This window comes from Dipteris shenzhenensis, chromosome 32 (genome assembly GCF_047967505.1).
Source record: "Dipteris shenzhenensis isolate YYH24624 ecotype China chromosome 32, Dip_SZ_1.0, whole genome shotgun sequence".
NCBI lineage: Eukaryota > Viridiplantae > Streptophyta > Polypodiopsida > Gleicheniales > Dipteridaceae > Dipteris > Dipteris shenzhenensis.
Window position 1 is genome coordinate 18,598,840 of NC_141627.1, and position 63,127 is coordinate 18,661,966.

At 44.1% G+C, this 63,127-nt stretch overlaps 1 long non-coding RNA gene across 3 annotated transcripts; it reads right to left on the minus strand.

Annotated features, from left to right (window-relative positions):
• Positions 1-1,246: 1,246 nt before the first annotated feature.
• Positions 1,247-29,867, minus strand: LOC147880403 (uncharacterized). 3 transcript variants are annotated; one of them, XR_015540583.1, is made up of 2 exons: positions 29,809-29,867; positions 1,247-1,678 (listed from the first exon to the last, which is right to left on the minus strand). It is a non-coding gene; the product is annotated as an uncharacterized LOC147880403 (long non-coding RNA). The 3 variants fall into 3 exon arrangements; XR_015540584.1 differs by having other exon boundaries at positions 29,789-29,867; XR_015540582.1 differs by lacking the exon at positions 29,809-29,867 and adding an exon at positions 16,695-16,773.
• Positions 29,868-63,127: the final 33,260 nt, after the last annotated feature.

Consider the following 63,127-nt stretch of genomic DNA (forward strand, 5'->3'; position numbering starts at 1 on the left):
TATATTGTCAATACCTCCAACCCCATGGATCAAATCTTGCATGTTCCATATTTTGATGAAATTAGCGCAGAGAGTAATGGCGAGCTGAAACATGATGCTGAGAGCACCCTGAACCTTTGTAGGAGCCATCCCTAACAAGTATATAAACACAGACTCCAAAAATAAAAAGAAATGTGGCAATTGTAGGTGCGATAATGGAAAGGCAAAGACAGAGAAGGAAAGCTAAGATGACAATTTGGACAAGCTTCCCACTTGATTTGCAAAACCATCAACCACACAAAGCAAGATGCGCCCTATGATGAGCATGGCAATGTCCTTCGAAGCACCATTGAGAGTCACGCCAACCATGAAGCTCACCCCACCGATGACCATGGAAGGTTTTCCTTCAAATTTTCGAGTGATCGCAGATGCAAAGAAAGAGGCGATCAAGGCCACATCGTAGAGTGAGGACGTGAAAGTGGTGAGCGACTGGTTATTATACCCGCAGAACTTGGTGGTGGCAGGGTTCTGAGAGAGTCGTTCATGGAAGTCACACCACTTGCAAAATGAAGCAGATCGAGCTCAAAAGGAGAGCATCGGGTGCAAGTCTGAGCATAGCGATTTTGGGTCAAGTGGGGAGCAACTCGATCATCTCCCTGCTTATATAGATTTGCAATAGGAAAGAGCTTGAAAAGCGAATGTTTGTATGGTTTTCGTGAAAAGCTGTAGTATGAGTAAGGAGTGTTCTAGCCTTTAGATCAATCAGAAATCAACAGCCTTGAACTCTACACGTGGCTCAAGGAGAGCTCACAAAACCAAAACTCATTTCTAGGCTGCCTACCATAATAAAGTAAATTGGCCCTTAAGATCCCTCTTACTACACATTTATCACAATGGACATTGTACATGACTGCCAATGTCTTCCCAAGATCTATGATGCCAAAAACTACAAAAGAGCATATGAATCTTGCGACAAGGGAGGACATCAACCGTTGCCCAAGGAATCATGATGAAAGCACTTTGGTCCTCTAGATCCGTAAAATTTACAAAACAGCATATGATTCAAATCTTCCCGATAGACATGTATGTCAGAGAATCAGTGGGGAGGTGCAAGTATAAGAAAATATTGTGCATTTGTAACACTCTGCCTTAGCTTCATGTACATAGAACAGTGAATACGTATTGCCGAACTTCATAGTGTATAGATCACATATATATGCCCTCACTCAGCTGACAATATTTTCTCTACACAACATAAGCACAAGCCTTTAAAAAGACAACAGCTCCAATGAGCTAATTCCTGAGAATGTGCAAACCCGTACAAAACATTAACTCCAATATACTCGAGGGCAATGTACCTAATCTCTTGACAGTTTTTCTGGCCCTAAGAAAGCCAAATATATATGAGTTTTGTCCCACTTTTCAAATTATTTCCTATTTCATTATCATGACCTTCCATCCTTGCAATCACTGCAACTGAGCAGCTGTACAACTCATAGATTAGGCCACAAAGGATGTGTGTTCTGAGCAATGTCTCAGATGCAAGCCTGTGTCCTTTAACATGTCAAGATTGACCACGTTTCAATTTGCTACCACCCTGGCCCTGTTATCCCTTTATCCTTTCTTGAATCTGCTGAGCCTGCATCCTCATGTACTTACTCGACTGATTTTTTGGCTCCCTGCATTAGCCCTGAAACACCTGTAAAATAATTTGTTCAGAGGCCATCAAGTTCTCATAGCCAGAAAAGAGCAAATCATCGTTGAAATAACACAAGATCTCGGCATAGCATTGAAAATGTTGAAAATAATATTATTGTTACTCAGTTGGGAAAATTTGCAATTACAAATCAGAATTATGAATTGTTAAAACATCCTCTCATGATACTAGATTAGATCCATCCTTACATGCTGCAAATCATTTGGTTCAGACTCCAGAAGCCATCAACTGATTCATAGCTAGAAAAGGCAACTCTTTGTTGATATGCACAAGACATCAGTATAGTATTGTTGTAGGTGTTCGACATGTTACTATTTGTAAAGGTAGGGAAAGATGCAATTCCAAATCAAATTATGCTTTGTTAAAACATCCATTTATAAACTAGAATACATCTGACCTTGCAAGTTGCAAATTACTCATAAGATACAATTATATGTATGCTTGTATGTATGTATGTATGTGTATGTCACATGTAACCCTACACTAGGGAGCATGGTGACACAGAGTCCGACCCATTTGTTGTACGCCGTGACCCTAGTCGGGGGACGAGTAGGTATGAGCTCGGGGGTCCATTCCCAGTTCCCAAAGTCACAAGCCACGGTGGACCAGTTCGGAAAAGCGTTGCGAAGTATCCACCTGGCGACAAGTTCAGAAGAGGGGAATGTCACATGGACTAGGGTCAAGTGTTGGAAAGGTTGGTGGACCTCGGTCTTGAGGGATGGCCACATGGGCAGCAAGATGGCTGCCATGGGGCAGAGATCAAAGAGAAAAAGGTATGTACCTGGAGGCATCAAAGTGGCTGCAAGTTGCAACACATGGCGATACATACATGGCATAGATCTGGAGCAGCACAAGATGGCGGGGTATCCCGGGGTACAAGTGCCTACATGGCAAGCTATGTGGCGAGGAGTGTGGGTAGGCACATGGCCTGCAGCATACCCTAAAGATGGCGCAGGAATATGGTGGGACAGATCAGCAAACAGGTCGGCCAACAGTAGGGCTGGTTGGGGCTGGTTGGGCTGGTCAAGAAGACCCTTATATAGGGCCCTGGTTGGGCTCATAGGGGCAGCCAACCAGGTCGGTTTTCAGCCAGACTGAGTTGGCCAAAATAGGGCTGACCAGTCGGCTATTTTGACCAGGCCTTGGGCCTATAAAAGGAGAGGCCCTGGGCCTCATAATTCATCCAACCATCCAGCAAGAGCAGGAGCAGACAGGAGCAGCCGGGAGCCACTCCCTTGGGCGTCACACTGGGGGTGAAGGAGAGTCAAAGGTGTGCTGTAGACTGAGTTCCCTAGAGGCTGGACCTTGGCTGTCTTCTAGGGCAGCAAGGTGTTGTGATCTAGACGGAAAGTCTACTTAACGCTGGAGGTGGACCAAACGGGCTCGAGTCTAGAGATAGCCAGCAGATAGGAGAAGGACCTTGTGGTAAGATCAGAGGACCACACCATTGGTGGGACTCTGGATCTATCTCTTTTGTATTGTGTCCATAGCTTTTGAATGAAAATATATTATTTTGGTGGTTTCTCTATCTGGTTGGTTCATTGTCTATTGATGAGGCACATAAGTTTAAGAAGTTTGTGATTCCACACCCCACACCACACTGTGTGAGCTCCTGGGCAATTCTATCAGTCTTCCACTGTGCGTACCCTCTGTTAAGCCCAGGTGGCAATGACAACTGCCTGCCTAGTCAGCAAATTGCAGGGTTCCCAAGGGCAGCACACAATGTGGACGGAGGGCAAGAGGGGCACCCCCTGCATTCGCAGTCCCAAGGCCTTCCTGAAATGGCCCAAAAGGGCCTGGTTTTATAGGCAAGGGCCAGCAGCCTGGTCGGCCAAAACCGACCAGCCAGTCGGTTGTCTTCAGCCCTCCTTTTCACTCACTCAGCCTTCCTCGGTTCAGGACTCAGCTCCCAGCCTCCAGCAGCACTTCCAGCCAGCATATGTGCGAGGTTTGGGTGTCCTATTTCTGCAGCATAGTTCCATCTCCCGCATGTTGTAGTTAGGGGAGTGGTCTCAGCACAGTTTTGTATGCCAATTTGGCAACCATGTATAAATAAAGCAGTGTACTATAGTTAGGTAGATCTTTTGTGTCTCTCATGCTTGAATTCTCCTGCATGTTCATCTATGTTTCCACTCAGCTAGTCCCCACATGTTACAGTGAATAATGTGCATGTGTGAGTGTGTATATATTTGGGGGGGGGGCATCTTAACAATGCCTTCAAAAGACCTATGAGAGGGAAGAAAAGAGGGAGAAGTAAAAGGGGGAGAGAGTGAGAGAGTGTGGTGACACCAAAGATGCGGGTGTGAAGTGATGAGCCACACCACAAACTCATAGGTTTTATTAGGATTAGGTTTTTCACCCTATGACTGTCTTAAGACAGTCATAGGTGTCATATCTTTAATAAAGGGGTGGCAATGTGCCTTTACCCCAACAACCTCCCACCTAAAGGCCAATGTGCCTAAAGGGGAGAAAAGAATAAAAATTACAGCAATATACAGTTACTGTATACAAGACCATAAAATAAGAATGGTCTCATCCTAATCCCATGATGTGGCGGCAATGTGCAAACCGCTCTGTAGGCAAGCTCTTAGTGAGCAAATCTGCAGGATTATCATCAGTATGCACTTTCACAAGCTCAAGTCGCTTGTCTTCCAGTACCTCCCTGATGAAATGATATTTCACATCTATGTGCTTGGTCTTTTGATGAAAGACCGGATTCTTTGCCAACATGATAGCACTCTGACTATCACAATGCAAAACCGGCATATCTCCTGTAATGCCCAAATCTCCCACCAGCCGAGTAAGCCATATTGCTTCCTTGCAAGCCTCAGTGGCTGCAACATATTCAGCTTCAGTAGTTGACAGTGCAACGCATTTCTGCAACCGAGACACCCATGATATAGCACCTCCTGCAAATGTGAAAATATAACCGGTAGTAGATTTCCGGTTATCTGCATTCCCTGCATAGTCTGAATCTGTAAAACCATGCACCAATGCATCCTGCCTACCATAGCATATGCACAAGTCTTTGGTACCTTTGAGATACCTCAAGACACCTTTCACTGCTTCCCAGTGCCGCTTGCCTGGATTTGCCATATACCTGCTGATGACTCCCACCGCAAAAGCAATATCCGGACGAGTGGCAACCATGGCATACATCAAAGAACCAACTGCAGATGCATACGGAACCTTGGCCATTTCAGCCTTATCATCATATGATCTGGGGCTGTCCTTACTACTGAGTTTTAAATGTGGAGGCAACGGGTTACTAATAGACTTCCCCCCCTCCATTTTAAACCTCTGTAGTACTTTGTCTATGTACTCTTTTGTGACAGCAACAAAAGTCCCTTGGACCTGTCACGAGTAATCCGCATGCCAAGAATATGGTTTGCATCACCCAAGTCTGTCATGTCAAAAGACTTATGCAGTTGTTTCTTCAAAGCACTAATCTCATGCTGAGATTTACTGGCAATCAGCATGTCATCCACATATAGAATGAGTAGCATCAAACTGCCATCCTTTGCCCGTTTGGTGTACAAGCAATGATCGGTCTCACACCTATGATACCCTTGGGACTGCATGAAGGCATCAAACTTCTTGTACCATTCTCTTGGCGCCTGCTTGAGTCCATACAAGCTCCTCTTGAGCTTACACACAAGCTGCTCTTTCCCTTTAACAGCATATCCCTCTGGCTGACTCATATAGATCTCATCATGGAGATCTCCGTGAAGAAAAGCAGTCTTCACATCCATCTGACATAAATCCATGTCCTCATGAGCAACAAGAGCTAACACTGCTCTCAAAGTAGTCATCTTGACTACACGGGAAAAGATCTCATCAAAATCAATGCCCTTCTCCTGCTTAAATCCCTTGGCAACCAATCTGGCCTTATACCTCGGTAAAGCATTTGAATCCACTTTGACTTTGTAAACCCACTTGCATGGCAAAACCTTTCTTCCTGCAGGTAGCTACACCAAGTCCCATGTATCATTTTGAAGTAAGGAGTCCATTTCTGACTGCATGGCTTTCTCCCACTTCCTTTTCTCTGTTCTTCCCATAGCTTCCTTGAAGCTAGAAGGCTCACCACAATCTGTCAGCATGATAAAATCAGCCACATTATTGGCTCCTGGAACAAACCTGGCAGGAGGCCGTTGTACACGGGTGCTCCTCCTAACAAAATGTTCCGGATTAGGCTGCTGTCCAGCCTGTTCGTCATGCATGACGGGTGGCTGTACCACCATATCTGGCTGTTCTACAGCCCCATCTGCTGGCATATCCAGTGGTGCATCATTGGCAAAATTATCTGGCTGATTTTCAGCCTGTATACCCTCTTGAACAGGGTTATCTGCAGCAGCCTGCTGCTGCATATAAATGGGCATTCTTTGCTGTCCAACATCATCATAAATAACCCTCCTGTATTCCACAGGTTGCACAAGTTCCTTATGTACACTATCCTCTTTAAAGATGACATCATTGCTGCGTATAATCTTCCGTTTAACGGGATCCCATAACCTGTACCCCATTTCACCTTCGTCACCATAACCCATGAAGATGCATCTGAAAGACTTTGGCTCCAGTTTGGTGCGCAGTTCTTTGCGTATATAAGCAAAGCACTCGCAGCCAAACACACGTAAGTGCTTATATGAAGGTGGCTTGCCAGACAACACCTCCTCTGGCACTTTCAACTCCAAAGCCTTGTTTGGCGACCTGTTAATAATGTGAACTGCTGTTTGCACGGCTTCTGCCCAAAAGCCATGGGGTAATGCAGCATAAGACAACATACATCGAACCTTCTCCTGAATAGTTCGATTCATCCGCTCACTTACACCATTTTGAGATGCATTATGAGGGGCTGTGAGTTCCTGTTTGATGCCCTTAGCTTCGCAAAACTGCACAAAAGCATGTGACACATACTCACCCCCATTATCGGATCTGAGGCATTTCAGCCTACGACCTGTCTGATTCTCAACCTGAGCGACAAACTTCTTGAAAGCATCTAAGGCATCGCTCTTATCCTTCAAGAAATAGACCCACACTTTGCGTGTGGCATCATCAATAAAAGTAATGAAATACTTTGCACCCCCTAGTGATAACTGTGGCATCTCACACGAATCAGTGTGCACTAGATCAAGCGGTGCTCTATTTTGGGGAGTTCTCCTCTTATGAGGAGTCATAGAATGCTTGCCAAATATGCAATGATCACAAGTAGGCAAATCTGAAAAAGAAAGAGACGGCAGATAACCCAAACGTGACAGTTCTTGCATTCCTTTAACAGACATGTGTCCCAACCGGCTATGCCACAATGAAACCTTTGGCAGCTCGGTTATGGCAACAACATAATTACCCACACTGGAAACATAAAGAGGGTACAAGGTATCACTCTTATAACCCTCAGCCACTACAACCTGGCCATCAGTAATCACCCATTTGGAATCCCCAAATGTGGTGTGGTAACCACTGTCATCCAACAAGCCAGTGCTAATCAGATTTTTCTTGATTTGCGGCACATGGCGGACACCATCAAGCATAAATATGCGTCCATCAGGGAATACTCTCTGTATACTGCCAATCCCTGCAATCTGACATGCATAGTTGTTCCCAAGATGAACAACTCCATGAGTACCTGTGTAGGAAGTAAACCACTCCCTATGAGGAGTAACATGAAAAGAAGCACCTGAATCCAAGAGCCAGGTGTGCATGTCATGGCCATCAATAACCAAAGTATGTTTGCGCTTCTGTCAGCCCCTTCTTCAGCGCCGTACAGCCCCGTACATCCTGCTGAGTCATCGCACCTTTCATGGGGATCTATGTTTTACCAGGCTAGATCCAGGGCTACATGCCCCCGCCATCTCCAACCGTCACGATCTTCCAGTTGTCCCCCTCATAATGAGTGAACAACCTGGAGTCTTCCAAGCACCATGCTCTGAGGGTCTGTTTCAACCCGTCCTTCCTTTGGCAAGGTCTACAACAAAAGTACATCTCCAAATAACCTGGACCGCGAACTTTAAATGCACCTGACTGAACCTGAGTCACCCTCCTTCTCGCAAGGGCACGATCCTCCAATCGTGGAAGTCGATTCCCAACAGCTTCTGAAATAGGGTCGTCCTTCAGCAAGGTCCCTGCCTTCAGGCTCCCACACCTATGAGCCTCCTACTTGGGCTCTAATACCATGTTAGAAATGACCCAACAGAGGGTATGCACAGCGGAAGACTAATAGTAATGCCCAAGAGCTCACATAGTGTGGTGTGGGATGTGGAATCACAAACTTCTTAACTTATGTGCATAAAATAGATTGCTCATCTTACTTATCCCTATACAAAGATGCCGCCTAATGACTTTGAGCCAATTTTTCCTTTGCTCAGACTCACATCAATAGACAATGAACCAGCCAAATAGAGAAACCACCAAAATAATATATTTCCGTCCAAAACTATGGACACAATACAAAAGAGATAGATCCAAAGTCCCACCAATGGTGTGGTCCTCTGATCTTACCACAAGGTACTTCTCCTATCTGCTGGCTATCTCTAGACTCGAGCCCGCGTTCTCCACCTTGAGCATGGTATGGTAGGCCCCTTTTGCCCTGCCATTTCTAGGCATGGTAGGCTGGCTGGAACCAGCCCTACCAGCCCTACACCTGGCCGACCAACCTGCTGGTAACCCCCACCATATTGCGCTTCTGTCAGGCCCTTCTTCAACACCGTACAGCCCTGTACATCCTGCTGAGTCATCGTGCCTTTCATGGGGATCTATTGCAGGCCGTACGCCTGCCATGAAGCTTTGTCTTACCAGGCCAGATCCAGGGCTACATGCCCCCGCCATCTTTCCTGCACAAGGTTTTCTTTGTTCTGCCCATGTAGCAGCCTAATCATTCCTTGGTCCGCCTCCCCCATGCTCTCCTCATTTGGGGCCTCACAGATGGGGAGGTGACCATTCCAACAACTAAACCTAGTGTCACTAATGTCTCATTACTGTTTGTGCTGTCAACAGTCGGCACTTCTTGAAGGTGTTGTAAAGTGTTAGAAACATGGTGGAGAGAAAGGGAGAGAAGGTTAGGGTGTGAGGAAATGATACATGAATGAAAACATATGAAAGGCTATCTTATTTATAATCATGAGAAGTACAAGCCTTATATAGGCTACTCACTCACACACTAGCACCTAGTGCATATGGGATAATTCCCATAATGACACATGGCACTCACACATGAGCTAGTACTAGATCACCTAGTACTACACACTAACACCTCACATCACCACTCTTTGGCTATGATATCTCCAACACTCCCCCTTTAGAGCAAAGAGTGTGAGACCTAACACGCAAGAGTAGACCAATCCCCCCTCCACCACAATACTGCAAAGAGCAAGTCCAACTATCCAACACCTCCCGTGTGATAGCGACTTCTCAGTCAGCTTGTGACCGGCAAGGGCAAATCATCACTCATCACCCCCCCTTACTTTGAACTTGGTGGTCAATACCATCAAACCAAAGTAAAAGACAATACATTCATTTTTGGGGGACAACCCAGGGTAGAGTACCTCTTATTGACTCCAAATACATTCAGTTTAGACTCTAGAGGGACAACTTAAGGCTGAAAACCTTTATTTGACTCAACACAAAAACACATAGAGCTAAACATCATGTACCACCTCAGAGAGGAATAGATCATGAAACATACCTGATGAAGCTTTTTGCTCATGTGTACGCTCGCCGGTACATGGGTAAGCCTCTTGCACAGAGCACCAAACCGCCTCCAGCTTGGAGTTTTTTACATCACGCAGTCGATGATACACCAGTCATGACTCCAAATGAGATCCGTGATTGGAAAGAGAACCTTCTTCAACCATTTATTGTTAGATATCAATGCTACACTCTCGTGTAACTACGCAGGAACCAGCTAACTCTACTTGTTTTCTGTTTGTAAGCAGATTGTGAGAGATGGCCCAACCCGCAAGACTGCGAATCCCATCGTTCGACGAAAGCGAAAAGTTGGACGGCTCTAACTATCCACTCTGGAAGTTCAAGATAAAGACCATCCTAAGTGCATAGGAGCTTTGGGGCACTACTAATGGGGTGGACGTGAGGCCGGTTGCGAGACCGGATCCAGCCAATGCAAGACAACAGATAGTACCAACTGCGGATGAGATTCTCGCGTGGACAAGAAGAAATGCAGATGCGATGTGTTCTATTGTCTACAGTGTTAGTGATTCCGTCATGGCGTTAATTCAACATGTCACCACAGCGGAGGAAACATGGACGGTCTTGAAAAATCAGTACGAGACCACGAATCAGACGCGGATTCAGACTCTGGAGACTCAACTCGCGAACGAGAAGTTGTCTGAGTCTGAAGCAGCAGAGAAGTTCATCACCAGGGTGAAGAATCTGCGCGATCAGATGACTGCGATTGGCATCACCATCACCAACGAGAATCTAGCACGAAGGTGCATACGGATTCTCCCACCAAAGTACGACGGTCTTGTTACGGCGCTGAATACGCAGAACAAAAATCCGCCCCTCAACTTTGAGGATTTCAGCGCGATGCTTCTGGAGGAGGAGATGCGTCAAAAGACGAGGACTGGAGAAGATTCGGCTTTCTGGACCGGATCAAAGAAAGGTAAGGGTAAGGACTCTGGTAACCCATCTTCTTCTAATGATAAAAAGAGAAAGAAGAAGATCAAGTGCTTCTATTGCAACAAGGCAGGACACAAGCAGAATGAGTGCCGAAAGAAGATTGCAGATGAGAAGAATGGAGTAAAGAAAGAGTCCAGCAACAACGCGAAGGTAGTACCAGTAGAGCTATTCGTCGCAATTGAGGAGATTTGCACGGAGGCACTTCATGTACCTGCGAATGAGAACCGTGGATCATTGACAATGGTGCATCGCGCCACATGACCAGTCGAAAGAATTGGTATACCTCTCTACAGCCAGTAGGGAATGACATCCTGATAGCAGTCGGGAATGATGCAAAATATCCAACAAAAGGAAAAGGTACGATTGCTCTCAAGTCAGATGGAGTTGTAAAACAGTTGTCCGATGTTCTTTATGTGCCAGATATCAAGAGGAACTTGTTGTCCGTTTCCGCGATCACGGATCGGGACCTCAAAGTTCAATTCGATAAGAATGGTGCACAGACTCTCGATCTTCAAGGGAAGGTCGTTGGTAAAGGTACACGGCGCAACAACATTTACGAACTCTCAGCTTTCAGTGCTCGAGCGGATTGCTCGAGCGGATGTGAAGAACACTAAGCTGTGACATGAGAGGTTTGGTCATCTAAACCTTAGTTCTTTCAAGGAGATGCATAAAAGTGGAATGATTGCAAACCTACCAGAAATTTCAGATCTGCCCGATGTATGTGAAGCTTGCACGATGAGCAAGCAGCATCGGCATCCCTTTCCTAAAGAGGCCAGCAGGGCAAAGGCTCCTCTAGAGCTCGTTCACACGGACCTTTGCGGAAAGATAGAGACGGAAGCTTTGGGTGGTTCCTACTACTTCATGACGCGGATCGACAACTACAGTAGAAGAATATGGATATACTTCCTGAAGACTAAAGACGAGGCTTTTAGTAGGTTCAAGGAATGGCATGTAATGGTCGAGAAAGAAACGGGGAGGAAGGTGAAGAAGTTGAGATCACACAGAGGTAGAGAGTTCACATCAACTGAATTCGAAGTTACTGCAAATGTCACGGAATCAAGAGGCAGAAGCCCCCGCCACATACATCACAGCAAAATGGAGTAGTAGAACGCAAGATGCGCGTCATCTGTGAAATGGGCCGGAGTATGATGAAAGGGAAAGATTTGCCAAAGACTTTCTGGGCTGAAGCATGTAACACTGCAATTTACATCCTGAATCGTAGCTACACAAAGGCTGTGAACGGGATGACTCCACTGAAAGCCTTTTCTGGTAAGAAACCTTCAGCTGCACATTTCAGAGTTTTTGGATGTGATTGTTTTGTCCATGTCCCTGATGCTACCAGGACCAAATGGGAACCAAAGAGCCGGAGTGTATTTTCTTGGACTACGGTGAAGAGGCGAAGGGTTACCATCTCTATAACCTTGTTACCAGGAAGGTAATAGTAAGTCGCGATGTAGTCTTCTCAGAACAGCCACATCAATTAGAGGAGGATGCTTCCTTCCCAGACAACCAGGACCAGGATATCCATCCAGTACCGCCACCAGTAGCAGACCGAACTCCCCCAATGGTGCTTGGGAGGATTCAAGACAAAGAAGATGAAGAAGAGCCTGCAGAACCACAACGGCAACGGCCATTCTTGAAGTGGGTAAAGCAGCTTTTGAACGACAGAGAACCTCCAGCCATTGAGGAGGAACCATCCGAACACCGCCGGTCCAAGAGATTAGAGGAGCAAAGAAGGACGCAGAAACACTTGGTCAACTATGCTTTGATGACAGAAGTGATCCGTGCTGATGAACCCAAGTGTCTTGAAGAGACACAGGGCGATGATAGGTGGATGGAGGCTATGCAGTCGGAGTATGGCTCCATAATGAAGAACACTTGGGACCTTGTGGATCGACCACCAAAACGCAAGGTAATCGCAACCAAGTGGGTGTACAAGACCAAGTACAAGTCCGACGGCACGTTGGATAAGTACAAGGCTCGGCTCATGGCAAAAGGATTTGCACAGGTACATGGTTTTGATTATCAAGATACTTTTGCTCCCACAACTCGACTAACCACAATTCGCAGTGTTTTGGCTTTAGCTGCTCAAGGAAGTTGGCCCGTGTTTCAGACGGATGTGAAATCCACCTTTCTAAATGGAGATCTTAAGGAGGAGGTATACGTGGAACAACCACCAGGTTTTGAGATCCCCGGTTCAGAAGGTAAAGTCTGCAAACTGAAGAAGGCACTTTACGGGCTGAAACAAGCCCCACGAGCGTGGTACCAGCGAATTGATGCCTACTTTCTGCTAACCAGGTTCAGAAGGAGCCCATCTGATGCAAATTTGTATATCTTCAGAGAAGGAGGCAGGTGTATGATCGTGGTCCTTTATGTGGACGACCTTGTCATAACAGAGAACCATGAAGAGAAGATCTCGCAGACGAAGCATTTGCTAGGAAGAGAGTTTGAAATGACAGACCTCAGACTGATGTATTTCTGTTTAGGGATTGAAGTTTGGTAGGAGCCAAAACAGATCTTTATTTCACAACTGAAGTATGCTGGAGAGATACTGAAGGCATTTGGCATGGCTGAGTGCAAGACAGTTGGTACCCCTATGAAGGTTTACGCGAAGCTCTCAAACGAGGATTCATCACCACTGGTGGACAAAGCGAAGTACAGAAGGCTTGTGGACAGCTTGATTTACCTGTGCAACACACAACCGGACATCAGTTTTGCTACTGGTATACTAAGCAAGTTTTCCAATAAGCCCCGGGAAAACCATTGGAGGACAGGGATGCGGGTGCTGAAATACATCAAAGGCACACTTGATTATGGCATCACCTATACAAAGGGCAACATCTTGACTCATCAGTTCTACAGTAATCAAATTTTTAATTCTCCATACTATCTTGTTTTCTCGCTTACGTACGAGATCCTGTTATCTGTTGAGCACAAACGTTGTATTATTTTCTTACATTTATTGCCATGGATATGTACCAGTTTATGATGCAGACTCGAACCTCATTATTCTCGAGAGATTAGATGCAGATGTTCCACATGTTAGCATGGATCAGCCCACACTTTCGGTAAGCCCTCAGCATGAGGTACACTTCTTGGTAAGCCCTTAGCATGAGGCACATTCAGCAGTAAGTCCTCAGCACGAGGCATATTTAATAATAAGCCCTCAGTACAAGGCAATCCCATCTGCATCAGCACAGTCTAATTTTTGTGATGTACAACCATCACATTTATGCATGGATCCGACTCCATCTACTATCACATCAAATGCAGATACACAACAGGAGTTCAGTTATGATCATGCAATTATTCAGCAGGTAAGTCCTCAGTACAAGGCACTCACATCTTCTGCCGCATGCGGAGATATATGCCACAGCACATTCAGCTCCTTAGGTGATTACATTCCAACATCCATCATTGATGCTTTCACCTCTGATACGGAGCACATTATCTTCTTGGACACAATTTCCACAAGCAGTACAGATCGGCAAATCAGTCTTCAAGACATTCACTTGTGGGCAGGATGAGTGCTCAAGATGCTGGAGCAGCTCCGAAATCGTGAAGAGGGTAGCTAGAGGGGCGCCAAATGCAAAGATATAGCTTTAAACGTATGAAGCAACTCTCTAGGTATTCCGCAATGAAGTAGCATGCCTCCAAAACAGCTCCAAAATGCTCAATCAGCTATTCAAAGAGCACCGAGATGCTGCTGCAAGCCTTCACGCTGAAAATCGATGGACTTGGACGTGCTGAAAGACCAAAAATACCTCAAAAATGGTTGGAAAGGCGCTCCAAGGTGATTTAGGGTTTTGAAATGCTGAAGCAGATGAGGAAAACACCCGAAATCACCTCTGATGTGCTGCAGCAGCACCAAAACAACTCAAAAATGCCTCCAAAAGTGACGAAAATGTGCAGCCAATGCCCCACGGGCAGTTGTCTTTGCTACAGCAGCCTGCAAACCCTAAAAACGGAATGGAACAGCTCCAAAAAGGGTCGAAAATCCACATGTGCAGGCGGCTCTTGGAAGGCGTGTCAACCAGCAGGCTGTAGAGAGGCAAAATGAGACGAAATGAACACAAGAAGCTGCAAAACAGAGGCGAAATGAGGGCAGCAAAGATGGCAGCTGTGCAGAAACCCTAAATGGGTAGGAGGCAGCTGAAAAGAGACGGAAATGAAGCTGAAAAGAGACGGAAATGTATACCAAACGTTATATTTGTCGTTTGGGTGGGAAAATATTTGGTGCTTACAGTAGACAGCAATCCTTTAAGGCTGGTATTCATCATTGTTGTCCTCTATCTCATATTTGAAAGGGGGATTATTTTGTGTATAGTGAAGCTGTGACATTGGAATGAGTTAAGTCTGGCTTAACATGCGACCATATAGGACTAGTGGTGGTAGGATCCAAGGTGGCAAGCATTCATGCAATTTTCAAAGAATGATGTAGTTGCAGGAGAGAACCTGGCAGAAAGTATGGCTGTGAGCTGCGACACCAAGCTATGTAACGGTGGCCATCCGAACAAATTATAAGGAATCAAATGAGTTTTACTGTTAGTAATATTAAAAACTTTGGCTCACTGCACAACATCTTTGTTCGGCTTCTTCTATCTCAAACCATAGCATCAATAAGATGCACTTCTACAATATTTACTTCTCTCTCATTTTAAATGCATATGTTGGCTTAGACTCATTATTATGGGTAGACCAAGGTAGATTCTAGTACATGCAAATCAATTGTTCCTACAACATCCAACTCTCTACAAGGTCATCCCATATAGCCTATTGAGCACACCAAGGTAGATTCTAGAAGTGCATGCAAACAAATTGTTCCTACAACATCCAACTCTCTATAAGCCCGTCCCTTAAAGGTTTCATGCAAACCAATGACAAAGGCGTGTCTTATTGGTTGGATAAGATGGTTAATACTTGGAAGTTGTTGTAACAGGGAGATAGCCTAACTCACTCTCTCTCTCCTGCTCACTAATATCTGAACTGAAAGAATGATGCACTCAAAACACAAGTGGAACTGTGGAGTGAGTGAGAGAATTAGAGGGAGAGAATATAGTGGGCCTCTGGAGAGGGAAAATGAATAATGACCAAAAGTCTGGCCCGGAATGATGCACTCAAAACACAAGTGGAACTGTGGAGTGAGTGAGAGAATTAGAGGGAGAGAATATAGTGGGCCTCTGGAGAGGGAAAATGAATAATGACCAAAAGTCTGGCCCGGAGGGCTGAATACAACTGTAAATAGACAAATACTGTATGGAGGGAGATCCCTCACTACAAAAGAGGGATCTCCCTCTGGAAGGGGCTGCTGGGCTGCTGCAGTCTTCTCCTGCCCTGATCCTGTTCCCAAACACTGCTGCTGGCTGAGGCTAGCACAATCTGAGGTGGATGCTGAATGAGGGCCAAAGGCTGCCCTTCTATAGGGCCCTTTGGACCCTGAATGGGACAATTGGAGGGGCTGCTGTCCAACCCGTCATGTCCACCCGACTGCAACGTGACTGCTGATATCATTGCTGATGTGGCACCTGCCTGCTGTCTGCCTGCGTGTCCTGGCAGCCCAGCGTGGCTGCTGCGTTGGCTGCCTGCATGGCAGCTCAGCATGGCCACGGGCTGCAAATTCCCGTGACATCCCCTTCTGCTGAAACTCAAGCTAGGGTATGGAAAAGGCATCTTTGTATGCTGTGAGGAAGTTTGGATAATCTATGAAAAAATCCCCTTCTACCCATGGTGCCTCGTGGGAGCCCCTGTGCTTGAACTTGACTGCATTTGATGCAGCAAGATTTGCTCAGGTTCAACGACCTCGGCCTCATCAACAATTTTGGCCTGATCCGCATCTGGTACTATTGTTAGTGCTGTACCCACATACGGTTTGATCCATGATACATGAAAAACGGGATGCATGGTCCATGTCGAATGTAGCTGCAATTTCATGGCCACATCCTTCACTACTTTGACTAGCTGAAAGCAGTCATATGAGAGCTTCGAGCAATTCTTCCCAATCTGCTTAAGGCCTTTCTTCATGATCCAGAGATAGACCCACTGCCCTTCCTTGTAACTCACGTCACGCCGGTGCTTGTTGGCTTGCCTTCTGTAGACTGTAGGTCTCCTGGGCTTTGGCAATGCGGTCCTTCAATGACTCCAAGATCAGCTCGTAGGTTCTTGTGATGCGGCCAGCCTCATAGACCTTCTTGGATGTCCTGGTGAGAAGGGACTTGAATCTCTTGCCAAAAACTGCTTTATAGGGAGTCAGCCCCACACTGAAAGAATCCCTTGAACTAGTGGTAATATTGCTCCCAGCGGGACTGAGTATCTACAACATAGCACTCCAAAATGTCGAACGACACATAGTTGTAGACTTTTGACTCACCATCTGATTGCGGATGAAAACTGCTGAGAAACTAAGTTTGGTACCAAAGTTGTGGAGTAGAGCTCTGCAAAGATTCCCTGTCGAAATGATACACGGCATATCACACATGGGATCATAGTTACAATCAAACGTTTGGAGTTTCTAAGATTTGATAAGTTTGAACAAAATAGGTGGAGTTTCCAAACGTGGGTTTTTTAAGTATTATAATTTCAATTTAAAAAATGTTATGCTGCATATTTTGACATATATGTCATTATTATGCTGCATATTTTGACATATTATCATTACAAATTATAATACACAACTTACGAGCTAGAAATTTCATTTAAATTTAGAATTTTAAGGCCAAAACCAGTTACAAACTTACCACTGCCAAACCAGCCACATTTTGAGTTTGAATGCTCAAAGAGTTGAACTACAAGCTTGGAACTTGGGGCCTAGGCCCATAAATTGAAAACAACATTACAAAGTCAAATACGAAACCTTTTTTCTCAAAAAACAGCTTACAAGTTACAACTTGCTCGCTGCAAAATATGAACTTGAAAAGGATGGTGTCCCCATACATCAATGTCAAGGCTAGGAACTACTAACTAGCTACTAAATAGCTGGTAGTTGGTAGCTAGTAGCTTGCATCTAAAAGCTAGAGCAGGCTGCAGCATGCAACCCTAGGGCTTGGAGAGCTGCAAACATCACGACCTTGGAGGTAGAGCTGATGCTTTCAACGCAGGAGGTATGGATGTCATCGTGCCGGTACGGGCGTCAAAATGTCATGACAAGAGAAATCACTAATCTGTGACTAGCAGACATTAAAACATTACTATATATTATACGCCAATGGTGTAACATGTATTTGTATTTATGATGGACACCGACTGATTTGTTATAGCGGTGGATCATCTTAGTAGATAGGACTAGTCGAGCTGGAGCCACTACTTCAAACGGCATCAAATTTGGACATGGATACTTATTCTATTAATAAAAATGTGCACACACGTGTCTAGGTCCTAAAGGGAATAGGAAGGGAAGGGTGCATTGAATGGTAGATGCATGGGTCATAGGCTAAGGGTACGTGTAAATGGGAAGCTGGAACTTGAGTGATCTTAAGGGACATTGATGAAAGGATATCACCCTTCATTGTGAATCTCACGTAGCATTCTCTCTATTCACCTTGCATTCATCCGCCATTTCTCACACACCTTGCATGTAGGTCGAAAATAGAAACAAGTACTCTTACGAGGGCGCTCTTCCCCATTGAAGGGCCAATTGGCATTCGAATTCTGCATGCATTGCACACATTTGCATTCTCGAAAAGACTGGTTCTTCACATTTGGTATTAGAGCTTCGACGATCCACCACCGGGACGAAAAGAGGAGAGGGAGCGAGCACGAAGCAAGGTGCAAGTGTGCGGGACAGAGGCACGAGAAGCCAATGCATCGTAGGGTAAAACTGCTCGAGGGAACTGCACAGGCAGGCCGCATGTGAAAAAATCTGCGCGAGAGAAGGTGTGTGCACACAACAGACTTCCGGACGAGCAGCGACGCAGAGCTGCAAAGGCTTTGCACGGAGGGGCACGGTTTGACCAGGCTTGTGAAAGCAATCACGAGACCTGGAGGCTGCGCTATCTGCAAACCCCGACAGAAGGCTAACTACAAATCGTGATTGTGACGGAGGGCTGCCCGCAAATTCTCATTTTGTCTCGTTGTAGAGCAAGGAGTTATTGCTGGAACCCTGCAATCTTTGAATTTTGGAGTCTATGAGGTAAGGGCTGTCTCTGATTTTTTGGGTATTTGGATGGGGAACGGGGTGACTCCCCCTGTGCGAATAGACCCTTAAAACCCTTAAACCATGAGGAAAAGAGACCCCCACCCCCCCCCCCGGTTTTCCCCAACGGAAAGTCGGATCGGAACAAGATTTTAAGGGGGTGATCCACCCACCAAGTACGCCCTATAACGATATCTAGAGCACCAATCCGTTCAAAACAAGTAGCCCAAAAGGAGTGTACCCGCTTACAGCATAAAAACAAGGAAGAAAGGCTAAAAGAGAAGGAAGAAGAGGTCATTTGAAGTGGTTTTTCGACACAAGTGAAGCGACAGATAAGTACCACCAACTCTACAACACTTGACTTTTGCTGTAAAATAAACCCCTTTTCTGAAATTACAGCAAGTCATTTTCTCTCTTGTATTACTGAAAGGAAAAAATGGAAGAGAAGGCATATTTAATAATGAACTTGTCCTTTTTCCTCCATATCAAAAGGAGATAGGGAGAGAACACCATCACCTCCTCCTGAAGAGGATAATTTAGATGAGAGTTACACATATTGAGTATGATAATGTTGGAAAGGTCATCTCCCCATCTCTAAGCCCCCGGGGGGTGAACCTAGGGTTTGAGGGAGTGCCACACGGGCAACATCCTGGCTGCCATGTGGGTGCTAGGCAGACAACAAAGAGTGAATTACCTGGAGACATCAGCATGGCTGCGTCAAAAGACACCTTTGTGAAAGGGAGATGGCGGGGACAGGATGTCTTGGATCTGCCCTGGCAGAAAGGATCTGATGAGGAGCATGATTGCGTGGTGATCGAAAAGAAGAGGCGCTTGCATGACGGGGTCCTTGGCAAGGTATATGGGCAGGAGGTCTATGGCCTGCAAGCAGGGCTGGCAGGTGGTGGGGTAAGCAGTCCTAAGGTGCTGGGCCCTGCATGGAACAAAGGACCAGCAAATGGCCCTAAATAGGGCTGGATAGGCAGCCAACCAGCCAACCAACTGGTCGGTTGGTTAGGGCTGCTACACACTAGCCAGTCGGCCCAATTAGGGCTGGCTGGTCGGTTGGTTCAAGGGGGCCTTGAGCCCTATAAAAGGAGAGGCCCTGGGCCTCATTTCACATCCAACATTCAGCAAGAAAAGGAGCAGACAGGAGCAGCCAGAAACCACTCCCTTCGGCCTCACACTGGGGGTGAAGGAGAGTGGAAGGTGTGCTGCAGACTGAGTTCCCTAGAGGCTGGACCTTGGCTGTCTTCTAGGGCAGCAAGGTGTTGTGACCATCATATTCTCTGGAGCAGCCCTCTGACAGTAGACAGGAGCAGCAAGAAGGCAAGCCTTGGGCCTATCCACAGGAGGTGAAGGTGACCCTGAAGGAGTTGCAAACTGGGCTTGAGTGGCAGCCCACCTAGGCTGGTTTCCAAACAGCAAGGTGGAGAGGATCGTTATGGACGGAAAGTCTACAAAAGCTTGAGGTGGAGCATGCGGGTTCGAGTCTAGAGATAGCCAGCAGATAGGAGAAGTACCTTGTGGTAAGATCAGAGGACCACACCATTGGTGGGACTCTGGATCTATCTCTTTTGTATTTCGTCCATAGTTTTGGACGGAAATATATTATTTTGGTGGTTTCTCTATCTGGCTGGTTCATTGTCTATTGATGAGTCTACACATCTATTATATGCACATAAGTTAAGAAGTTTGTGATTCCACATCCCACACCACACTGTGTGAGCTCCTGAGCATTACTATCAATCTTCCGCTATGCGTACCCTCTGTTGGGTAATTCTAACTGATAACCCACGTATAGAATTACCTTCATCTCTCCTTCAAAAATCTCTTGATAGGGAGTTTTCCTTCAGAAATGAAGGGAGAAATGAGCTCATCCAAGAGCAAGGCGTCGAGTTTACGCCTTTAACTCAAAATCCCGTACACATGGATTATAATCAAAGTGCAAGAGGGAGAGAGGAGTCTCCCGTTGATAAGCTGGTTTCTCAACTTAGCCGTATGATTGAACAATCCATTATGACAAAATTAGGGACTAAGAGAGTGCTGAATTTTGGGGATGACGATTTAAGTACCCCCTCAAAGAGGGCTAAATTCCAACCCCGAGAGAGAATAGAATCCCAAAGTACGATGAAGCAAGAGAGGTGGAAAAAAATCCTCAATTAAATTCGCCATTTTGAACTATATTTTGCCCATCAAGATAAGACCGACCACGAGAAACTTGCTCTTGCCACACTGCATCTACAGAAGGATGCTTTGAGGTGGTGGTCCTTATCACAAACCGGAAAAGAGCCTATACTTCAATGGTCCAAATTTGTAGAGCAGCTTAAGGCCACTTTCATGCCTCCGAGGCATGAAGAAGAATTGACCTTCCGCTGGGAAAGGTTCAAGCAATTCGATACCGAGAGCAACGCTGAATTTACAGCTAGGTTCTGGAAACTCTCTTTAGAGTTACCTGAGAAAAGAGGATGATAGAAGGAAGACGTATTTAGCAGCCCTGACCCCAAAAGTGAGGTATGAGGTTGGAATGTTCAACCCAACCACCTTGAAAGACCTCACTAAATTGGCTGAGATTACTGAGAGGAAATTGAATCCTCATAAACCCTTCAACAAAGAAAAGGAGAAAGCTATTGTACAAAATGTTAACACAGCCAATCACGTCTTGGATGGATACCATTTCCTTCCATGACTGATGATGAGAAGAAAAAGTTACTTAAGGAGGGTAAATGTTTTGGATGTAAGAAACATAAGCCAAGGCATCCATGGCATAAATGTCCTACTCTATTAGCCAAAATTGCCAAAACCAATTCTGTAAAAGGGAAAGGCAAAGCATCCAAGCAGGAGGGTGAGGCTTCTACCTCCTCATCCCAAGACTCTACGGTGAACATAGAACCAAGTGTAAATGCTATCCATTCAGCCAACACTGGTGTACGGATGTGTGAATTGAATAGAGAATAGGCATATTCATTGTAGAGTATGGACAGAGAATAAATATTTTTCTCCTTCGTGTAGAGCCTCTGATAGGATGAATAGGGCTGAAATAGAAGAGTTGGAAAAAGAGATTGAAGGTCTATAGTTTCTATAGACTAAAAAATTCTGCATCACAAAATCAACTATGGCTAAGGTCTACCTAGTTCAATAACACAATTGGGTGAGAGAACATCTTTTGAATACTTTGAGAACATGTTTCAGCTTATTGAGCACGTTACTATAAAAAGATTTCAGCAGCTTGGTATTCAGAAGAGAATTCTGAGTATGAAGAGATATTGAAGAGGCACTACAGTGGTACTTCTGCATTTTGAATATTCAGCATCGAGAGGAATCAGAACTTGAAGATGGGATTTAAGTTTTGATTCAGAAGAGATCGTGTACTACCAAGAGAAGACTATTTGCAGATTATGAAGAGAAGATGCAAATGCAGAAGTAAAAGAGAAGCGTACACAAGAGAAAGAGACAAGAGAGGATCCAGAAGAGGACTTCTGTCCATTCAAGCAAGAGGGAGTGCCATGACGAGAAATCACTAATCCGTGATTAGTAGACATTAAAGCATTTCTCTGTATATAAAAAAAAGTAGACATTAGAACATTATTATATATTATACGCCAATGGTGTAACATGTATTTGTATTTATGATGGACACTGACTGATTTGTTATGGCGGTGGATCATCTCAATAGATAGGACTAGTTGAGCTGGAGCCACTGCTTTAGATGGCATCAAATTTGGACATGTGATACTTATTCTATTAATAAAAATGTGCACACATGTGTCTAGGTCCTAGGGGCAATAGGAAGGGAAGGGTGCATTAAGGTGCATTGAATAGTAGATGCATGGGTCATAGGCTAAGGGTAGGTGTAAATGGGAAGATGGAACTTGACTGATCTCAAGGGACATTAATGAAAGGGTATCACCCTTCATTGTGAATCTCACGTAGCTTTCTCTCTATTCACCATGCAATCATCTGCAAGGCACATCCTGAACTGCTTATCCTATCAGCAGGCCATGAAATTGTGCAACACATATTTTGGGATGGATTGAACCACATACCTATAAGCTCCCTCGACTGAGTGCTTTTATGCGATAGTAGCCATCTCTTTTTATCGAATCCTCAACCTTGACATTTTCAAATCTCCTCCATTTTAGAGCAACATGGTTGTCTCTCACAACCTTGCATGTAGGTTGAAAATAGAAACAAGTACTCTCACAAGGGCGCTCTTCCCCATTGGAGGGTCAATTAGCATTCGAATTTTGCATGCATTGCACACATTTGCATTCTCGAAAAGACTGGTTCTTCACACAAAACGGGCATGAAAAAAGAGGCAAAATCTTCATAGTTTAAGACTTAGGATCTTTTACAAACATTGATTTTTTCAAACGTGGGGCTTTTCAAACTTGTGCATGCAAAGCAAAGTTTGATTGAAGTTTCCAAAACGCCTTTTTTTCAAATGATTCCAAACGTTTGGTAAATCAATCAAATGCATTTGATAGTTAGCTATGTATGGGATGCCACCATTTGAGAAAAAGACGAGCCGTGTCCTATGCAACAATGGTACCCTTGCATGGAATAAGCATGCCAAATTTGCTAAGCCTATCCACAATGGTCAAGCACATTGCGTTCCTCGTACCAATGGCTGGTGGAAAGTCCATAACAAAGTCTATGCTAATCTGCTCAAAAGGCTGATTCAAAATCTCAAGGGGCTGAAGTAATCCTAGCAGCTTCCCATGGGATACCTTCACTTGTTGGCACAGCGGGCGATGAGATACATACTGGTGAACATCATTGTGTAAATGTGTCCAGAAAAATTGGTGCTCGATCTTCTCGAGAGTGTCTGCAACCCATTTGTGTCCGCCGGTTGGGGAATCGTGCATATCATAAAGGATCATAGCAGGGTATGGGGGCAACACACAAATGCGTCCTTTGAAGAACAACCACCCAAAGATCGAGAGTGTCTTCAACCCATCTGTGTCCGCCGGTTGGGGAACCGTGCATATCATAAAGGATCATAGCAAGGTATGGGGGCAACACACAAATGCGTCCTTTGAAGAACAACCACCCATCATGTATAGCATAGTCGCCAGGTCGGTAATCAAGCATGACTTTGTACCAATATACCTAGAAATCGGGGTTCGTATGATACTGCTTACGCATCTCTAACTCCTACACTATTGAGCATCTACCACGACATGCTTAGATCCTCACTGATACTCGATCATGCCAACAAACTCCTAAAAAACCTGGCTCCATCTGGTCTAGCGGTCTGACCACTAAGCCGCTAGCATGGCCTGAAGCCACCACAAGGGGGTGGCTACCTTGCAGGTTCAATGGCTTAGGCATTTTGGAGCAGTCACACGTTGAGGCTGAGCATCGGAGTAGAGGCCGTGCCATCAAGCATTGGAGTGTGGCCGTTTGTGGACGAGTCATTTTGTTGGCTAGTTGGCGAGGTGGGCTAGCTGCTATTGTCTGAGAGCTTGATGAAGGAGTCATAAGTACTTGAGTGGGCTTCTGTGTAGGAGCCATGTTTGAAGCTATAGGTCAAGGAGAGAGTGTGAAGCTGAGAGCTTAGTTGTTGAGCCCAAACCTTGGTTGGAATTTTTGTGTCTTCGTCTACAACAGTGGCTCGTGGAAGCGGATGGTGGACTGGGAGGTTGAGGCACCATTGCCAAACCGGGAGCCTGGAGATAATTTATTGTGGCACACTGTGAAGGCCGCCGCTTAGTTGTATAGTCCATGGGTTGTAGCTTTGCCTTTGAGATGCTTGCAGCCTTGGGCTCGGCTCGTTGTGAGCCGTAGGAAGGTCGATGCAGTCCGCCTTTTTTGCTTGGTGGTCTAGGTGTAAGTCGTTGCTTTGGCTAGAGCTCTCTATAGATGGCACGTTGGAGCCGTGATTTTCTTAGACTTGAATAGTCATTTGAAGAATGACTAAAACACAACACCTTGAAAGTGTCCTATCTAACTGTGAGAATAGAACAGAAAGAAGAGCAGAGATATTCAAGCCACTCTAGAATCTCATGAAAAAATCTCACAGAACCTTAGAACCATTGAAAACCTTCACAAATGAAGATAACCATCTCCCTCAAAGAACATAATCACTCAAGGAAGGATAACAAGGAATGGCTTATGATGATCCATGCAGACTGTGAAATCCTGGCCATATAAAAAACATTTCCATGTTCTTGAGGGCGGATGACAACACATAACTCTGTCAACTCTATCATATACTCAGTATCTCGTTTTTTAGGGAATCAACTTGTGACCTCAAATGCACCTAGATGGCCATTCTGTTCCAAGACTGCCACAATGGCATAATCATTGGCATGTCCGGCCATCGAAGGGTTGATTCTATTGTGCCAATGCTAGGCATAGAGCCATGGTAACTACCTTTTTCGGCTGGGCGAAGGCTGATATAGCTGCTGGAGTAAAAGTAATGGATGACTCCTTGTAAAAGGTCAGTGATGGGGACTACAATTTTCGCCAAGTCCTTGATATGCTTCCTGTATGCTTGGCAAGTGCCCATAAAAATCCGAACCTCCTGAGCTGTGGTAGGCAGCTCCCACTCCACGATATCTTTCACCTTGGTTGGGTCCAGGCGAAAACTTGTCGGAGTGATGATGTACACCAAGTAATGTACCTCTTCCAAAGAACTCGCTTTTATTGGCGTTGATGTATAACTGGTTGTCCTTCAAAAGTTAAAGACGTTGCTGAACATGCTTCACATGCTGCGCGGGATCCTTCAAAAAAATCAAAATGTCCTCTAAAAACACAAATGCACTCTTACCAATAAAAGGTTTGAAAGCCTGGCACATCATACGGTTGAAGGACACGGGTGCCCTTGTGAGACCAAAGGGTATCACCACGAACTCATACTGGGATTTCTCAGTCCGAAAGGCCGTCTTCTGTATATATGGCTCGTGAATATGAATCTGGTAGTACCCACTCTTCATATCAATCTGTGAGAACATCTTGGCCCCGTTCAGGCGCTTCAAGATGTAGTTATGCACTCCAACATGTAGTCGATCCTCGGCATGGGTCAGCTTATTCATGCGTGCTAATCCACACATCTGAGATGTGCTATCCTTCTTCTTGACGAAGAAGATCGGAGCTACGTACAGTGAGTTCTGGGGCGTATAAAGCCACTCCACAACTCCTCTAACCGTTGCTCAAGCTCCTCTTCTAGCATCTTGCTGAGCCAGTAAGGGTGCTTACTGAGGGGTGATGATCTAGAAACAAGCTCAATACGACAGCCCTCTAGCCAACTCAGAGGTAGAGCTGGAGGAAGGCTCGATGTGAAGAAAATGTCCTGGTACTGTTGAAGCAAAGCTTCTTGTTCGAGGGTCCTGACTGGAGTATCCATACGGATTGAGTTTACATAAACAATGTACGCCTTACCTCCTCGACGGATCTCTCGTGCCATCTAGATTGAGAAAATCAAAGGGCGAGGCAATGTGTCCTTAAGCCAAGAAATAAACTTACACCCGTGGTCTAGAATGTTGGGGTCCAAAGCCTGGTCCGTATCATCAAGTCGAACTTTGAACAAGTGCCACCGTTGGGCTCTCAATATGATGTCCGTTGCCTAAGTCGGTGCAACCCTAAATGTTAGAGTATCTGCCCACGCAGTTATCTTCAAAGTGGCTCCTCCTACGGCCACCATGTTGCTCCCTACCTGGTGTCCATGAATGCCCCATTCAAGGCAATGGTATCTGTGGGGGTGAGAGTCAACCTAGCTCGCTGAGCAACTTTGGTGGAAATGATCCGAAATGTGTGAGAATGAGGACTTTTTGGTTGCCGATCTGGCCATGGAATTGAAACATAGTGGAAAACCGCTAAGGTTCCCCCTTCTGCTAATCTTCGATCTCCTCTATAACCACTGAGAGGGGGTCAAAGCTGTAGAAGAACCACTTGACATGCCTCCTGCCTGGAGCTTCTTGACGTGTGAGCAATCCTGCTTGATGTGACCCTACACATGACAATGCAAGCATCGGTTTTCTTTGACGTAGGTAGCTCGAGTTGCTGCATCCAAGCACCCCCCATATCCATTGTTGTCCTTTGCCCTCCAATTTTGCTTATGTTGCTCATTGCCGAACTTCTTGCCAACATCTCTTGACATGGAATCCTGGGTCTTCTTACTATTGATTTGCTTGTGCCCTTGACCTTTGTGCATGAGCTCAGTAAGCTCATATGCACACTCAAAATCCCGTGGCCGAAAATTGCGTACATACCACCGGATGTCAAAACGCATCCCATGGAGAAGCTTGCTCAGCTTCTGACTTTCCTCCAACTACAATTGTACAAACACTTGAGTGAACTTGGTGTAATGATTTATTGTCTCGGTATCTGCCTGGCGTAGCTCGTAGAATTGAATATGAACCCTGTCCAAGTACCGGGGTGGTAGGAACCGTGCTCAGAGGACTTTCACAAATTCCGTCCATCGATAAAGAGGCGCCTCCTCATCTCTATCATAGTGGTCCTTCTGCCACTTGAGCCACAAGGTGACCACCTCGCCTAAACAGTGCACGGATGCTAGGATGCACCGCTCGTCGTTCGTAGGCACAACTGAAAAGTAGCTTTCAAACTGCTTGAGCCACAAATTAACACTAAAGGTTCTTCCTTACCATCGTACCAAGAAGTTGAGCTTCCCAAGAAAAGAATGTTTGACAGGCGGTTGTACTCTCTCCCTTTTGGTCGGAGTAGAGAAATGAGGAGCTGCTGGTCCCGTTCTTCATTCTCCTCCCGAGCACTACACTCCTGTTCTTCCTTTTCCTCCCGAGCGGTATGCTCTCTAAGCTCCCTGGGCTCTTGAACCTGCCGACTGCGTTCTTCTTTCGCCTCCCGAGCTACTCTATCACGTTCTTTGGCGGCCTGCTCTTGTCCCGCATTTCCTCGAGCTTAACCATGCGGTTGAAGAGACTCTTTGATTGTTGTTACTGCATCTGCATCATGGTCATCATGGCAGACACTGGAGCTTCTGCAACGTTCTCTGGTGGTAGGGGTTGGGAAACTGATCCCTCCCCCCCACTCGTCTTGGACTGCTCACTTGTACTCATGGTGTCCTTTCTGGGTTTCGTTTGTACCATAAAACAGTGGGGCTGTTCCTAAACAGATCCTCCCTATCTCAGGAGAGAAAAAAACTGAAGCTCTGATACCAATGTAACAGGGAGATAGCCTAACCCACTCTCTCTCCTGCTCACTACTATCTGAACTGAAAGAATGATGCGCTTAAAACACAAGTGGAGCTGTGGAGCGAGTGAGAGAACCAGAGGGAGAGAATACAACAGGCCTCCAGAGAGGGAAAATGAAGAATGAACAAATGTCTGTCCCAGAGGGCTGAATACAACTGTAAATAGACAAGTACTGTATGGAGGGAGATCCCTCACTACAAAAGAGAGAACTAAGGACTGCCGAACCGGATGTAGACTAACTGAAGGGGATGGAAGGGGCTGCTGGGCTGCTGCAGCCTTGATCCTGGTCCCAAATGCTGCTGCTGGCTGAGGCTAGAGCTCTCTGAGGTGTATGCTGAATGGCCAACTGGAGGGGCTGCTGTGCCCGACTGTAACAGGCTGCTGCACCGACCTGTCGTGTCCACCGACTGTCACGTGGCTGCTGATGTCATCGCTGATGTGGTGCCTGCCTGCTGTCCACCTGCATGTCCTGGAAGCCTGTGTGGCCCCCCCGCTTGCGTGGCATGCTGCTGACGTGGCTGCCTGCGTGGCAACTCAGCATGGCCACGGGCTGCAGAGTTGTTCATTACAAGTTAGGATTTGGTGTATTAGTTGGAGCTGTCCCCCCATCTCTGGGACTGCACGTACAAATTTCCTATGAGATTGACGAGAGGGACAAGAAGTTTACAATCCTCCAGTAAATTATGGGCTTTATAGAAAGGCCGTTCAAAACAAGGCATATACCGAGTTACTCATTAATTGCAACGCCTACGAGATAACATGTATAAAGTGTATTCTAGCCACAAAGCATTGCACACTGTACACAAGTCGAGTGCTTCTTTCCCATTTGCCATCACTAGTAAATGTCTCAAACAAAAATTTGTTGGGGCAGAGGTATTTGTTCTGACGGCAAGAAGAGACCAGATCTAGTCCTTGTTAGGCATATTCTGATAGTAGTGGGTAAGTACTAGGCATGCTCATCATGGGCTAGTAGATACTCCCTTTAGGACTCGACCCTTCACTCCCTACTAAACTTTTTCCGTTGTCACACTCGCGTGACGCAGCCCCTCTCTTTACCCCTACAACACTACCATCACTCGCAATGAAAGGAAGAACGTCGATCTGGATCAAAGTCAAGAAGACTGCATCCAATAGATCGAAACTTCCATTGTTAAGAAAGAAACCCCATTTACGAGATCCCAAACGTTATTCGGATGGATGCTCATCTTGTCATAATATGCAAGAACAAATTATAAGAACTCGCGACAGATATGTGATAGGGGGCCCCCGCTTGAAGCGCAGATCTTGAGAACATTTCCAACAGGTAATGGCTTCATAGTCATAGATCCTGAGGCAGATTTTAAAAAATTAGGGGGGATGAGGGTGCACCTTCTTTGATGACCTGGGGATCGTAATTCTTTTGCCAGATGTCGTGAAGGGTGGCGGAGAGCTTCCAATAGAGCGGGCGACCAACGTAGAAGATGGCGACGCAGAAGGCGGCAAGAATCAACACTCGGAGGCTCCATCTTGCTGCTGGCGTTGCCATAGCTCTTCGCTCTGCTCCTCTGAGAAGAAGATGAAGATGAAGACTCACTAAGAAGCACCCCGCCTCCTTACCGCTTGGTCTCATGCAGTAACTTAAGGCACTACTACCCCTTACGTATGCACCTCTACCCCTTCTCTATATCTCTATCTCTTCTCTTCTCTATATCTCTATATCTTCTCTAATCTCTAATCTCTTATATATCTCTAAAGGACAGGGGTGCCATGTGGCGCATGGAGGAGATCTTCCTCGCTCACTAAGGCACTCCACTTGTCTCTAATCTCTAATCTCTAATCTCTCTAAAGGAGAGGGGAGCCACATGGCACATGGAGGAGAACTCTTCCTCGCTCACTAAGGCACTCCACTTGGCATCTCCATGCAAAGGTGAATCTAGGAGCGGCGAAATCTATGGAGCAGCTGCGGCAACTCTATGGGTTTGGAATCTATGGCGTGCCTCAACAATGAAATTATAGGAGAGAATTCAAATGCACGCACCAAGCTAGAGTACAGACTCCCAAAAGAGGAAGAAAGAGAGCAACAGTCGAGAGAGAGGGAGAAGAAGAAGCAGTCGAAAGAGAAGGAGAAGGAGCAGCAATAGGGAGTAGCATACGTGAGCGTAGCAAGTAAGAAATTCTCACATTGTCGGTTTTGACCTTACGTTGTAGTTGCTCATTTGGCATTCTGCAACTGCTTGCATTGAGCTATGGCTCCTTGAATTGCACTGTGGAGTTCCTGATGACTGATACACCCGGAGAAGATACACACGAGGCGAGCTCTTGACTCTAGCCTCTCACTCCTTCACTCACACCTCCCGCCCCTGCCCCTCTTCACCTTCTCCTCCTCTGCTCCACCCCCCGTTGCCAATCTCCTTTCCTTCTTCCTATTGGATGTCTTCTTGCATCCTTAGCCATCCTTAGCCATTCCACCGTTTGTGGGCCGCTCTGCCCTTGATGGCTTCCGCAACACTCCAGCCTGTTATGGGTCAGTGAATCCCGTGCTCCATGTGTTCTCATGTCTATTCCATGCACTCCTGACACTAGTTGGTTGCGAGGGTTGGTGCACCATCTATACCTTTTAACTGTTGGACTGCTTCCCCTGTGCACCAACGAGTACCGCCTGTGCGCCTGTGCACTCTACTGGACTGCTTCCCATGTGCACCAACAGGTGTACCCCGTGCACCATTGTGCCAGTTGGACTGCTTCCCATGTGCAGCAACAGGTGTATCCCGTGTACCATTGCGCCAGTACTTCCCTCTGATCAACTTTGACCATGGTGGGTCGAGGTTGAGGTTTGGCACTCTTCAGTCATGTATTGCTTCCGTCATACCCAAGTCATGTCCAAGTCATGTCAAGTCATGTCCAAGTTATGTCCATGTCAAGTCATGTCCAAGTCATGTCAAGTCATGTTTGTTCCAGAGTGACCAAGATGTGAACATATGTGAACACGATGCGACTAGGTATGACCAACGTCTAACAACTTGGCATGTTGCTGAGGTGACCATGATGTGACCCAGGTGTGACTCTTGGTGGGAGTCCCAGAGACTTTGAGTACAACAGATCCCCCGTCACTATCATTCACCGTCCCGGTGAATGACTGAGGGTCTATGTGAGAGAAAGTTAAGTATAAATTACAAATATGAAAGTGACCTTGTGACTGACATCCCCAAAACTGAAAAGAAAGGGCTCATGGCCTTACAACTGTAAAACTGAAATAAAACTGGCTCATGGCCATACAACTGTAAAATTGAAATAAAACTGGCTCATGGCCATACAACTCCAAAATTCCTTTATTTACATGAGAACTGCAGAATCCAAATGTACAGAGCTCACAAAAAGAAATGCCGAATTAAAAGATCCAGGAGCTGCTGCTTGCTGGATGAAGGTCAAAGAGGGGGAGGGGGAGGGTGTGGTGGGTGTGCTGATGTTCCAGGGCTGGTGCCTCTTCCTCAACTGTGTCCATGAGGTTGCGGATGTCCTCGTATTTGGATTTATATCTGTGGTAGCCAGACTTGTAATGATCACATCGAGATTTGAGAGTAGCATTTTCAGCTTGTAGCCCATGGAAGTCATCCTGCAACTTGGAATGTGAAACTTGGAGATGGTCCTTCTCCTCGGTCCTTCTCCTCGAGAATCTGCTTCATCTGACTCCCACCTCCACCTATTGATCCACAGAGTATGCTTGTCCTCTGCCAGTGAGGTGTGTCTGTCCTGTAGGGCTGCAAGCTCCCTCTGGATCTCAGCTTGTTGGGATGAATGATTGTCCTCCAAAACTTTCTTGCTGGCTGTCCACTCTACCTCCTTCGCTGCAAGACACTGCTGAAACTCGTCTTGTTGAGTTTTCCACACAGCCTCCCTTGCCTGTAGAGTTGCTCCCCACTCCGCTTCTTTCACCTATAATGTTGTATCCCATTCTTTATGCATGCTGGCTACCTACTTCTCATGTTCGAAGCAGAGGTGTTGCTTCTGTGACAGAAGCTCGCAAACCTGACCCGTAGTATTAAAGAGGGAGGCACCCATTTGAATGAAGCTGTCATCTATAATGCGCTGAGCCATATGAAGGGATCTTTTAGCCCATGCATACCTGTCCCGATAGGTCATTTGGTCAGCCATGTCAATGAGTTTGCCATATTCCTCAAAGGCTGCTTTCATCCCTTCTTGCTCTGGGTCCTCGAGAGCTGCCACTGGAGCCAGTGTGTCGATGTCTAGGTAACAACTTGGAGCTCGGGATGCTTCCTTATTGGAAGCGATTGTCTCTTGCAAGGGAAGTGTGAAAATTTGGTCCAGGTCCTCCTCCTCCATGCAAATAGGAGACCGCTTCCGCTTTAATACATACAGCAGCCGTTTGTGTTCCTGGCTCTGTTCCTTTATTTGGGCCTCATGGGTGAATAGATCTCCTGAGGAGGATGCGAAGTAGGTATCCAACATATCATTCTAAGGAAGTGGAGGACAATCAGCTTGAAAAGGTATCTTACACCTAGCAAAAATAACCTCGCCAGGTCGAGTTTCCAGTAGGTCCTGTTCAGCAGCCTCCATACTCGATTCAGGGGTCAGTCGTCGAGACACCTGGGCTTCGCATCATCAGTGGCTCCCAAAGTAAGATTCAAGTTCAATAACCTGTGTCACTCTAATGCCTCCCACCATGAGATCCCAAGGCAGAGGTCCCTGCTGCCATAACTTCTGTCGATGGATCCCCCTGAGTTGTGGGGCCAATGTCCGTATCTTTGCAGCCTACTGACCCTGATGAGATGATCTGAGGGGGAATGGTCATGACTACGGGGGAGGTAAGTGCTAATGTCATGCCATGGTGGGTGAGACCTGAGGAGGGCAGGGGAGTGACCAGAAGAACATCATCAGGGAAATCAAAATCTGCTTCGAAGGGGATGGATGGAGAGGCAACTCATGCATGAGCAACGGATGACAAAGCTCCAGAGGCTGCCCAAGAGGGGATGGCTTAGAAACCTGTGCTGTAGATGTGGGTGGAGCAAGAGTGGGTATGGAGACTGGAGAGGAAGAGGGGACAGAGACTAATGCAGCAGAGGCCAAGGATGCTGGGGCTGCACTAAGAGCCAGTGGAGCTGATCTCAAGTGGGGAACCATAGGGGCGAAAGGTGGATGGTGAGGAGAAGATGAAGTATGTGAAGGTGGAGGAAAAAGTGCAGGTGTTGCAACTCGCCACTAGTGCAAGAGGTAGGTGAGGTGAGGTCCACAAGTACATGTGTGTGTGCCTCTGTGTGTGCGATTTCGAACAGTGGCCCGAAATGTTGAATAGAAGAGGGATGCAAAATCATACTGAGTGATGGTGAAGAGAGCATTGAGAGCAGGATGGATACGTTTCATGATGTAGTAATGCTCGGGTGCTGAATAGAAGCGAGTGAAGAAGTAGCAAGTGATCACTGCTTCTCTACTTCCACCTTCCAAAACCTTTTTGCAATCATATCCCCTCCGTTGGGTTTGCACTGTGAAAGGAATGAAAGGAGATGCGGTGAATCGTCGGAAGGAGGCTGAATAGGGAGAGCAAGGAGCCCCATGTACTGTGAGACCAAATTGGGTGTGAGAAGCTGCCTGGAGCCCATGAACTCAAAAGTGTCTATGATAGAGTCATAAGATCTGATGAATTCTATACACAATTCCACATCCATAGGAGGGAAGATGACCTTTGTCAAACTCAGTTAAACAAAGGGTCTGGATCTCTGAAGATGTCAACACCGAGGATAGTTTGAGGTTTGGATCCAGAAGAGGTTTAAACATAACCCAAATGTGGGAGAGAGGAGGGGTGGTTATGAAAGGGCTCTGTATCTTTGTTGGCCCACCCGACCCTTTTGAATGTGGTCTCCATGCAAAGGGGGTGTATTCTGAGCCCCCATGGTCAGAAGAAGAGGCACTAGAGCTCTGAGAGTGGGAAAGAACCTCTCGTTGCTGTCTTCATTGCAGTGGCTCTCCATCCGAGATAATAGTGATGTCCGGACCAAGATGGGGATGCATCACTGATGATGAAGTCGACCCTGCTAACGAAGTCGGCCCTACTGATGAAGTTGGCCTTGCTGATGAAGTTAGCTCTGCTGATGAAGTCGGCCTGGCTTATGTAGTCGGCCCTGTAGAGGCTGTAGGCCTGGGTGAGGTCATGTGCATTGCAGAGGCTACCTGAGACGTCATGGCAGTATAGAAAGGGGTGAAGAGCTTATCTCTGGGCAACCATGGCTTATACTTGGGCTTCTTCTCGAGCATGAAGAAGAAACAAGATGTAAGTAGAAGCTGATGATGAAGCAGGAAGGGGAGCTGATAACGAAGCAGGAAGGTGAGTGATGACAAAGCAGGAAGGTGAGGTGATGACGAGGCAAGAAGGGAAGCAGGAAAAGGAGGGAAGCTGATGTCGAAGCAGGAGGTGAGTTGATGACAAGAAGGTCAAGAAAGGAAGGGGAATTGATGACGAAGTAGGAAGTGAGATGATGACAAGAAGGGGAGCTGAAGCAGGAAGGTGAGCTGATGACGAGGCTAGAAAGGAAGCAGCAAGAAAGGGGAGCTGATGACGAACTAGAAGTGAGATGATGACAGGAAGGGGGGCTGAAGTAGGAAGGTGAGCTGATGACGAGGCTAGAAAGGAAGCAGGAAAGGAAGGGGAGGTGATGACGAAGTAGAAGTGAGATGATGACAGGAAGGGGAGTTGAACCAGGAAGGTGAGCTAATGACGAGGCTAGAAAGGAAGCAGGGAAGGAAGGGGAGCTAATGACGAAGTAGAAGTGAGATGGCCATGCGATAACGAGGAGGGGAGCCGATGACGAGGTCCAAGAAGGAAAGCTGGCGAGGTGATAGTGAGGAGGGGAGCTGATGACGAGGTTTGCTGAGAAAGGGATTAGCAACGAGGGTGACTTCAAGGAGATGGAGTCAAAGAGAACGCAAGAGGAGAGAGATGGAGCTAGAAAGGATGGAACACAATGGAGAGGTGGCGCAAAGTGGAAGAAGAGAGGTGGCGTAGTGGGTTGGAGATGGCCCATTGTGGCGCAGAGAGTGGAGATGGCACAGGGTGTGGAGGTGGGCAGGGAGCAAGAAGCTGGCACAATCCAGTGGAAGAGGGGCTACCAGGAGGTGGAGATGCGATCCAAGGCAAGATGGTGGAGCAGGGAGAGCTGCATGCAAGCAAGAGGGGCTGCTGAGATGGAGTTGCAATCCAAGGCAAGGGCTGCCAGGAGGAGAAGATACATTCCAAAGCAAGATGGTGAAGCAGGGTTCCTGGGTGAGATGTGTGCAAGCAAGAGGGGCTACTATTGCTGATGGAGGGAGCTGCTGTAGGAGAATTCGCTGATAGAGGGGGGGCTACTATCATTGATGGAGGGGCTGCTGCAGGAGAATTCGCTGATGGAGGGGAGGGAGCTGAGGAGAAGTCATGCCAGCAAGAGGGACGATTTGCTTGCTGTGTATGGTTTCGTTGGAAGGGGACAGCCACGAAGACACAACCAAAGAGAGCCAATTTTAGGAAGGTAAGCCAAAAATAGCATGAGTGGGCTGCAAGATGCGATAGCTTCCAATGATGAGGGGAAGATTTGAAGGAATGCATGCTCATTCTCCACACCTTTAGCTCTACATGCTATGAGGAATTTCCTCACATGAGCTTCCACATCCGCATGGAGGTGGCCTTTGAACTTTTGAGTCTTCATGTGGACCTTGTTCAGTAGCTCGAGAGGTCTAGCTCTGTCTGCAGGAGTGAGAATGGCCATCCCCACCCGAGAGGTTGAAGCAGATGCAAGAGTTGGAGGGAGCCCTGATGGAGCGGTAATGAGTGTGGGTGCTCCAAAGGAGGAGACTACACTAACAACACTCCTGTGGAAGACCACAATGGGGAAGTCACTATTGATGTAGCCATTGAGGAAGTGTACACAGATGGTCTTGCATACGCGGAGGGTCTCGATGTTGCAGAGGGAAAGGGTGCGAACATAGAAGATGTGGGGGTTAAAGAGGATGAGAGAGAATTTGGGAAAGAGAGGGACGAAGTTGAAGTCATGGATGAGTAGGTAGCAGGGAAGGGGGGGGGGTGGTGGAAAAGGCAGTACGGGTGTGGATGGAAAGGGAGATGAAACATCATGGTAGGTAAAGGTATGGCCAGAGTAAAAGTACCCCCCAATGGGATAGATGTGGAAGAAGGATTAGCTAGGAGCTCGGAGCTATGCATAATAGATGAGGTAGAAGCTTGTCCAGATGAGGCAGGAGCAGATGGAGTCACCACTCCAGCAGAAGAGGTGGTTGATGAAGACATCATTACAAGAGGAGGAGAGGGGCTGCCTTGACCTTGATGAGTCCCTGAGGAGCCCTCGTCTTTTGTAACCTCTTCTTTCACCTGTTCTCCGCTTTGCACTTCTTCTTCTCCCAAGTCCGGATCTGACCACTAGGAGTCCAAGTCAATGAGAGTGTCGATGAAGTTACTTGCTCTGGCTACTGCTCCAATGGGCTCACTTTGTGCTCGAGTTGAGGACTTTGCAAACTTACGTCGCACGTAATGCTTCTTGTACCACATTTGGTCTACCGAAAGTCTTTTCTCCACTCTCCTCAAGTACCTCTTAGTTCTCTCGCTAGCTCCTTCAAATGTTTCAGAACTACTCGGCATAAGATCTCTCTCTAGGACCCTAGATCACCACTTCACTTGTGCTACTCATCACCAGCAGTGTCCCACCGTGATTGCCATAAACTGTCTGGGGGGGGGGTTCCTAACACTTCCAGATGTATTACCGGAGGCCTAGGGCCACTGGTGCGAGAATCGAGTAAGACATGCCATAAGTGTCATTGATGGTACGTAGGTGAGTGCTAGTCGATGGTGTCAACTATGTGCAAGCAGTAGATGTTGTCAACTATGTGCAAGTGGTACAAGTGCTGAAGTGATGTGAGCAAGAAGAAGACCAAAGCAGAACAACATCATAAAAGCCAACCCTCGACATGAATGGCAAAGAACTTCAACCACATGACACAAGTCCATTGTACCATGTGAAGGGAGAGGAGGGGAGGAGAACACAACAGAAAGAGATTTTAGAGCAGCGAGCAGAGATGGGGAGTAGCATAATTCATTAGAAAGCAAGATGATTGATACACTTGAAGAAGATACACACGAGGCGAGCTCTTGACTCTAGCCTCTCACTCCTTCACTCATGCCTCCCGCCCCTGCCAGAATGTCCCTCTCCCTTTCCCCTTTCCCCCTCTTCACCTTCTCCTCCTCTGCTCCACCCCCCACTGCCAATCTCCTTTCCTTCTTCCTATTGGATGTCTTCTTGCATCCTTAGCCATCCTTAGCCATTCCACCGTTTGTGGGCCACTCTGCCCTTGATGGCTTTCGCAACACTCCAGCCTGTTTTGGGTCAGTGAATCCCATGCTCCATGTGTTCTCCTGTCTATTCCATGTGCTTCTGACACTAGTTGGTTGCGAGGGTTGGTGCACCATCTATACATCTTAACTATTGGATTGCTTCCCCTGTGCGCCAACAAGTACCGCTTGTGCACCTATGCACTCTGTTGGACTGCTTCCCATGTGCACCAACAGGTGTACCTGTGCACCATTGCGCTAGCTGGAGTGCTTCCCATGTGCACCAATAGGTGTATCCGATGTACCATTGCACCAATACTTCCCTCTGATCAACTTTGACCATGGTGGGTCGAGGTTGAGGTTTGGCACTCTTCAGTCATGTATTGCTTCCGTCATACCCAAGTCATGTCTAGGTCAAGTCATTTCCAAGTCATGTCAAGTCATGTCCAAGTCATGTCCAAGTCATGTCAAGTCATGCCCATGTTTGTTCCAGAGTGACCAAGATATGAACATATGTGAACACGATGCGACTAGGTATGACCAAGGTCTAACAACTTGGCATGTTGCTGAGGTGACCATTATGTGACCCAGGTGTGACTCTTGGTGGGAGTCCCAGAGAATTTGAGTACAACCAGCTTCCTCATCATCAATGCCTTGTTGCCCGATGTGCACACCAATGTTCTTGGGAGAAATCAAAGGTAATGCGAGTGGACAATGTCACCAATTTTTTAGACTTATCTTATGAATTGAACCAAGCAGGTGGTGCGGCATCTACAGAATTGAAATGGAGGTTTGGGAGTGGATATGTAGCCACATGGGGATAACTATATAGCTTCAGCAAACTGTCCCTTGCCTTCACTACCATATATACGAACCTCACTTGAAACAGATGAATCTTGATGGGATAGGGCATGATGCAGCATAGACGGTCGGAAACTGGATCACTTATCTTAGGAAATGGGGTCCCTAGAATTTCTCGCAACCAACTGCTTAAGTCCGAGGAGAGATCCTAATCCACCATGCAGCCAAAGATAAATGGTGGTGGACAATGCATGTATTTATGTGAACATTATCAGGAAATGTGGTCCTTGTGAATCCCCTCCCATTGATCATATCAATGCTCACTGTGAACATCAACAAAGTCCTACTCACCATGAGTATCTCCTTCAGTCGGACGATCAAGTATGCCAGATATGGGTGTTGTTTCATGTACCAAAGCATGTTGTGTGTGAGCATATCCTCCAAAAAGCAAGCACAAAAGTCATTCCAGCTGAAGTTGTTGTCTGCTATACGAGGGCGACTTTTTTGCCATGTGGATGGGTTGGTGGTGAATTGGAGGACTTTAAGGCAAATCTCATCCAGCATCACAAGGTCTCGGTTCAAAAACTAAACTGTATTGGTAGTAAGAATTTTCATTGTCATCACCACATCAGATACAAGCATCCAGATCTATGGCAAGAGCTAGGAAAAGCCATCATTGGGGTCTCAGAATGCCAATGGATGATCCTAATGTGCATATAGGCAGGGATTTCACTCTTTCATCTTCCAACAATGCCACAATTGTTGCTATCAGTGGAGACCCATCAAGACTGTGTAGTAAAGGGGACTCAGCAAAATCGAATAGTTGCCAAGCTTGGAGTGTGATTTGCAAGATAAGAAGATTAAGTACTCAAATGTAGGTGTTCTTGTTGCCTGCCATTGTAAACTATAATCTTTAGGGGTTTCCAGATTTGAATTTCTTTTCATACCAGACATTGGTGAGAGAACATGATTTAGCTTGGATGTTCAAACTAAGAAGGAGAAATCATTAAGAAAGTATAGAGACCTTAGGACTCTCTTACTTTGGATCAATCCACAAATATATTATGGTGCACTAATTTAATTGGCATTCAGGTAAGAATGCAAAACACATCAAGAAGGGTGGCATTTTTTCTGAAAAGCTCCCCAACTTTAAGGAGTTTAATGCTCCACTTAGGAAAATAAAGTAACAATGATAGAGGAGATTAAGGTCATACAATTTGTATTTGAAGGAGTCCAATGTAATCCTCCAAGACCATATGGACTCCCAATGACCATTCTGTATTTAAATTGATGCTTCATTAAAGCTTTATGTAGAAAGTAACCCAAGCCAATAAGTCTACGTAGCCCAAGAAGATACAAGAGAAGAGACCAGCCCTTCGTTTCAAGAAAAACCAATCCAATCGATGTTGTGAAGACGAGGATCACCTTTTACCTTCTACACTCAGTGGAAAACAGGGGTCTTGAATAATCTATAGCATTTGAAAGTGAATTGTCCAGATGTTCTCATCACTAACTTACAACCCTTCTTCAATGTTCACAAAATGGATTATATTTTTCATATGCATAGTGCCATATTATGTTTGCTTATATCACTACCACTTGTTGTCAAAGTTTGCTAAAGACATTAACCAAAAACATGCACATATGATCCAAGCAATTGCTCCTTCTTCTAGAACATGAGCATCACTGTATCATATAACCATCCTTATTTCTATATATATATAGATGTTAACCTCTCTCTCTCTCTCTCTCTCTCTCTCTCTCTCTCACACACACACACACACACACATACACACACACACACTTTTCCTTCTTTCCTCTTGACCACACTAATTATTTTTTATACCCTTTATTTTCCTTTGAAATTCCTTTAAAACTGCCAGTTCCCCTTCTCTCTCTCTAGAATTTTTTCCTTACTCTCTCTTTACCCTTCTCTCCCCTCTCTTTCTCCTAAATTTTCTCTAAAAACTAAACTCCCCTAAAACCTCTTAGTTTACCCCACTCTAACACCTAATTATTTCTTAATTTTTCCTAATTCTCTCCTAATTTTTTTTATTTTTTCCATTCTACTCTGTCTCTCCCTAACTCTCCTTACTCTCCCAATCTCAAATTCCTCCCTAATTATTTCCTGTTTCTTCCTATTTCTCCTATTTTTTCTTAAATTGTTTCTAATTTCTCTCTATTTCTCCTATTTTCCCCTAATCTTTTCTTTATTTTTCCTACTTTCCCTTTTTACCTCATTTCCTAATTCACCCTATTTTTTCTTAATTTTATCCTAATTTTCAAATTTCCCCAAATTATCTCCTACTTTCTCACTATTTTTCCTAAATTTTTTTAAAATTATTCCTAGATTAGTCCTAATTTTCTCCTTTAAGTATTCTTAAATCTTTTCATATTTACTTCCCTCCCTCCTCCCCCCCCCACTACTCATACCCTTCTAACTAGCTAGTTCGTCTCACCTCCCAAACTCCCCATCTCCCTAAGTCTCCCCTCCCCAACTCCCTAACTACCCCCGTCTCTATGAATACCTCTATGAACGAAGCTCCCCTACTAAGCCTAACCAACCTTTAAATACCCGCCTCCTTCTCCAACCTACTCCTACTCACTCACACCCCCCCAACTGCCCCGGTGTTGCACTGTCCTGCGGGTCTCCAAGCCCTCTCTCCCTACCCTCTATTGGTAGACTACCTGTCTGTGCGTGAGCCTTGACATCTTTGCCTCAATTGCGGCACCCACCCTGCCTCACCCGTGTGCTCCTCGTTATACTTGCCTTGCATGCCCACCCGTAAAAACGCGACCTGTGCCTCGACCCTAGTGTGGATTTCGCCATTGCCTCATGCCCTCGATGGACTCACAGGTCCACTCCTTGCTTTAATACTCACTCTCTCTCTCTCTCTCTCTCTCTTTTGTACACTGCTCTTTAACCCCCCTTCCCTCTCTCTAGTTCATGGACTTTTCGTTACCTCACTAATCTCTCTTTTTTTCTCTTTGCCCTTTGCCACTTTCACTCTGGTTACCTATAATTTATATTTAAATTATGATCCACTCTCTTGTTATTACCTTTCCTCCTTAGCCCATTTAATCTTTTTTACTTACCTTTATTTATATTATTTCTTTTTTAACCTCTTCTAACCACCCTTGTGTAAATTCATTTCTCCTTAACCATACGTTTAAAACCTTCCATCCTCATTTGTTCGATTTTCCCTCCCCCCCCGCCCCCCCTAATTTCACATTAATTCCCCCCTCCCCCCCTCTTTTTTCTATTAAATTCTATGTAATTCGCCCCCCCCCCCTTCCCCCCCCCCTTTTTTCTTCCCCCTTTATTTTACATTATTTACCCTTTCCTCCCCCCCCCCCTCTTTTTTCTATCAAATTGTATTACCCCCCCTCTTTCCCCCCTTTATTTTACATTAATTACCCCCTCCCCCCTTCTTTTTCTATTAAATTGTATTAGAATTTCCCCCCTTCCCCCTTCTACAAAGGTTCATAATTTTTCTCTAGACTGATCGTGTTACCCAAACAAATCTTGTTTTTACATTTAAGCTTGATAAGTGTATGGCTAAGTGTTGATTTTTATTATGACTTCGATAACAAGGGAGGGGTGTTTATGACACCTGTCTTTCCAAGTAAAGTCAAAACTGTTTCTCCCTATTTTGCTTGTTGGATGGTGGCAAGTAGGCAGATTCCCCTCTTCAATAAAAATGATGCTGCCAACGACTTATCAAAGCTCGACTTCTCACATTTCCTTTTTTCATAAACAAATGTTCACTCTCTAGTGATGCTACTTCACTCATAGTGGATTTTCTATTTATTTTAAAGTTTGTCATTGAACATTTCTCATTCAGGACTACTTTAAATTGTCTTCTCTTCGCTATGGAAAGGGGTGTTGTAATGTCTTCTACACACACACGCTTTCCCCTGCAAATTTGGATGGTTGCACATAGGACCTTTGAGTCATCAAGGCTTTTCTTTGGCTTTTTGACTCCCTGAGCTAACTTGGTTCTCCTTTTCTCCCTTTTTCTTTTCAAAAAGATTCTTGGGATGTCTCGCCCCAATCAAAGACCCTCAACAACTTCGACTCTCACTCCAAATCAAGGACCCACTCCGACTCTCGTTCCCACCTCCTAAACAATACATTTAAGGCATCATGGCCCTCGGCCTTTTTCTTTGCTCTTATTAGCAAACACTATTTGACTCCTTACCTTTTTTATTTTACCTTTTTAAGGACTCTTCAAACCCAAACAAATGTTAGAATTGCCCACTTTCCTCTCCCTGCTTGTTATTGCTTTTATTAAAACCTCAACTTAATCTATTTGCTTCCACATTGCTTAATTTTTGTTAGATATCAATGCTCCACTCTCATGTAACTATGCAAGAACTAGCTAACTCTACTTGTAAGCCCCCCATATGAGGAGAAGGCATTTGAGTAGCTCGGTTATCCAGTAGGTCCTGGTTTAGACACCAGATGGGGGCCATGTGTGGCCTGATGGTTGGACGGCTTCAGATAGAGTTGGCACACTGCCAACTAGGCTACATGCAAGTGTGGGAAGGTATCCCATGACTGACCGCACTGAGGGTAGATGGAGCATTTCTAGAGGCAGCCCACTCTCAGGTTGTGGGGCCGTTTGGAGCCCCAAATGATCCTGGATGGCTCTGGGCCGAACAGAGACCATAGGTGAGTTGCTCTATTTTGCACCACGGTTCTATCCTGTGGTCGGTGGCCCCCCAGTCGGCCGTTTTGGTCGGACTGGGTTGGTCACCCAAGTGGGTCTAACCGACTATGACTGGTGGCTATATAAGAGCAAGCCTGTGAAGCCCATCATCATCACTCGCTATAGCAACCCTGATTCCTTAGCGTCCAGCCTCCATCCTCTATTGTTTCCATCATGCCATCGAAGCTCCTCTCACAGGAGCGCACGGCTGGGAGGCAACACCATCTATTATATCAGTTTTACAGTAATTAAAATTTTGATTCTCCATACTATCTGCTTTTCTCTCTTGTATATGAGATCCTGTTATCTGTTGAGCATAGACGTTGTATTGTTTTCTTACAATTTTTACCTACCTTAAGTACATATTTTCCATTCCTTAAAATGGCACTTCTCAATACTTCTTTACCTTTTTGAGTAGACAGTAGGTCATCACACTAGGTGATGACCTACTGTCTCACCTAGTGTGTTGTATCCTACTGGGGCAAAGGTGGGTACACACACACACACACTCACTTTTCCTTATTTCCTCTTGACAACACTAATTATTTTTTCTACCCTTTATTTTCCTTTGAAGTTCCTTTAAAACTGCCTTTCCCCCTTTCTCTTTCTCTAGAATTTTTTCCTTACTCCCTCTTGACCCTTCTCTCCCCTCTCTTTCTCCTAAATTTTCCCTAAAACCTAAACTCCCCTAAAACCTCTCAGTTTACCCCAGTCTAATGCCTAACTATTTCTTAAATTTTCCTAATTCTGTCCTAATTTTTTGTATTTTTCCCATTCTCCCCTATATCCCCCTAACTTTCCTTAGTCTCCCAATCTCGAATTTCTCCCTAATTATTTCTTGTTTCTTCCTATTTCTCATTTTTTCTAAATTGTTTCTAATTTCTCACTTTCTCCTATTTTTCCCTAATTTTTTTTAATTTTTCCTACTTTTCCTAATTCACCCTATTTTTTCTTAATTTTATCCTAATTTTTAAATTTCCCCAAATTATCTCCTACTTTCTCACTATTTTTCCTAATTTTTTTCTAAATTATTCCTAGATTAGTCCTAATTTTCTCCTTAATTTTCATTTCTAAGTATTCCTAAATCTTTTCATATTTACTTCCCTCCCCCCCCCACCCCACTACTCATACCCATCTAACTACCTAGTTCGTCTCACCTCCGAAACTCCCCATCTCCTCGACTCCCTAACTACCCCCGTCTCTATGACCCTCTACCGAATGACTAAGCTCCCCTACTAAGCCTAACTAATCTTTAAATACCCGCCTCCTCCCACCTACTCCTACTCACTCACACCCCCTGACTATCTCGTTGTCGCACTCTCCTGCAGGTCTCCAAGCTCTCTTTCCGTGTCCTCTATTGCTGGTAGGTTACCTATCTACGCGCGAGCCTTGATGTCTTCGTCTCGACTGCGGTGTTGCAGTGTCCTATGGGTCTCTAAGCTCTCTCTCCATGCCCTCTATTGGTAGGCTACCTGTTTGCATGCGAGCCTTGACATCTTTGCCTTGACTGTGGCACCTTGGTCCCTAGTTGTCCACCCCACCTCACCCGTGTGCTCCTCGATGTACCCACCTCATTGTACCCACCCGCAAGCATGCGCCCTGTGCCTCGACCCTTGTGCAGATTTTGCCATTGCCTCACGCCCTTGATGGACTCATAGGTCCACTCCTTACTTTAATACTCACTCTCTGTCTTTTGTACACTAATCTCTCTTTTTTTCTCTTTGCCTTTTCCCCTTTCACTCTAGTTACCTATAATTTATATTTAAATTATGATCCACTCTCTTGTTATTACCTTCCCTCCTTAGCCCATTTAATCTTGTTTACTTACCTTTATTTAGATTTTTTCTTTTTTAACCTCTTCTAACCACCCTTGTGTAAATTCCTTCTCCTTAACCATACGTTTAAAACCTTCCATCCTCATTTGTTCAATCCCCCCCCCCCCCTTATTTCACATTAATTACCCCCTCCCCCCCTCTTGTTTCTATTAAATTGTATCTGATTCCCCTCCCCCCCTCCCCCCCCCTTTTTTCTTCCCCCTTTATTTTACATTATTTACCATTCCCCCCCCCCCTCCCCCTCTTTTTCCTATTAAATTGTATTAAACTCCCCCCGCCCCCTTTCCCCCCTTTATTTTACATTAATTACCCCCTCCCCCCTTCTTTTTCTGTTAAATTGTATTAAAAAAATTTCCCCCCTTCCCACCACCCCCCTTCTACAAAGGTTCATAATTTCTCTCTAGACTGATCGTGTTACCTAAACAAATCTTGTTTTTACATTTAAGATAATAAGGGAGGGGTGTTTATGACACCTGTCTTCCCAACTAAAGTCAAAATTGGTTCTCACTATTTTTCTTGTTGGATGGTGGCAGGTAGGCAGATTCCCCTCTCCAATAAAAATGATTTTGCCAACAATTTATCAAAGCTGACTTATCACATTTCCTTTTTTCATAAGCAAATGTTCACCCTCTAATGATGCTACTTCATTCATAGTGGATTTTCTATTTATTTTAAAGTTAAACATTTCTCATTCAAGACTACTTTAAATTGTCTTCTCTTCACTATGGAAAGGGGTGTTGTAATGTCTTCTACACATGCACACACATCAATACACAAATGCAACCCCAAAGCAAAGCTTTTGACTCTTCTGAACCATCCACCAAATGGTCGATTTAATAAGCGCAATATTGGCGCATTAAATTAAGTGTAGTGTAAAATGTGAGCATGGAAGAATAACATACATTGTATGTATTAATTTCTATATATATAGATGTTCACCTCTCTCTCTCTCTCTCTCTCTCTCTCTCTCTCACACACACACACACACTTTTTCACTTATACATCTTTTCACCCCCCCCTTGCCCGCCCTTCTCCCCTTAGCACTATTATTCCCTTGCTTTTCTCAAAAACATTTAATTTTAATGTTTTCCCTGTTCAAAAACATTTATTTTTAATGTTTTCCCTTTTTCAAAAAGATTTTGGTAAAAAGCTTCTCCTCAAAAATTTTATTAGTTACTAAACAATTTTACATTTTAATTTCTGCCTTTCTTTGGTAAATTGATAGTTGATGGCCTCTTTTTATCCTCTTGTAGCTCTTTTTCTTGGTTATTAATTCCCTTATTTTTTGACCTTGCCCCTTTTTGGATTATGTGCATGCACCTTAGAGCAAATTCATTGATACAGATAGATATATATATAATTAACCCCCTACTGATTGGAGCCACTTATATGTATATATATAAAAAGAATTAACCCTTCTATGCACTCACACATACTTAAACCCTCTTATAATAGTAATTCCTACTCCGCTTTAATAAAAATCACATTGCCTCATGAACACACTCACTTATAAACACAAACCACACTCTTGGTCTTTTCATAAACTCCTATATTTAACATAAATTAAGTAACTAATTTTGGCCCAATTGCCCCCTTGTCTAGACTATTACATATATAATTCTTTAGAAACACACATTATCTTGTTTTTGCACTTCCCAATAATTGAGCGTTTTATGAAGCAAGATAGCTTAAAAGTGTTTTTGCACCTAATCTTTTTTTTCAACCTAGGCCCCACCTTTCACTTCCAAGTTATTAGTTATCCCCCTCTTTTTCTTACCCCCTTAACTCTAAAAGACTTTATATGTCATGTTTGTTAATATTCTAAGAGTTTTTATGGGCTTATATGATTTGTAATTTTACACTTACACTTTGACTTATAGGAGATATTTACACGTACTATAAATATTTACACATATAAAAATATAACAATAGACATTACAATATTTACACATACACTTAAATCCATAAACCCAACCTAAACTACTTGACCCCCTAAAACCCCCTATAATGCTAATGCTTTAAGATCTACACCTAACTCAGCTTCCTAACCTAGCCATTGGCTTTCTCTAATTCCCCCTCCAACTCTTTGTAACCTAACCATTATAGCTAAGGTCCAACACGCCACCTCACCACCACTGCCACTTCCTTGCATAATGTCCTCCCCTTCTTTAATGTTATAAACCCTCCCTCTACATTTACCTAACACTACGTCCCCTTATTGCTTACCTTCTTGGCCCTACCTTTAGATTTTTGACTCCACCCCTTACTACCTTACTCTCGCATGGCCAGACTTCACCTTTGCTTCACCGCCCATGACCATGCATGTTGTGGCATGGTAAGCATCCTTCTTCTAATGCTTGCCTCTTGGCGAGCTAATCTCAGTTGCCATCTATGCATGAGCATTGTCTCAATCAATCTCTGCTCCTGAGTGACCTTCAAGACTCTATTTAGCTGCCAACCTCTCGCCAACCTTGCGCTACCTGCCCTTATGGCTTCCCTGCTCATTAAGGTCACAACCTTTAGCTCTTCATGGTAGATCACCACACACATATCTTCCTAATGGATCGCCACCTACGAGGTCTCCCCTACACATTGCGTTATGGTGACTATATCCCTCAGGTCTTCTTCTCCTCTCTTCCTTTATAGGTTGATGCACCACAGACTTGTATTAACCCGCATGGTAGACCGTTGCTACACCACCTTAGAAGCTCTCTTATGGCCAATCTTCTCGCTGTGGGCTTCACTATTGTATCATTGAACTAACTATGTACTCACAAGCTCTCTCCCTTTGCTAGCTTGTATGCTAACTTTGGCGCTGCTCCCTGATTGGGTTTTTTTGCTTAACCCCTGACTACGAGACCACCTCTTGGCTCATTGGATGGCCCACGGTTGTCTTGCATCCCATTCCTACTGATGGTAGCTTCTCGAGTTTCCCTCTAATGCGAGACAAGCAAGCTCTGTAATAATTTTCTATCTATTGAAAAGCAAGCTACCGATGGTGGCAGCACTTTGTAGTGCTCTCCTCTCTTGATGCATGGACATACTCGGTTGCTTGTGTGGATTGTTTGGTTGCTCTTAATTTGATCAATACTTGCTCCTCATACTACCCAACCCTGCTCGCTCCTTAGACAATAATTGCAGATAATATGATCACTCACTTTTGGAGTCTACCTTTCCCTTGTGGTGCTTAGCACCCACACCCTGGCATACGACTATTTCTACATGTCTTTTCTCATGGCGGTGTCCCTTTTCACATCCGGCTCAATTGCAATCACTCGAGTTTATGGAGTCTCAACATCAGTTCTCTTGTTCAATGTTCTTCCACGGTGCTTCATGAGCTGGGCATGATCTTTAGTCCATTATGGTTGAGGCTCTTCACTCTAGAACTGTGCTTCCATGCTACCTACTTGAACAATTACCTTCTCCACTACGTCACTACTGCCATGTATTTTTCTTATGACATGGATTTTTTCCATGCTACATGTGCTTATACAGTTATTTATATGTATGGAGGGGATGGGATTTTTAGTGCCTCTTTTGTAAGTTGGTTTCATTTCCTCAATGTTTTTAATGCTTTTTTCCTTGTAAATTATAGATACACATATATAAAATCTCTCACTTATGGCTAGGCCCATTTACTTAACTAGTTCTTTTTTTTAAAAAAAATTCATTTTTTCTTTTTTAAAAGTTGTTTATAGATTGTTTTTCCTCTCTTAAAATTGTACTTATATATATATATATATATATAGTAAGTCACTCATATGTTCTTTCCAAACTTTTTATCTCATATATATATATATATATAGCAACTCAAGTGTATGCTCTTTCTAGATCATGTTTTCAAATAAGGATTCATTTAATGATTGATCCGTTAGCTCTTAAAGAACATTAATTTTCATACATTAATTTGCTTTATTCTATTTAATTTTTTATTGTATCTAGTTTTTTAAAATTTTCCATTTACAAAGGAAAATTTTCATGATTCTAATGCTTTATTTTTTGCGATTTAAATTTTGTGTTTAATGCATAGGTATGGAATACCCCCCATTTAAAAAATAAATTTCAAATAAGGGAGTGGATTACCCCCCATGGATGTTACTCTAATTTAATATTTCCCATTCAAGCAATTTTCCAAACATTTCTCCTCTCTCTATGAACAAAAAACTTTTTTATAATTATTAACTCTTTAAAATCGCTCTAGTGGTTGATTCATTTTTCTTATAAAATCTGAAAGCTTAGGTCAAGCTCTCAGGTAAAGCGATAACAAGCCAAGGAATATAGGCATTACTTGTCTATCCAAGCTCAACTTTATTATTCTAACAAATGGTTGGTTTGGATGGTGGCAGGTAAGTGGACCCTGACCTCAGAGCCTAGACTACCTGACGGATTCGACACTTTTGTACCAATTGTATACATATTTTATGTACACCCATAAAATGAGAAATTTCTTATCTACCCTTATTTGAGCATCGTGTGCCGTGTTGTTAAAAGATTTTATTTTTAAACACACACAGACCCAAACCTTGTTAACCTTTGGTCAAGTTAACCATGTGTCATGTTGCTAACCCTTGGTTGGGTTAGCAACATGGCACATGCCACATGCCATGTTGCTCATTAAATGCTTATCGAGTTGTGTAGGAATAAGGTTCTTGTACAACTCTGCTTCAAGAATGACTTATCCCTTCCACATTTTACTTTTTATACATCTTTACCAAACCACTCGATAAAGAGGTATTCGAGAAACACCGACTAGCTCTTGGTTTGATGCAGAGGAAGGACATTCCCATTAAAGGGGTGTGATGTAATGTAATGCTCAGTCCTTCTTCGATTCCCCAGAATCATCATCTTGAGGGAAGGCCTACTTCATGATGTTGATCTTGAGGGAAGGTGTTGAGAGTTCACGCTCAACATCATGTGATCATGTGTGCATAGCACCATCACGTGATCATATGTGCATAGCACTAACCTTATGGAGTGCTATAAAGGAAAGGGTTAGATCCCCTAACCCTAACCCTAAAAGGGTTTGTATATATTCTATTTTTTCAACTAATTCTAGTGTACAGTTAGTCATTTGTGGTGTGCTCTCTAGCTGTGCCCTCTCTCCTCATCTCCACTCTTCTCCTCTCCCCTCTTCATATTTTGTCGTACAATGAGTAGAATTGAATTCAAAGTTCTCCTAGCGTATCAGTAGTTCTTCACCTTGAATCATCCACGGTGTATCATCCCACCCGTCGTCTCCTTGAGCAATGCACTGTACAATCAGTTGTTGCAAATCGACATGAAGATCAGGAAAGAGATCTCACCCATTGGTAGCCGTAAGGCGCAGAGGACCAGGCACCAAATCCTTGAACTCGTCGAGAAGTAACATAAATATCCGCCCTCTTTGTGTGGTGTGCATTCGTGAAGTGAACATGAAAAAGTTCAGAATCTGTGATCTAGTAAAAGATATGAGTAGAGCACATGAAGTGAAGTACTTTTGCTTTTTACATCATGTGAAAACTCCCTACGGTTAGAGAGTTATAGTTTCCGAGATTTCAATATACAAGCAAGAATCATTACATTTTCATCACTTCTTATCTACTGGCCCAATGGTAAGTCTCCCTTTTGTGAAGGGGGAGGTCTTGGGTTCAAATCCCACTCTTTAATAAAAAGGGAGGAGAGGAGAGGAGAAGGAGAAGAGAAAGAGAAAGAGAAGAGAGGGGGGCGCAGGATCTATTTCAGTTTTGCAAAAACCCAGAAAAACAGTCCGCAACCAGAAGACGTAGGAGCCCAGAAAAACGTCACGAATTGTCTAACGATGTGCGTGGGTGTACACAGTGGATGCATGAATGTGCGTGCGAGAGCACAGATGTTATAGTTCTGCAGTTGTGATCGGTACGAGCAAAAGATTCACCAGCCAAAATACACGTGGGAACCGCAAGCAGAAAGCAGACTAGTTATCCATCTCTCTCTCCTCTCCCACGTTGAGTGAAATGCATATTAATCTTCAGCACTCATCTTTCATAACATGGTATAAGCACAAATCTTCTCCCACTTTCTTCTCTTGCCAATTGGAGGTTTATTGAAGCTAGTGGATGTCTTAGCTCTTGAGTTCTTTCAAGGTTGATTATGATCTAAGGAGACTGAGTCATTTTATTCATATTATCTACCATGAATTTTCTCAATGCAAATGAAGGGCCTATCTCCTTCAGTGCATTCTTTTGGCAACATCATATATTGATCTCGAGAATATAGTAGCTTCCATTTTGACAGTGAAGAGCGCTTTATGGATGCTTTGCCTTACCAAAATGGGAGCTCGTGAGGCTTCTCTCATAGAACATATCTTAGCAATAGAGCCCTAAATCTTTCTATTTGGCACAACAAAGTTGCTTTAGGAGGTTGTCCCATTGTTTCAAAATTGATCATATATGCCATTGTTAGTTGACATTTTTTAAAAGCCTTGCAACACTATTTTGTTGAGTATCTAAGAAGTAGCTTCCCTATTCATTGCTCCTCTTGTTGCCAAGATATTTTGCTTGTAATTGATGCAAGGATTTTCCTTGTGGCTACTTGTTGTAGCTGCTTTTATGTGAATAGCATATTCTTCAACATTGGACTCGTTTCTTCTAGGCTTGACACCTCTGGTTGTTCCTTTATAATATTCCAAGGCCATTTGTCATTTGATGTTGGAAGGGAGCTTGGGGAAATTTGTTCTATTCGATGTCTAAAGTTGGTTGTTCCTTCCATTTGCCTTGAATACATACTTGAGACTGTTTTAAAACTAGTAAGCTTCTTGTTGGTTCTTCTATAGTTGGGATTCCTTAGTGCATTGAAGACCCATTTATGCAAATTCCTACTTGTGCACTATTTTATCTCTAATTATAGAGAGCCCTAGCCTGCAAATAAGCTCATGATTGGTCCCACAAATCAATGCATGATTGATCTCTTCTGATCACAACTCATTGCCTCCCTCTCCATTCTGGATGATGCCCTACTACATTGTTTTTTGCCAAAGTTTTTCTCTAAGGTTCAAGGATTGCTATAATGATGAAACATGGCATATTCTTAAACCTTCTCAACCACTTTTCCAAAGTCTTTTGGACTAGTCAAGCATAAGGTTGACCTATTTATTTTACCACCTCTTTTTTATCTTGGTGAAAATTAGAAAGGGTGTACTGGTTTGTGTCCTTTTATTGGCAAATTATTCTCTTCATTTCTTGGGCCTTAATGTCTCAACCATATCTTTCATTAGCAACATTTCATCACTGGAAGTTCTTATGCACTGTCTAATGACTCTATGTTTTAGGGGTTTAATGGCCAAAGAAGACTATCATGGCAAGATTATTTCACATATGGCAAACCATCAAGAGCCATTTTTGCCATGTGTTCATGGGAGATTATCGTTCTTGAGAGTGCACTTATGCTCTTATTTCTCTTGCTTCATAGACTTGCCCATTCTTTTGGCAAGATCTTAATAGAAAATCATTTGTGGGATTGCTTGGAGAGGTCACTTTCATAAGTGACATATTAGTGTGGCTCTTTTTATGCTTGTACCTTCATTTTTTTGACATTTGTTGTTGCAACATATCCCTTCTATTTCTCCACATTTTGTAAAAGGAATAGACACTGCCCTTGACCTTCATGAAGATCATTCAAGAGGAATGACCTCATTGCCATTTGGAGGAGGTGTTGCTATCCTCTTGACTAGTGGAGGCTCCATACGTGGAGAATCTCATACAAGATTTCAGTAGTTGTTTATATTCATGTGCATATCACTTAAGTGAGGGTGACTGACTCATTGTGTGAGAAATGGCCAAGGTGTAATGCATAGTGGTTTACCTTCATTATGTAGTGTGATCTAATGTCATGTCTCTATAATAATCCGAAACCTTGTAATAAATCCTATAACTAATGAAGGCTTTTTTTCGATCATTTATCTCTACCTTTGTATTGAGGGGAATTGTTGAGATAAGTACATCTAGGTGACTAGAGGGTTGTAAATCTACATCAGGTTGGATGGTCAATGTAGATCATGCATAGGATTTGGATAGGGACTTGGAGCTATTTAGTGGGTGGTAAACCCCCCTTGTATGGTGTGAATCACCTTAACCTTGTTTGATAAGGTTAATAGCTACTAATATGACATTGTGTTGGCTCCTATCTTGTGTGGTTCTCCATCTCTCTTTCTCTCTCTCTCTCCTCTCCCATGTCAAGTGAGCTGCATCTTCATTATGAGCACTCATCTTTCATAACAAAATCCATCCATCATCATCAATGTTGTGCATTGTAGCTAGTGGCATTATAGTAGCTTTTGATGTAGGAGTTGTAGTGGTTGAGTCAATTGTTGTAGGCCACTTGCTATTGCTAGGCTTATTGGTGATGTCTTTGCTTCTGCTATTCTTGATGTTTAAAGTCATCCTTTTCTCTTTCCTTTGGGTTGTCACATGTATGTTTCATCTAATTCATTATTGTGTGTTTGATCTGAGTCATGATTTGAGTCATCAATTATAGATAGATTCTATGTTGTCTATTGATGTTGTGACTTGCCTGCCCATTATAGTCTTGCTTGTAGTCTATCTTACATATTAATGGCTATTGTTTTACTTGCCATAGCTTGTGGTATTCTACTGTATAGAATGTAAGTCTCTATTATACCCACTTGCATTCTTCTATGATCAAAATGCTAGCTGGAAGTGATCCATGTATTGTACCTAAAACTGCATGTTGTAGCGCTACTTTACTACTATTGTTCAAGAGCCTAAGGAGGAGCTAGAGTTCCACAAATACTCTGTGTGTGTGTGTGTGTGTGTGTGCATGCATGCGTGTGAGTGCATGCATGTGTGCGTGTGTGTGTGTGCATGTGTGTGTGTGTGTGTGTGTGTGTGTGTGTGTGTGTGTGTGTGTGACAAAGAGACTAACACAATTCACTCAAGGAAACCTCAAATCTTTCCCAAAGATCTATAGAAATACTAAAAAAGGTATAATAGAGCTCTAAAAATTGTAATGTTGATTTTTTTGCAACCAATATGAAATCTACAAGGTGAGTTAAACAAGAGATAAAGATTTCTCAAGGAGAGGACTTCTTGCCTTAAAAAACTTAAGGGCTTATCTTGGGCTTGTGCCTTGATAAGAGTAAGGGACTATGCCTCAACAAGAACAAGGGATTGTGCCTTAACAAAACAACAAGGAATTGGGCCTTAGCAAAAGAAAAGGATTGTTCCTTAACAAAAGATAGAGCATGAGGAGCTTTGATACCATGTTGGATATCAAAAAGAGAGATTGGAGTGCATAAGATAGCTAACTTACACTATGTTTTATTGAGTATGATGAATATATATAAATCCCTTATGTTTCAAGTTAGCTAAACAAGAGATGAAGATGCCTCAAGGATAGAGCTTATGCCTTGATAAAGCAAGGTCTTGCACTCTCTCACACACTACAAATATTTGACTCTCTTCCAATGCTTTTTCGATGAAAATTACATTATTTTTTCTGGAAGTTTGAAAATGGTCGATATGTGCCTAAAAAAGAAGGTGTCAAATTTTTTGTTATCTACATCCACGTTTTCATCATCGTAAATGAGATTTTGACTATAGGATTGATGCTAATATCGATAAAAACTTTGGTAAACTTTCCCAAAAACACACATTTCATTAATTTTTTTTTTCCATGAAAAAGACTTCTATTAAGTAAGAACAAAAACCCGTGAGAGCAAGCTCAAAGCGGAATACATCATGAAATCATGAGGATAATAAAAAACCCTCAGAGTGAGGTGGAAAGAAGCCAAGGCTGAGACTGAAAGTGCCATCTCAACCCTGTAGTAGATTCAGAGAAGAAAGGAGAATCCTTCCATTCCCTGAAGAAAGAAGCCCTCCTAGCTGAGGCTGCATGGGAGTCCCCCTGCATACCCGTCCATACGGCCATCAAAGTGTGTACGATGTCTGTCTGTCTAGATACTAGCCAATGTGTGCGAGGGATGAACCTGAGTACCCTCCATAGCCTCTGTGCATCTGGCTCTCCAGATATGCCAGGCAGCTATGCTCGCTATAATCTCGCAAGAAGTATCCACAGAGGCATGTACAGCTGTAAAAGGACGGTGTGGAACCACATCCAACAAATAGAACTCAACCCGATGACGTCGAACCGAAATGGCCCGAGAGGAGTCAAGTCCCTCATAGAAAACCTGAGGTCCTGTAAGAGAAAGCCAAGCCACCGAGCCCCAAGTCATAAAAAGTGGGGAATGGGCAAAGTGACTGAAGATCCTGGCTATCCCCATCCAAATCAACCTCGCCTGTCTGCAATCCCATAAGCAATGCTGAATAGACTCCGAAGCAGAAAGGCAACGAGGGCAAGTAGGGTCAGCTCCGAATCTGGACCTCCAAAGGTTCACTGCAATCCCTCCATGGATAGAAAGCCAAAAGAAGATAGTGATCTTTCTATTCCTGTGGGATTTCCAGAGCCTCCTCCAGAAGTACCTCTGCTGATCCGCAGTAATACCAAAAGTCTCCCAACGAGGAACTCTGGAGGGTCTCCAGCCTCTACTACTGAGCTGAAATCTCCTGGCATTACTAACCGTGTAACGAAAGAAGGGGATGCTCTTCTCTCGATGCCCCGCATCAATCCACTCCCACTCTCCGGGGTCCCACTGTAAATACCTGATGGGAACTCCTCCATAGAGCCAGAGCCTCCAAGACCCGGTGGAGAGTAGCTGGGGGTCAGGGTCTAAGAACCACTCTGAATCTGATCCCTGCATCAAAAGACCTACAACCTTGATAGGCTGAAAAGCAAACTCAAGCAAGATGTCCTCTGTAGATCTGAGCAATCTGCCACCATCCTGGACACTGAAAACCAAAGCATCCTCCTGTGCATCTTGGAAGGCTAAGACCTGAAGCGGAACCCTGCCTCTCGAGAAAGTACCTGCCTAAGTGGAGGAAGTGAGAGGCATATCATCTGTGTCTATCCAAGCCTCTGGAAGGGCTGCCTCAATCTGCAAGATCCTCCCTGCACTCCCTCTGAGATGTCCTGTCAACCTTGATTTGGTTTCCTCTGGAAGCCTACGGAAAGCTTTCCAAGATCCCAAAGAAGAAGCACGTCCCCTCTCCCACCTGGCCCACTGCATGTAGAGTGAGGCACCCAGTGGCCTGCCAAGATCATCTAAAATACTGTCGTTCCACATGATGGGCTGCCTATCAATCTCTTCCCGAGAGGAAGGAGGAATCCTCTGAAGAGAGCTTCTGAAACTGGCCCAAGCTTTCAGAATGGCAACCATGAGAGGGGATGAAGGTGACCTGAGGTGTGTTGTGGTGAAGATCCATCTAGCACTGCTCATCCAGTCTCCTCCTGAGGAAGGTGTGCACCTCTGTATGCTGCTGATAAGAAAGTCCTTCCACGGTTCCTGTCCTGGCATAAGTCCTCGCACCACTATCTTGCAAAGTAAAGCTCTGCACTGTAAATCTGGATCAATAATATTGAGACCCCCATCCTATGTAGGGAGGATGAGGGTCTCCCAAGCCACCCTGGCTAAGGCATCTGCTGTGCCATCAAGCCCACTCCAGAGAAAGTTCCTGATCGGTCTTCTGAGCTGAATGATGCAGTCCCTAGAACGGCACCAACATGAACAAATAAACCAGGCTGTGGCCAAGAGGACTTGGTTGACCACCACAACTCTAGAGGCAAGATCCAGCTTGGCTGAGCTCCAAAAGAGAAGCTTCCTTCTGATGCTCTCCAACACGGGAGCAAAGTGCTGCATGGTAGAAATACCCAAGCTGACCTGGCAGCCCAAATACCTGATAGGCACACCCCTCTGAACCCAAGTGAACCCTATGTCAAGCCCCAAAACTGGAGTGTCCTCATCACTGATCCAAAAGCCATTGGATTTATGCCAATTTATCTGTGCCCCTGCCACCAAGCAAAATAAATCCAATGCTGTCCTGAAAGAAGTGAGCGTCTGTGGAGAGGCATCCAAATAAATCGCTGTGTCGTCAGCCAACTCACTGTCAAGTAGCTCCTCTTCTCTTCTGATGGGAAGTCTCAGCCCAAAGATGTCAGCTTGAGATCTAACATAGATACTCATAGCTTCGGCCACGAATAAAAAAAGGAAAGGAGCAAGGGGGCATCCCTGACGGACTGATCTCGAAATCTGAAATCTCTCACCCCTTACCCCACCAATAAGTACCTGGCTATGGGCTGATCTGTACAAAGAGGAAACACCTCTGATCCAACCATCAGTGAATCCAAAGCGTAGAAGGGTGCCCTCCAAAAAACTCCAATCTACTCTGTCATAAGCTTTTTCAAAATCCAATAGTAGAATGGCAAGATTCTGGCCACTCTGCATGGCCCACTCTGAAGCTTCCTAGAAAGAAAAAATGTTATAAAAAATACTTCTGCCATGCACAAATCCCATCTGAGTGTCATGAATAAGATCAGGGAGAAGTGGCTGCAATCGGAGGCTGATAGCCTTGGCCAGAATCTTGTAACAAGTCCCCAGAAGTGTAATAGGCCTCCACTGGGATAATAAATTTCTGCTACCTCCTTTTGGGATAAGGTGGATGAGGCCCTTTGTAAGCGACTCAGGCATCTCGCCAGAGTCCCAAATGGCCTACATGGCTGAAGTAATATAGTCTCCAATCATATCCCAAAATGCAATGAAAAAAGACGGGGTGAGGCCATCTAAACCTGGGCACTTGCCCTTGTGAAGGGCTGAAAGTGCAGTCCTGAACTCTGTGTTGCTGAAAGGTGCGTCAAGTAGAACATGCATATCCGGATTCACCAACATTGGGATACTCTGCCAAATAGCCTGTCTAGCATCCTCTCTATCGTGTGTCTCAGGATCAGCAGTAAGGAGGGTGGCATAGAAATCTGAAGCTATGCGTAAGACGTCATCTGGCTCTGTCTGTAAAACCCCATGTGAGTCAATAAGCTGAGATACACTCTCTCTACTATGTCTAGGGCCAAGAGTAGAGAAAAAGTGTTTATTGACTCTACCACCCATCTGAATCTAGAAGGACTCCCGTGCATGAAAGGCATACTCTGCTCTCTGATCAAGCAATAGATGAGCCCTCGCTGCAGCAAGGCGCTCCTGAATCCAAGCATCTGAAGGCCGTTTCTGCTCTTCCCTCTGCAAAGCTGCTAACTGCTGGCGAACACCAATCTCACGTCTGAGAATATCTCGTCTCCTAGTAGAAGCAACTGAGCAGTAAAAGTCGCTAATACCAGAAAGGGCAGCGGCTAAATGTGATGGATGTGGCTGCCCACCCTGTGGACATGAGCAAACCATATCTATAGGGCTGCCTCCATAAGGTCCTCCTCTGTGTAAAAGGCATCTGGAATCCTGATGCTGGCAGATCGGCCTCTCAAGTGAGGCTCTAAGATAGCCAGAACAACAGGGAAGTGGTCTGAAGTGGAAACCCCCGCAGTAATGCATACCGATCCACCTCTGTCTAGTGCCCAGTCATCTACATAAAATCTGTCAATGCGTGCATGAATAGGCATCTGTTGCCTCCTCTTCGACCAAGAGAACAGGAGGGACTGTGGCTGAATAAGAAAGGCATCATCACACCAAGTATCTCTGCCACAGAAATGGAAAAGGAAGGCATCCCAAGCTGCTCTCTCCAAAGAGTGAAGTCCGCCTTCTCTACCCCCTTTTTTGTCCGACGGTAACTCGACCATTCAAGGGGAAGATATTACTATTGCACTTTTGTACGTAGATGATCTGATTGTGACAGGAAGCAAGGATAGCTTCATCAGAAAATTAAAACAAGACTTATCTGCAGAGTTCGACATGAAAGATCTTGGACTTATGCACTATTGTCTTGGAATTGAGTTCTGGAGAGATTCAGATAGCACATTCATGAGTCAGCTCAAATATGTTGACAGTCTCCTGAAGAAGTTTCATATGGCAGATTGCAAGATTGCAGCCACTCCCATGGAACAGAGTTTGAAACTTACTAAAGATTCAGAAAGGCCTACAATCAATGACAGATACTACAGGCAACTCATTGGATCTCTTATATATCTGACAATCACACGGCCAGATATTTGTTATGCAGTAAGCTCACTAGCACAGTTTATGGCAAATCCAAAACAGTCTCACTGGAATGCAGCCAAAAGAGTCTTGAGATACATCAGAGGTACAAGACAATTTGGGATAGAATACAGAGGAAGTCATCCACGGTTGCATGGATACTGTGACAGTGACTATGCCGAAGATCATGAGACCAGGAGATCGACACAGGGATATGCATTTTTCCTTGGTCAAGGTGCTATATCATGGTTGTCAAACAAACAGCCAACTGTTTCTTTGTCTTCGACTGAAGCAGAATATAGAGCACTCACTACAGGTGCATGTGAGGCTATATGGCTCAGAAGACTATTGTCAGAAACAGATTACTTTGATGAGTCAAAGCCAACAACAATATACTGTGATAATCAATCGGCTCAAGCATTGGCCAAAAATCCAGTATATCACTCCAGGACAAAGCACATTGATGTCAGAGAGCACTTCGTCAGAGAAAGAGTGTTACTTGGTGACATCACACTACAGCATTGTGATAGCAAAGAAAATGTTGCAGACATCTTTACCAAACCACTTGGTAAAGAGCTATTCGAGAAACACCGACTAGCTCTTGGTTTGATGCAGAGGAAGGACATTCCCATTAAAGGGTTGTGATGGAATGTAATGCTCAGTCCTTCTTCGATTCCCCAGACTCATCATCTTGAGGGAAGGCCTACTTCATGATGTTGATCTTGAGGGAAGGTGTTGAGAGTTCACGCTCAACATCATGTGATCATGTGTGCATAGCACCATCACGTGATCATATGTGCATAGCACTAACCTTATAGAGTGCTATAAAGGAAAGGGTTAGATCCCCTAACCCTAACCCTAAAAGGGTTTGTATATATTCTATTTTTTCAACTAATTCTAGTGTACAGTTAGTCATTTGTGGTGTGCTCTCTAGCTGTGCCCGCTCTCCTCATCTCCACTCTTCTCCTCTCCCCTCTTCATATTTTGTCAGGGGGGAGGGGGGAGCCTGATTAACAATAAGAAATGAAAAGGAGTCAACAAAAGGAAAGGTACATGAGTCACATGTGTTGAGGGTGGAGTGTTAAGGTCGAGGTTTGAGGAGGGGTGCTCTAGTGGTAGTCTGTAGAGAGCTAGGTTGTGGGCTGGTCCTAGTGCATTGAGAACCATGGCGGCATGGCCAAATGCGGGTTTGGTAGAGAGCATAGGACAGGCAACAACATGATTGGTTTGAAGGGGAGCAAATGGTACTACGAGTGAGTGGAGAATGCAAAGGAGGTAGCCAATAGCATGATTGCAAACATAGTGAGCTAAGATGGCTGATTCATGAAGCCGTCAGCAAACGGCGTGTGGTGACTAGTAGGGGTGGTGAGATCCCATGTAGAAGGCAGTAGGACATCCGGGGTGTATGAGTATAGTGACATGAGCAAGAGCAGGTGGGAGAAGGAGGCGGGCTTTAAAGGCTAGTTTGGCTTAGTCCAGGAGCTCAAATGGTGTAATATTATAGAGGAGGTAGTCATAGAGGCTAGGGAAGTTAGGGAGTCAAGGTAGTTAGAAGGTTTAGCTAGTTTGTTTATGTAGTTAGGGAGATAACTATAAAAAAATTAGGAAAAATAAGGAGAAAATAGAAAAAAAAAAGGTGGGGAGAATTTATGGAGAAAATAGCAAGAATTTAGGAGAATAAAAATAAGGAAAATTAGGGAGAAAATAGGGGGAAAGGGGGACATTAGCAAGAGGGGGAAAAAGAGGGAAAATTAGGAAGTACGGGGAAATAGTGATTAACTAGGGGAAATAAAAGATGTGGGGAAATGAAGGGGGGATTTTGAAAGAATAAGGGAAAATTTGGGGGGAAATAGGGGGTAAAAAGGGGGGGCAAAAATAGAGGAAGAAATGGGGAAAATGGGGAATTTAGGGGAAAGAGAAAAAATAGGAGAAATTGGGGAAAATAAGAACATAGGGGGGAAGTTTGGGAAAATGTTAAAAAAGAAAGGGAGAGGAGAAAAATAGGGAGAGTTAGAAGAATTAGGGAACATTGAAATAGGAAAGTTATTGGAAAAATAGGGGGAAATGTTTTTTATTGGAGAAATTAGAGAAATTAAAGAACAATTGTAATAGCGAGAGGAGAAAATAGGGTCAAAATAGGGAGATAATGGAAAAAAACATTAGGGAACATCTTGAAAAAATTAGGACAAAATAGGGAGATATTAAAAATAGAATAAATGAAAAAATAAAAATTAAGAGAATATTGGGAGAAAGTAATAGAAAGGGGGTGGGGAGGAATAAGGAAAAAGATAGAGTTTGTTATTATTTTCTAATGATGTGTACATTTAAGGAGCACTTTTGATAGTAACCCTTTTACAAAAATTAACAATAGAGTCTGGTTGAACCAACATAATGAAGAGAGAGAGAGAAAACAAAGAGAAATATATAAAAAAGGAAATTAGAAAAAATAATATGGAAATTTTATAAAGATTGTAGAAAAAACTAGAAAAATAGAAACATATTAGGAGAAAAAAATATTTTTATTTAAAAACAAGTTTTAGATTTGGAAAACAAGCGGTGGGGCAGGGGGGGGGGGGGGGAGAGGGAGGTTGAGAAAGGGTGTGAGGGAAATTAGAAGAAATAGAGGGGAAGGGTAGAGAGTGTGGGAGGAAGTTTCATTTGAAGAGAGAGAGAGAGGGGAGAGGTAGTTTAAAAGTCTTACCAAAGGGGTAACAAGGGAAAGAATGTAAGTTGCATGGAAAAAATGAAGAAGAGGATTATGTGTGTGTGTGTGTGTGTGTGTACCCACCTTTGCCCAAGTAGGGTACACCACACTAGGTGAGACAGTAGGTCATCACTTAGTCTGATGACCTACTGTCTCCTCGAAAGAGACAGAAGTATCTGTAAGTCCAATTTAAGGATTGAGAGAGAGAGAAATGAGGGGGAAGAGAGAGGTTTAAGTGGGGGTATCAAGAGAAAAAGCAAAGGTCACAGAGTGAAGCTTTAGATGATAGTAATGCTAGGGAAGGGAAAGGAAAGAAGGAAGAGAAGGAAAAAGGGGGGAACTAGTCTATTTTGAGAAGTGTTTGGGATACAAGTGTAATTGAAGATGTGAAACTCAAATGGTTATTGAGAGAGGAAGTGTTGCTCCAGTGAGCAATGAAGTCAGTCAAGATGCAAAGCCATAATGACTTAAATGTACTATGTGCAATTGTCCAGAGTTGCAGGGGAAACATGACTGTGTGTGTGGACTCAACAAAACCCCATTTCATAGTGAAATGAAAATAATTTTGGTAATAGAAACAAAAGAGAAAACTGCTATTAGACATTACAAAAAATCGGGAGGAGCACAATTTGCAAAAGACTTATAAGATGCATGACTATACAGACAAGTTTTGCTTTGACAAGTTGTCACACGCATCACTTTCATTCGAAGACGGGAGTTTGCATATCTGCCACCATCCAACTAAAAAAATGATAAGAACCATATTTTGACTTAGTTAGGAAGATAGGTGTCATAAACACCCCTCCCTTGTTATCGGGATCACAAGGGAGATAGCTGCTCACACTATAGACTTATAAAGCTAGTATTTGATATTATGCTTTAAGTGTAAAATTAATTGGGGTGAGTTTAAGGAAAAATAAATAAATAGTTGTGTAAGGCAGAAAAACTTAGTGTATTTAGGTGTGTGAACGTAAAGGAGGAGGAGGGGAGAAATTAAGGATTAGAGCAATAAATGTAATTTTAAGATTTAGAGGATAAGGGAAGGAGAATTTGTAAGAAAGAGAAGCTTAAAGGAATTTCAAAGGTACTTAAAGAATTTTTTTTAAGAATTTAAAAAAAGAATGAAATTTAAAGAAATAATTTTAAAGAAGGAACTTCAAAGAATGGAAAATTAGAAAAATTGGAAGAATTAGAAAAAATAGAAAGGATGTGAAGGTACAAAATAATATGCAGAAATAGAGAACAATTAGGGACAAATAGAAATAAGGGGGTAAATTGGGAGAATATAAAAAAAAAAGGGGGAAATCTAGAAGAAATTAGAGAAAAAAGGGGGAAAATAGGGAACAATTAGGTAAAAATAGAAAATTAGGATAAAATAAAAGAAATTAGGCAAAAAAGGGGAGGGAAAGGAGTAGCAAAACTTAGGAAAAAATAGGGAGAGAGAGGAAGATAGGGAGAGGAGAAGTTTCAGAGAGTTGAACTTAAGGAATTTAGGAAAAATAGAAAGAAGTGATTAGTGAGAGGAGAAAATAGGGAAATTGGAAGAACTAAGGGGATGTTTAGAGAGAGAGAGAGAGATTAGGGAGAGGAAACAAAGATAAATTTAAAAAAAAAGGAAATTAGACAAAATAGGGAGAAAAAATAATAGGGAAATTTTAAAAAGATTTTAGGAAAATTTTAGAAAAATAGAAAAATATTTTTATTTAAAACCAGGTTTTAGATTAGGAAAAAAAGCGCGGGGGGGGAGGTTGAGAAAGGGTGTGAGGGAAATTAAAAGAAAGAGAGGGGAAGGGTAGAGAGTGTGGGAGGAAGTTTCATTTGAGAGAGAGAGAGGGGAGAGGTAGTTAAAAAAGTTTTACCAAAGGAGTAACAAGTGAAAGAATGTAAGTTGCATGGAAAAAAGGATAGAGTGTGTGTACCCACCTTTGCCCCAATAGGGTACACCACACTAGGTGAGATAGTAGGTCATCACCTAGTGTGATGACCTACTGTCTACCCGAAAGAGACATAAGTATCTGTAAGTCCCATTTAAGGATTAAGAGAGGGAGAAGTGAGGGGGAACAGAGAGGTTTAAGTGAGGGTTTCACGAGTAAAAGCAAAGGTCACAGAGTGAAGCTTTAGATGATAGTAATGCTAGCGAA